At 34.6% G+C, this 72,089-nt stretch overlaps 1 protein-coding gene across 1 annotated transcript; it reads right to left on the bottom strand.

Annotated features, from left to right (window-relative positions):
- Window positions 1–11,419: 11,419 nt before the first annotated feature.
- On the bottom strand, window positions 11,420–52,283 carry LOC145685205 (uncharacterized). Its single transcript, XM_081757563.1, has 2 exons — window positions 52,084–52,283; window positions 11,420–12,143 (listed from the first exon to the last, which is right to left on the bottom strand). The coding sequence occupies exons 1-2, from the start codon at window positions 52,281–52,283 to the stop codon at window positions 11,420–11,422; spliced, it is 924 nt and encodes a 307-aa protein (XP_081613689.1).
- Between the last annotated feature and the right edge of the window lie 19,806 nt (window positions 52,284–72,089).

The raw sequence follows: 72,089 nt of genomic DNA on the forward strand, positions 1-72,089 counted from the left end.
TCGAAACAGGTTTGTCAGTAGAAATATATTAAACTATGGTGCACGTATGTAAATACAATATGTGAATTACTTTTGATTGAATAAAATTTATCTTATGTTTTTGTTTTGTTTTCAGTTATCTTTTCCACGTCTCTTGCATAATTCACTACAGTAATTGTTAGTATTATGTACAGGTGTTTATGTACAATATGCAAATATAAAGATTGGCGTACCACGGATGGTGGGTACGCGCGAGTGCAACTTCAGCTTGAGTGTATATTGGTTTGTGATTTAATTTGGAGGCTTGCATGATTTTTCCTCTAACCACTACTACCTGCAGAGTGAAGTATTTGTTCCTTCTAACCACTAAGTCCGCTTTAAATACTGAAACCACTAGCCCGAACATGAGAAATCGAATCCTGCCGTTCATAAGAATGGCTTTCCCGAACAGGAACAAGCAAGTAGTCAACCCAATACTGTTGTAAGAACGGCTTCCCGAACAGGAAAGAACGAGAACCGAACCCCGTCGGGTTATAAGAATGGCGCACCGAACAACGATAGAATTCCTGCACCGCTAAATTGAAAGTAGTGATTTATGTTTAGAAACGTAAAGGTAAAAGATAAGTCTGACTCGTATTTAGAATTTTTTAGGCATGCAAAATGTATGACAGTAATGTTAAGTTAATGTTGGACGCAATTAAAGCAAACTAATAAGGTACGCGAATCTTAAGAAAGTAAAATGCTAGAAATCTCAGAAGCAACAAAAAACAAATTGACGATAAATTCGAGATACAATTGGAATTAGTAAGAAAAGAATTTGGGGATTAATATGAACGAATACCTAATGACGAAAAAATTGAATCGATCGAAGCGCCAATTGAAAAGTTTAGTCCAGCAGATCCAGAAATAGGGTGCCAAAAAGTCGTACATGATCCACTTGTTGTTTGCGCTTGCACTGTTAAACGAATGAGTAGTCACCCAGTGTCAACCAAAGGTAAAAGTCCCGTCAGTCAAACTGTTATGTCATGTAGACCTAATGTTTGTTCAAAGTTTAAACAACATATAGATGCCCACACAGAAATGAAATGTTTTCAAAACGTTTCTAAAACGTGCCATCATTTTCCTTCAGAAAATGTATCCTACTTCCCTTAAGGAAATATATTCCATATGTTGTTGAAAACATTTTCCACATAATACTGAAAATATTCTCTGAATACACTCAAAAACGTTGTAGAAATATTTTATACGCCGTTAGAAAAGTTTTCCTAAAAATGTTTCCTGTACGATTTCCAAACATTACTGATAAGGTATTTGAAATGTTTTATACAATGTTAACGGAATGGTTTTTAAAATGTTTCTCATGGAATATTTTAAAATTATTTACCAATAACGCAGAAAATACTTTCCTACATATGCCAAAATATTTTCTTTACATGACAAAATATATTTAGTGAATATTTTTTGTACATCACAGAAAATATTTAAAGAATAGTTTTTGTGCATGACAAAATATTTAGGGTATATTTTCTGTACATGACAAAATATTCACAGAATATTTTCTGTACATGATAGAACCCAAAGCCCATACGCCAATTCGGTTACTACTGCAGATACGAAAAGAAGGTAAGATACAGAAGGAAATTTTTAAAATGCAGCAAGTTTTGTTTTTATATTAGTATACCGCCCAATAATAACGAAAAGTACAATGCTGCCACTGTTGGACAACACCGAATGAAAGAAAGTGTGGTTTGAAATTATTTGGACCAAAGGGAACGGAAAGACACAATGAAAAATATAGTGCAAGACCCAATTTCGCGTCCTTCGTATCTGCTCCCCCCCCCAACACCGTGGTTGCTACGCCTCTGGCGTGGATGTTGCATTTGCATGTTTATCCTTCACTGTGTCTCCTTTCAATTCTTCTCGGTGTAGCTAATTTCAAACCACACATTCTTTCATTCCTGTAGCCCGACATGATGTATGGTAACGCATTTTCTTTATTGAGCGGTACACTAGTAAAAAGCAAAAGTGTTGCTGGAATTTAAAAGAGTCCTTACATATCTTACCGTGTTTCGATACCTGCAATAGTAACCGAGTTGGCCTATGGGCTCCGGACTTTTGCGTCACTCTGCATATACGGTATAACGGCTTCTTGCTGGGAACAAATAGTGGGTTGAAAACAAGGCGGCCAGGCTGTGACATAGCAGCTGGAAGAAAACATAAGATTCTTCTGTACAGTTTTACCTGCTTAGACGTCTTTGCCTCACTCTGTCTTCATGACGAGGAACCATTGCGGCCCACAGACTCAGACCAAAAAAATAAATAAATAGATAAATAACTAAAAACACAGTAAAAATAAAATACTACTACTACTACTACTACTACTACTACTAATAATAATAATAATAATAATAATAATAATAATAATAATAATAATAATAATAATAAACAGTGTAAATTGTAACTACATAATATTAACTTGCTCTCATAATTTTAAGCATTTTTTTTTTAAACTCAAAATCTTATTTACACACAAAATGTTTCTGGGTGTTTCACTGGTACTACTGGTATGTGGACACGCCGTGCATATATGTTGGGGTGTCTTATGTGACTTACGACATTCAAACTGCACATCAGTGTGTTCACAATCGTCGCCTGCCAGTTTTGAAAGCGGCTGTATTGGATTTTTTTTTTAATACGAAAAGGATTGAAGTTTAGACATCCATTTCAAGAAACAATTGTTGGCAATCCTTTTCCTATCTTAAAAATAATCAATCCAATATAGCCGCTTTGTAAACTGGCACGCGATGATTGTGAAGGCTCTAATTTGCAGTCGGAACCTCGCAACATCACATAAGACACCCCAACATACATAGACGGCGTGCCTACATACCAGTAGTAGCAGTGGAACACCCAGAAGCATTCTGTATGTAAATAAGATTTTGAGTTAATAATAATAATAATAATAATAATAATAATAATAATAATAATAATAATAAAAGCAGCTTAAAATTATGAGAGCAAGCTAACATTATGTAGTTATAATTTACACTGTATACTATAATAAATATATATCTATATAAGTTTATATCGGTTAGTAGTTAAATAAAGATATAAATGTACACTATTCTGGCATTATTTATTTAAATACTCTTCAGCAGCATCTTCATGCTGCTCGTATTATTTGTTTCTATACATTAAGAACAATCTTCTCAAATATCAGAAATTCACATTTTAACTTGTAAACACTTGTTCTAGAAAATTATGTCACTGACACTAATTTAAAAAAAATCAACCACAATATTTATGTATGTTGCTGAAAATATGTTCTACAAATCTACGGCGCATGGGGAATAGATCTTTTCACGAAATGTCACTTTTTGCAACTTTCAAGAAATATCACATTGTTGAATAACCAGAAAACGTATTTGCTTCTTTATAATGTCACTTTTGATTACCACAACTAACTATAAATTCGACGCTGCGAATTGTCAGTTAAAGTTCTGTGGAACTGCAGCTGAATTCTTAACTGATCTTCTTGTTCGTCTCTGTATGGCATGTTGAAGCCAAATCCCAATAATCTACGCGATCTCATCGTTAGTTACGTTTCTCTTGTGTTACACAGTTTCTGAAAATAAAAATAATAGGCAGCGTTTAATAACATAATAACAGCAGGGAAAGATTAAAGATCAATTATTACATCTTAAACTTACAAAAATATTTAAAATGTTTGTGTAGGACCTACAGCAGCTTGTGAAGACAATATTGTGTTACAAAAGTAACATCCTGAAGAAAATGTAAATGGCAAGGAAGACAACAGCTACAGCTGAAAGTGACATACCTTAGACTGTAGGTTAATTACGGACGTTGTAACATGTTGAAGCGGTCACACATTTATTTTTAAAAAGTATAGCATCTTATAAATATTAAACCTAATATAAAAAAAATAATAATAATAATTTGAAAACATGTGGCAGCATTTGAGTTGATGAAGAATCAGCGTCTCTTTCCGAATGCTCTGATCTCAAATCTGGACCCCATCATCCTTTTTCCCTCAGTCGTACCAGGTGAATGCCGAGGTGGTTACTAAGGCCTTGATGACCGCTACCTTGCTTGATTTCTTTCCCCACGGAGCAGGCCATACATATTATTTTGTCTTATACAAATGAATAATTTTGATAACGTTGCATTGCAAAGAATATAAAAAATCGCGAATATAGGAATGAATCATGAAATGCTCAAGAAAACTACCAACATGACAGAACAATTCAGTAAAAGGATGAAATGAAAGGTAAGGGGAAAAAACAAGGAATGTCCATGTGTGTGCTTTATTGGGTACTTTGTCCTATGTGATGGTGACTTTTGGTACTATTTGCCTGTGTATATATATATGCATCCGTAGATGTAAAAATATCTATGTAAAAACAGGCAAAAGATTTGATTAAGCCTATGCCTTTTTACGAGGTTTTCAATATTAAAACACCGTTTTCTCAAAAATACAATTTTGTGACATTCCTTCTATTTTCCCCTTACCCTTCAAATATACTCTATACATGTTCAACTCTCTCTTCCACGGGAACTTAAATGGAACATGTAACTTGAAGATATTTTGCTAAAATAAGGATTTTCAAAGTGTTTTAAATGTTATAACAGCGCTTGTAGTACATGCTTTTGGGAAATAAAGTTTACAGGAAGATGATTCTGAGAAGTATTCATGGCACAATATTATGTATTTAAAGCGAAGAAAAAATAAAAAGGGCGCCAGAAAGTTTTTTTTACAAGAATTTAAACATAGTGTATTTTTCTTCAAATGACAACTTCTATGATTCTTTCCACTCTGAATCTAAGGTACGGCTTTTTTAATGCATTCAGTGCATTCAGAACTTTATAAAGGTCTTACGTTGAAAAAAATGGAATCTTTAAGTTTAACGTCCCACGTTGATGCGGTTAGGCTAAAGGAGATGGTGATAATGAGAAATTAGTTAAATGGTGGAATGAAGAAAGTTGGAGGAAACGGGAGAATCCCGAGAAAACCCACGAGCACGGTATTTGCCACCACAAAGTCCACACGGCGCGAGCTGGGATCGAACCAGGGACCCCAAGCACTGGAGGTGAACGCTCTACCACTGAGCCACCGCGCCCCCGGGTCTTACGTTCAATGTTGTATATCTTAGCGCGAAAGCAACTAATTCGCTCAAGGAAAGTCCAAAATCTAATAAGAACCACTTCCAATCACTTGATCACCTTAATTGCACCAATAATATACCAACAAAAAGCTCAAAAACCCAGGTGGGTTTTTCCGGGCTGGGCCCAATTGGGCAAACCCTGAACACAATACAATACACACACACACACACACACACACATATATATATATATATATATATATATATATATATATATATACACGCAAATCACAAAAGAATAATTGTAATCTTTCGGCAAATCTAGTCTGATGGCCCCCTTTAATTTTATATATGCCAGGTGAAATATTTACATGTCGCCTGCCGCAAACCATTTAAGAGAAAATAAGAAAATTAGCGAAAGAATTATAATTTTTCAACAATTATTTCGAGCGGCATGCCAATAGTAAACCTGCAGGCAGAATTAGGTAATACTCAAGCAGACTGTTTTACCAAATTTTGACGCATTTCTTGCATCTTCCGGTTTCTTTTTGCAGAACATGCACTAAACGAAAAGAAATCCTTAAGTTTAATATCCCACGGTCTTGCCGGTTAGGCTAAAGGAGACGGTGATAATGAGAAATGAAGAAAGTGGGAGGAAACGGGACAACCCCGAGAAAAACCACGAGAAAGTCCACACGGCACGAGCTGGGATCGAACCAGGGACCCCAAGCACCGGAGGTGAACGCTCTATCACTGAGCAACCGCGCCCCTCATGTACTAAATGAGGAGCTCTAAAAGAAAAAGCGAAAAAACTTCTGTTATGTGGCCAGTAAAAAAGCACGCATGCTATCCGAGTCAGGGCAGAAGCACAGCAGGGGGCCCGAGCGACAGCGTAGCGAGCAGGCACGTCAGCGACAAGGCAGGGGGGTACGCATAAACGAGGATGGTGCAAAAACATTTACAATATTTGTAATTATTCTTATCTTCAAAAACACTTAATTTCGAACCTAAAAAAAAATACCTTTTACAGCTAACACACGAGTGTTACTCCGCCTTTCTTTCTTACCTTTACGACAGAAAATAGTGTATGTAGGGCTATTGCCTCTGTTCTGAATTTTTCTTCTTGAATAAATCTTTTCCACACTTTGCGCAGTTGATTTTACGCGCTTCACCATACCATGACTCTGTAGAAACTTTATAATCCTTCTCTCTTTATAACATAATTCTTAAAAAAAAGTTTACATTACGGCCATCGCAGATGTTCACAACTGACGTATGAACCGGAAATTCCCGCCGCTTACTTCTACCCTATTTGCATTCAAAATCCATGTCAATAAGCTGTACAATGATAGAAATAACTTACATTAACACTCTCATTCCTTCACGAAAAAATATTTCACATCATATTTTATCTATAAATTTTGTTCTCGGCGTAAACGTCTGCTCGAGAGAACCCAAGAATTATTATAACCCAGTGGTGTATTTAAGGGGGGCTTCCGGGTTTAAGCCCCTTGAAATTGTACTTACTATATTAAAGTAAATGAATTATCTTGGAGAACAACGTTAGCCAAGCCCTTCTCCCCTGAAAAAAAATCGTAAATACGTCATTAAAATGGTAATATACGCGCAATTATCCCGTCACCAAAATAGAAATGTACGTGCCTACTCCCTTCTGGAGCATCCCCTCGCCCCCCCCCCCCCGCCTTCATCCTCCCTGACTCGGTTAGATGGCATTCGTGCTTTTTAGTAGCCCCGTAAAACAGATTGGTTTGTATTTTATGGGCTTCTTATCCACACATCAGGAATCAGTATAAATACGCAAATCGTAAAAGAATTGTAATTTTTCGACAATTAATTCTGACGGTCCCCTTGAATTTATAAGTCGCTTGGCGAAAATCATTAAATAGACAAAAAGAAGGAAAGTAGCGAAAGAATTATATTTCACTAAGTATTCCGAGCAGTGCTTCTTCCAGACTTGTCTTTGGGAGGGCAGTGGCTCCCCGGAGCAGACCAAAATAATACGTTTATAATAATAACTAGAATAGCACAAGCAATGCCCCCGGAACATTTCTTTTGAAAGAAACACTGCTTTCGAGTGGCACACCAGAAGTAAAACTGCACGCAGAATTATTATAACCTGTCATAAAAATGGTAATGTACGCATCTTTTTAAACTCTTTACTTTGAGCAAGGCAGTGGTATTATGTCAGTACATAGTATTGCCGAATGACCATTAGCGAGTGAAGGCGGGTTAGAGCCCCGCAGGGCACGTTGTTTTCTCTTTCCTTCTTGGGAACTGTAACTGCAGAAACCGGTTCAGATCAATTGGTCATTGTCACTGCCTTGACTAAAGTAAGGACTTGCCCGCATATTTTCCCTTTGGAAGCATCCCCTCGGTCCTGCTGACCTCCAACTTCGCAATGCTCTGACTCAGACAGTATTGGTGCGGGAAGCTTCTAGAACACAGGTCCCCATATAGGTTAATAGATGTTTCTTTTCTGTACCAAAGTAAAATATTTAATTCACATAGTATTGCCGAGCGAGCGTTAGCAAGTGAAGGCGGGTTAGAGCCCCGCAGGGCACGTTGATTTCTGTCTTTATTACAGATAAATGGGAAGAGAAACCTGTGTTCTACAACCCTGCCTATTGATGCTTTGGTGGCCACGTAGTACAGGCTGATTTATATTTTTTGCACTGTAGTTTTTACGTCATACATCCGGCAACGTATATATATACGCAAATCATAAAAGAATAACTATACTTTTTCGACAATTACTTCTGACGCTTCTTTTGAATTTTATCTATTCCATGTGACGTATTTCAAATCGCCTAGCGCAAATCTTTAGGAGACAATAAGGCTTGTGTATAGCCCGCTCCCTCCAGTTCTTTGTCACCGGACTACTACTACTACTACTACTACTTATATCGAGAACAGAACCCAACCAACCCCTGCGGGGCTTCTAACCCGTTCCTACTACTATTGCTACTAACTACCACTACTACTACTACTATTGCTAGTAACTACTACTACTACTACTGCTACTATTACTACTACCGCTACTAAAGCTACTACTACTACTTATACTAAAGCTTCCTTACCGCAAGATTTACATCTTAAATCTTTATAACATGCGATTCCGATTCATTATGAACTAGTATGAATCGTTAGAATCACTATGATTCGTTAAAAATCACTGGGGGGAGGGGGCTATACTCAATCCGACAATAAAAAGAAAATTATTAAAAGAATCTATTTTTCAGCAATTATTTCGACTGGTGAGCCGAAAGTAAACCTTCAAGGTATTTTATGTATAGAGATGAAAAATAGAAATCTAGCATCCCATACCTTTATTAATTTGTAAACAAATTTCTCGATAATACATAGTATACATGAGAACCCCCTGATCTGCGTTTCTTCTGTGTTCTATTACCATTTCTACATGAAATACCATAAATTTTCTACGTAGTGCAATATAAGAAGTACCCATGTGCACAAGACATGCTATATGCGTTAAATCCCCCCCTCCACACACACATAGTCATAGATAAAGTACAAGGGCACTACACATGCAGATATAAAGTACAGGTACGTTCTTTTTTTATTTTCGTATCAGTCGATAAGTAAACAAAAGTCGCTTTGTTACCCCCTTTGTAAGTTCGTACATACTCAATGAATAATCCCTAAAAGTATGAGCGTCCTGCTTATTCGGGAACTGATGCAGCTTCATGTATACTATACAGACACTCAATCACTTATACAGACAATAAAACTAAATTATTTTATGTAATCGTTATACTTACCGACTTTTCTTGTCTTTCTTTCTTTCTTCTTCACTATTAACAGTGTTGAGGTGTGCCTCCGACTTGGGAAACGTCTTCTTTTAGGCTATAATTGTTGTGTTTGGTAGTTAAACTCAGCTCATTATTTCCGTAAGTTCCCATATATCTTCTTCAGTTAAAGGAATATTACGAGCAATATACATAATCTTCGTCTTCAATATTACTTTTTCTATATAAAGATATCTTCTTCAACATGATTAAATATGCTGAGATTTATTTTATTTTATTTATTTATCTTTTAAATATTCCTTCTTCTCTTGGCTTGTGAATTCAACATAGCGCGCAAGGAATGCTGGTACCTTTGATAAACAAATGACGGTTGATGTAGCGATGCTAATTAGCTATCTCACACACTGGATATCATAAATTTCAAATTTTTAACAAATATATTTCTTTGGTGCTGCTATAATTAGTATAATGATTGGTAATAATGCTACTACGATACTCTCGTGAGAGAATTTATTGAACATTCGATAAACTATTCTGGAAATAATTCTAAAATATTGCATGAAAATATTTCATTTAAGTTACAGGACAAGATAACAAACACATTTCCATACAAAATTAATAGGAGTTTTAAAAATATTTCTTATATTACGAACTAATTTATTTTTAAAATATTCGAAATATTTTAAAAATTATATTTCATATGTTTTCTTGTAACAATAGAAAAGAATGTAAATGCCAAGTTGGAAAACATTTTATTCTGTTTATAGGCCTATTCTGTTTCCTTTATCATGTATGAAAAACATTTTTTGTGTTACTTAGAAAACATTTTCTCTCTCAACTAGGGGTAAAAGTACGGGGGGACGCCGCCCCCACCTCGAAAAAATATATACGGCGTCTACCCAGTTCCTAAAAAAAATTACAATGGGCAAAGATAGGCAGGGTGAACGGCGTGACGTCATCCGCTACCTACAGTCCCCCAACCTTTTCAGATCCACTTTTACCCCTGCTCTCAACATTGAAAACATATTACATTACATTCAACACAATATTTCTATTACAATTTGTGAAAATTTTTCATACATTATTTTCCTACTAACGTTCTAAAAATGCACATCCTGTTCAGTGGCATATTTACGATTTTGTTTCGTGGAGGGAATCTTTGCTAACTTTATTCCTGAAAATGTGAAAATTGTGCAGGATATTTAATTTACTTTAATATAGTAAAACAAATTTCGGCGGGGGAGGGGGCTTAAGCCCGGAAAGTTTATTTAACGCCACTGCTTCCTACACTTCATTAAATGTTCTCCAAACACATTTTAAAAGTATTTCCGGCAAATATTTGGGATACTTCTCAGATATAACAAGGAATATGTTTTCTCCAGTAACGGCAGAGTATATTCTGAAAACAATGTAAAAATGTTTCTATAATAGACCTATATCAGAAAATGTTGTTCACTAAAGACACACAATATATTCCAAATTACAATGGAAAACATCTTCTATTCATTTTTAATGTTTTCTTTTACCTATTTTAAAGTTTTATATTCAAAATTCGATAAAATATTCTGGAAATAATACTAAAATATCATACGAAAGTATTTAATTTAAGTTATAGGAGAACATTTTACTTTTGTAAAAAATTAAGTAAACCTTTTTAAAACATTTCTGAAAAATATTTCTTATATTACGAAATAATTTATTTTTAAAATATTCTAAATGTTTTTAAAAATATATATTTAATACGTTTTCTCGTAAAAATAGAAAATATTACAAATAACGTATTAGAAAACATTTTTTAAATATGTGGAATATATTTCGTTTGATTGCTTTCCGTATGGAAAACATTTTTAGTAACATTTCGAAAATATTTCCCTTCTCAACAGTGAAAACATATTAAATTAAATCAAAAACAATATTTCTAATATATTTTGTGAATATTTTCCTGGTTTTACTTTCCGGCAAGCATTCTCAAAATGTACTCCAGGTAATTTCTAAAATGTTTTACAAACATTTTAGGGAAAATATTTTCGTGAAATATTCGGAATACATTGGGGAAACCAGCATGGAAATCTTCAGAGAAGGAAAACCTTTTGGAAACCAAGGAAAATATTTTCTTTTGATTGAGGAAATAATCCTTGCTGATGGACTGTATCACACAAACGCTAGTTCGTTCTGTAATAGTTTGGTTTAATAATATTGTTAATATTTCTTACAATTCCCGAGTTAAAATAAAATGCACATTGAACACTACGATGATAGAGCTATAGGCTACGCGCTCACTCACACACTGCTGCTATACACAGTTTCAACAAGCACCTACACCTTTCTTCTTCTTCTTCTACAACTAACAAGCTACATTGAACAAACATCTTTAAACAAAACTAAACAATTTAAATAAACAAGTTAGGACTAAACATAGCCCCCGCCCTTGAACGATCTAGTTCAAGATACACACAAGAAATGAATTAGTAATATATTGGAAATGAAATATAAAAGAAAAACAAAACGGTAAATGAAAAATGTCTTTTTTCAATCAAATGGCAATGGGGATACTTTCACAACTGGTCTTTTGTAAACTCCATCTGAAGTCTTTACAGTCACTGCACGAACAATGTTATCGCTTCCTGGTTGAATATTTACAATACGTCCCAACTTCCATTTTAAAGGAGGTAAGTTATCTTCCACAAGTAAAACTAAATCACCTTCCTTCACATTGTTGTTTCTTTTCCACCACTTTGGACGCTGTTGTAACATAGATATATATTCCACACTCCACCTTTTCCAGAAGTTCTGCTGAAGTCGTTGCACTAATTGCCATCTTGACAGTCGATTATGTTTCTTTTCTGTATAATCTGGTTCAGGTATTGCCAACATTGGAACTCCAATGAGAAAATGTCCTGGAGTTAGACTACACAAATCATTGGGATCTGAAGACAAAGGGGTAATTGGCCGTGAATTCAGGCACCCTTCAATTTGACACAACACGGTTGACATTTCTTCAAAATTTAATACAGCATTGCCTACTACTCTTTTCAGATGATACTTCACAGATTTAATTCCGGCTTCCCACAATCCACCAAAATGTGGTGCATGAGGTACATTAAAGTGCCACTGTATGCCTTCCTTACTAAGATAATCTGTGACACTAATATTATGATGATCAGATTTTTCCAACGTAAAAAAATCTTTTAGCTCTTTGTTAGCTCTGACGAATGTTGTGGAACAGTCACTAAATATATCTGTTGGTTTTCCCCTACGAGCAACAAATCTTCTTAGAGCAGCTAAGAAAGCTTCAGTTGTACAGTCACTCACAATTTCTAAATGGATTGCGTGAGTAGTAAAACATACAAATATTGCTATATATGCTTTGTAAGTTATTCGCACTCTGCCTTTAATTGCTTTGAGATGAATTGGCCCACAATAATCTATTCCTGAACGACTAAACGGACGACTGGGATTTACTCTTGAAGCAGGTACTTACGGAAGGAACTTACGGAAATAATCAGCTGAGTTTAACTACCAAACACAACACTTATAGCCTAAAAGAAGACGTTTCCCAAGTCGGAGGCACACATCAACACTGTTAATAGTGAAGAAGAAAGAAAGAAAGACAAGAAAAGTCGGTAAGTATAACGATTACATAAAATAATTTAGTTTTATTGTCTGTATAAGTGATTGAGTGTCTGTATAGTATACATGAAGCTGCATCAGTTCCCGAATAAGCAGGACGCTCATACTTTTAGGGATTATTCATTGAGTATGTACGAACTTACAAAGGGGGTAACAAAGCGACTTTTGTTTACTTATCGACTGATACGAAAATAAAAAAAGAACGTACCTGTACTTTATATCTGCATGTGTAGTGCCCTTGTACTTTATCTATGACTATGTGTGTGTGGAGGGGGGGATTTAACGCATATAGCATGTCTTGTGCACATGGGTACTTCTTATATTGCACTACGTAGAAAATTTATGGTATTTCATGTAGAAATGGTAATAGAAAACAGAAGAAACGCAGATCAGGGGGTTCTCATGTATACTATGTATTATCGAGAAATTTGTTTACAAATTAATAAAGGTATGGGATGCTAGATTTCTATTTTTCATCTCTATACATAAAATACCTTGAAGGTTTACTTTCGGCTCACCAGTCGAAATAATTGCTGAAAAATAGATTCTTTTAATAATTTTCTTTTTATTGTCGGATTGAGTATAGCCCCCTCCCCCCAGTGACTTTTAACGAATGATAGTGATTCTAACGATTCATACTAGTTCATAATGAATCGGAAAGGCATGTTATAAAGATTTAAGATGTAAATCTTGCGGTAAGGAAGCTTTAGTATAAGTAGTAGTAGTAGCTTTAGTAGCGGTAGTAGTAATAGTAGCAGTAGTAGTAGTAGTAGTTACTAGCAATAGTAGTAGTAGTAGTGGTAGTTAGTAGCAATAGTAGTAGGAACGGGTTAGAAGCCCCGCAGGGGTTGGTTGGGTTCTGTTCTCGATATAAGTAGTAGTAGTAGTAGTAGTAGTCCGGTGACAAAGAACTGGAGGGAGCGGGCTATACACAAGCCTTATTGTCTCCTAAAGATTTGCGCTAGGCGATTTGAAATACGTCACATGGAATAGATAAAATTCAAAAGAAGCGTCAGAAGTAATTGTCGAAAAAGTATAGTTATTCTTTTATGATTTGCGTATATATATACGTTGCCGGATGTATGACGTAAAAACTACAGTGCAAAAAATATAAATCAGCCTGTACTACGTGGCCACCAAAGCACCAATAGGCAGGGTTGTAGAACACAGGTTTCTCTTCCCATTTATCTGTAATAAAGACAGAAATCAACGTGCCCTGCGGGGCTCTAACCCGCCTTCACTTGCTAACGCTCGCTCGGCAATACTATGTGAATTAAATATTTTACTTTGGTACAGAAAAGAAACATCTATTAACCTATATGGGGACCTGTGTTCTAGAAGCTTCCCGCACCAATACTGTCTGAGTCAGAGCATTGCGAAGTTGGAGGTCAGCAGGACCGAGGGGATGCTTCCAAAGGGAAAATATGCGGGCAAGTCCTTACTTTAGTCAAGGCAGTGACAATGACCAATTGATCTGAACCGGTTTCTGCAGTTACAGTTCCCAAGAAGGAAAGAGAAAACAACGTGCCCTGCGGGTTTCTAACCCGCCTTCACTCGCTAATGGTCATTCGGCAATACTATGTACTGACATAATACCACTGCCTTGCTCAAAGTAAAGAGTTTAAAAAGATGCGTACATTACCATTTTTATGACAGGTTATAATAATTCTGCGTGCAGTTTTACTTCTGGTGTGCCACTCGAAAGCAGTGTTTCTTTCAAAAGAAATGTTCCGGGGGCATTGCTTGTGCTATTCTAGTTATTATTATAAACGTATTATTTTGGTCTGCTCCGGGGAGCCACTGCCCTCCCAAAGACAAGTCTGGAAGAATCACTGTTCGGAATACTTAGTGAAATATAATTCTTTCGCTACTTTCCTTCTTGTTGTCTATTTAATGATTTTCGCCAAGCGACGTATAAATTTTTCACTTATAAATTCAAGGGGACCGTCAGAATTAATTGTCGAAAAATTACAATTCTTTTACGATTTGCGTATTTATACTGATTCCTGATGTGTGGATAAGAAGCCCATAAAATACAAACCAATCTGTTTTACGGGGCTACTAAAAAGCACGAATGCCATCTAACCGTGTCAGGGAGGATGAAGGCGGGGGGGGGGGCGAGGGGATGCTTCAGAAGGGAGTAGGCACGTACATTTCTATTTTGGTGACGGGATAATTGCGCGTATATTACCATTTTAATGACGTATTTACGATTTTTTTTCAGGAGAGAAGGGCTTGGCTAACTTTGTTCTCCAAGATAATTCATTTACTTTAATATAGTAAGTACAATTTCAAGGGGCTTAAACCCGGAAGCCCCCCTTAAATACACCACTGGGTTATAATAATTCTTGGGTTCTCTCGAGCAGACGTTTACGCCGAGAACAAAATTTATAGATAAAATATGATGTGAAATATTTTTTCGTGAAGGAATGAGAGTGTTAATGTAAGTTATTTCTATCATTGTACAGCTTATTGACATGGATTTTGAATGCAAATAGGGTAGAAGTAAGCGGCGGGAATTTCCGGTTCATACGTCAGTTGTGAACATCTGCGATGGCCGTAATGTAAACTTTTTTTTAAGAATTATGTAATAAAGAGAGAAGGATTATAAAGTTTCTACAGAGTCATGGTATGGTGAAGCGCGTAAAATCAACTGCGCAAAGTGTGGAAAAGATTTATTCAAGAAGAAAAATTCAGAACAGAGGCAATAGCCCTACATACACTATTTTCTGTCGTAAAGGTAAGAAAGAAAGGCGGAGTAACACTCGTGTATTAGCTGTAAAAGGTATTTTTTTTAGGTTCGAAATTAAGTGTTTTTGAAGATAAGAATAATTACAAATATTGTAAATGTTTTTGCACCATCCTCGTTTATGCGTACCCCCTGCCTTGTCGCTGACGTGCCTGCTCGCTACGCTGTCGCTCGGGCCCCCTGCTGTGCTTCTGCCCTGACTCGGATAGCATGCGTGCTTTTTTACTGGCCACCTAACAGAAGTTTTTTCGCTTTTTCTTTTAGAGCTCCTCATTTAGTACATGGGGGGCGCGGTTGCTCAGTGATAGAGCGTTCACCTCCGGTGCTTGGGGTCCCTGGTTCGATCCCAGCTCGTGCCGTGTGGACTTTCTCGAGGTTTTTCTCGGGGTTGTCCCGTTTCCTCCCACTTTCTTCATTTCTCATTATCACCGTCTCCTTTAGCCTAACCAGCAAGACCGTGGGATATTAAACTTAAGGATTTCTTTTCGTTTAGTGCATGTTCTGCAAAAAGAAACCGGAAGATGCAAGAAATGCGTCAAAATTTGGTAAAACAGTCTGCTTGAGTATTACCTAATTCTGCCTGCAGGTTTACTATTGGCGTGCCGCTCGAAATAATTGTTGAAAAATTATAATTCTTTTGCTAATTTTCTTATTTTCTCTTAAATGGTTTGCGGCAGGCGACATGTAAATATTTCACCTGGCATATATAAAATTAAAGGGGGCCATCAGACTAGATTTGCCGAAAGATTACAATTATTCTTTTGTGATTTGCGTATATATATATATATATATATATATATATATATATATATATATATATGTGTGTGTGTGTGTGTATTGTATTGTGTTCAGGGTTTGCCCAATTGGGCCCAGCCCGGAAAAACCCACCTGGGTTTTTGAGCTTTTTGTTGGTATATTATTGGTGCAATTAAGGTGATCAAGTGATTGGAAGTGGTTCTTATTAGATTTTGGACTTTCCTTGAGCGAATTAGTTGCTTTCGCGCTAAGATATACAACATTGAACGTAAGACCCGGGGGCGCGGTGGCTCAGTGGTAGAGCGTTCACCTCCAGTGCTTGGGGTCCCTGGTTCGATCCCAGCTCGCGCCGTGTGGACTTTGTGGTGGCAAATACCGTGCTCGTGGGTTTTCTCGGGATTCTCCCGTTTCCTCCAACTTTCTTCATTCCACCATTTAACTAATTTCTCATTATCACCATCTCCTTTAGCCTAACCGCATCAACGTGGGACGTTAAACTTAAAGATTCCATTTTTTTCAACGTAAGACCTTTATAAAGTTCTGAATGCACTGAAAGCATTAAAAAAGCCGTACCTTAGATTCAGAGTGGAAAGAATCATAGAAGTTGTCATTTGAAGAGGAATACACTATGTTTAAATTCTTGTAAAAAAAAACTTTCTGGCGCCCTTTTTATTTTTTCTTCGCTTTAAATACATACTATTGTGCCATGAATACTTCTCAGAATCATCTTCCTGTAAACTTTATTTCCCAAAAGCATGTACTACAAGCGCTGTTATAACATTTAAAACACTTTGAAAATCCTTATTTTAGCAAAATATCTTCAAGTGACATGTTCCATTTAAGTTCCCGTGGAAGAGAGAGTTGAACATGTATAGTGTATATTTGAAGGGTAAGGGGAAAATAGAAGGAATGTCACAAAATTGTATTTTTGAGAAAACGGTGTTTTAATATTGAAAACCTCGTAAAAAGGCATAGGCTTAATCAAATCTTTTGCCTGTTTTTACATAGATATTTTTACATCTACGGATGCATATATATATACACAGGCAAATAGTACCAAAAGTCACCATCACATAGGACAAAGTACCCAATAAAGCACACACATGGACATTCCTTGTTTTTTCCCCTTACCTTTCATTTCATCCTTTTACTGAATTGTTCTGTCATGTTGGTAGTTTTCTTGAGCATTTCATGATTCATTCCTATATTCGCGATTTTTTGTATTCTTTGCAATGCAACGTTATCAAAATTATTCATTTGTATAAGGCAAAATAATATGTATGGCCTGCTCCGTGGGGAAAGAAATCAAGCAAGGTAGCGGTCATCAAGGCCTTAGTAACCACCTCGGCATTCACCTGGTACGACTGAGGGAAAAAGGATGATGGGGTCCAGATTTGAGATCAGAGCATTCGGAAAGAGACGCTGATTCTTCATCAACTCAAATGCTGCCACATGTTTTCAAATTATTATTATTATTATTTTTATATTAGGTTTAATATTTATAAGATGCTATACTTTTTAAAAATAAATGTGTGACCGCTTCAACATGTTACAACGTCCGTAATTAAGCTACAGTCTAAGGTATGTCACTTTCAGCTGTAGCTGTTGTCTTCCTTGCCATTTACATTTTCTTCAGGATGTTACTTTTGTAACACAATATTGTCTTCACAAGCTGCTGTAGGTCCTACACAAACATTTTAAATATTTTTGTAAGTTTAAGATGTAATAATTGATCTTTAATCATTCCCTGCTGTTATTATGTTATTAAACGCTGCCTATTATTTTTATTTTCAGAAACTGTGTAACACAAGAGAAACTTATAAACTTATATAGATATATATTTATTATAGTGTACAGTGTAAATTATAACTACAAAATGTTAGCTTGCTCTCATAATTTTAAGCTGCTTTTATTATTATTATTATTATTATTATTATTATTATTATTATTATTATTATTATTATTATTATTATTATTATTATTAACTCAAAATCTTATTTACATACAGAATGCTTCTGGGTGTTCCACTGCTACTACTGGTATGTGGGCACGCCGTCTATGTATGTTGGGGTGTCTTATGTGATGTTGCGAGGTTCAGACTGCAAATTAGAGCCTTCACAATCATCGCGTGCCAGTTTACAAAGCGGCTATATTGGATTGATTATTTTTAAGATAGGAAAAGGATTGCCAACAATTGTTTCTTGAAATGGATGTCTAAACTTCAATCCTTTTCGTATTAAAAAAAAATCCAATACAGCCGCTTTCAAAACTGGCAGGCGACGATTGTGAACACACTGATGTGCAGTTTGAATGTCGTAAGTCACATAAGACACCCCAACATATATGCACGGCGTGTCCACATACCAGTAGTACCAGTGAAACACCCAGAAACATTTTGTGTGTAAATAAGATTTTGAGTTTAAAAAAAAATGCTTAAAATTATGAGAGCAAGTTAATATTATGTAGTTATAATTTACACTGTTTATTATTATTATTATTATTATTATTATTATTAGTAGTAGTAGTAGTAGTAGTAGTAGTAGTAGTAGTATTTTATTTTTATTGTGTTTTTAGTTATTTATCTATTTATTTATTTTTTTGGTCTGAGTCTGTGGGCCGCAATGGTTCCTCGTCATGAAGACAGAGTGAGGCAAAGACGTCTAAGCAGGTAAAACTGTACAGAAGAATCTTATGTTTTCTTCCAGCTGCTATGTCACAGCCTGGCCACCTTGTTTTCAACCCACTATTTGTTCCCAGCGAGAAGCCCTTATACCGTATATGCAGAGTGACGCAAAAGTCCGGAGCCCATAGGCCAACTCGGTTACTATTGCAGGTATCGAAACACGGTAAGATATGTAAGGGCTCTTTTAAATTCCAGCAACACTTTTGTTTTTTTACTAGTGTACCGCTCAATAAAGAAAATGCGTTACCATACATCATGTCGGGCTACAGGAATGAAAGAATGTGTGGTTTGAAATTAGCTACACCGAGAAGAATTGAAAGGAGACACAGTGAAGGATAAACATGCAAATGCAACATCCACGCCAGAGGCGTAGCAACCACGGTGTTGGGGGGGGAGCAGATACGAAGGACGCGAAATTGGGTCTTGCACTATATTTTTCATTGTGTCTTTCCGTTCCCTTTGGTCCAAATAATTTCAAACCACACTTTCTTTCATTCGGTGTTGTCCAACAGTGGCAGCATTGTACTTTTCGTTATTATTGGGCGGTATACTAATATAAAAACAAAACTTGCTGCATTTTAAAAATTTCCTTCTGTATCTTACCTTCTTTTCGTATCTGCAGTAGTAACCGAATTGGCGTATGGGCTTTGGGTTCTATCATGTACAGAAAATATTCTGTGAATATTTTGTCATGTACAGAAAATATACCCTAAATATTTTGTCATGCACAAAAACTATTCTTTAAATATTTTCTGTGATGTACAAAAAATATTCACTAAATATATTTTGTCATGTAAAGAAAATATTTTGGCATATGTAGGAAAATATTGTCTGCGTTATTGGTAAATAATTTTAAAATATTCCATGAGAAACATTTTAAAAACCATTCCGTTAACATTGTATAAAATGTTTCAAATACTTTATCAGTAATGTTTGGAAATCGTACCGGAAACATTTTTAGGAAAACTTTTCTAACGGCGTATAAAATATCTCTACAACGTTTTTGAGTGTATTCAGAGAATATTTTCAGTATTATGTGGAAAATGTTTTCAACAACATATGGAATATATTTCCTTAAGGGAAGTAGGATACATTTTCTGAAGGAAAATGATGGCACGTTTTAGAAACGTTTTGAAAACATTTCATTTCTGTGTGGGCATCTGTCTGTTGTTTAAACTTCGAACAAACATTAGGCCTACATGACATAACAGTTTGACTGACGGGACTTTTACCTTTGGTTGACACTGGGTGACTACTCATTCGTTTAACAGTGCAAGCGCTAACAACAAGTGGATCATGTACAACTTTTTGGCACCCTTGTTCTGGATCTGCTTGACTAAACTTTTCAATTGGCGCTTCGATCGATTCAATTTTTTCGTCATTAGGTATTCGTTCATATTAATCCCCAAATTCTTTTCTTACTAATTCCAATTGTATCTCGAGTTTATCGTCAATTTGTTTTTTGTTGCTTCTGAGATTTCTAGCATTTTACTTTCTTAAGATTCGCGTACCTTATTAGTTTGCTTTAATTGCGTCCAACATTAACTTAACATTACTGTCATACATTTTGCATGCCTAAAAAATTCTAAACACGAGTCAGACTTATCTTTTACCTTTACGTTTCTAAACATAAATCACTACTTTCAATTTAGCGGTGCAGGAATTCTATCGTTGTTCGGTGCGCCATTCTTATAATACGACGGGGTTCGGTTCTCGTTCTTTCCTGTTCGGGAAGCCGTTCTTACAACAGTATTGGGTTGAGTACTTGCTTGTTCTTGTTCGGGAAAGCCATTCTTATGAACGGCCGGATTCGATTTCTCATGTTCGGGCTAGTGGTTTCAGTATTTAAAGAGGACTTAGTGGTTACAAGGAACAAATACTTCACTCTGCAGGTAGTAGTGGTTAGAGGAAAAATCATGCAAGCCTCCAAATTAAATCACAAACCAATATACACTCAAGCTGAAGTTGCACTCGCGCGTGCCCACCATCCGTGGTACGCCAATCTTTATATTTGCAGATTGTACCTGTACATAATACTAACAATTCCTGTAGCGACTTATGCAAGAGACGTGGAAAAGATAACTGAAAACAAAACAAGTACGTAAAATAAATTTGATTTAATCAAAAGTAATTCACATATTATATTTACTTACGTGCGCCTTTTTTAAAATATATTTCTATTGACAAACCTGTTTCGATGTATTTTCAAAACCTTTTAGCCCATTTTGATATATATAGTTAGAAAATAAAAAATGACGAAAGATTAATTGAAAATGGTATAATAAATTATTGCCGACTTATTTTAATATTCGTGATCCACAAACACTTAGCACACATTGGTTCACTGAACACATCGCTGCACTATACTTAAATTACAGGGGATTCAGGGGGGAACTTGGAATAAATCCGTGTAGAAGAATTCCTTGCAGCTATGTCTTCTTAATCCAGCGGTAACGTATTCATGCCTCCATGTGGATTATATTATCTCACGCTTCCTTTTTGCAGGATTTACTGTGAGATTACTTGAAATGCGATAAATGCAGATTAACACCATTAAACGTGTGTTCCTAAAAATGTTTTACTATATTTTCATTAATATTGGGCTATTTACTAGAAAGATTAGTTGTATTTATTTACCGTATTAGTACGTAATGAATATTCTGAGTGCATAATCACTGAGTTACAACTGAATCATGCTCTTATCACATTTCTTTCTCTAATCTTTACTAGAACGATTACATTGTGAACCACATTGGCTATAGGAGATATTTATCATTATTTCACCACTCCTTGAAGGATTCTTCGTTTAATCACATATATTGTTCACACTCGATTTATAAGTTGATTCGTTCAATCTAAGCTGCCATTACAATTGATATTCACAAGGAATGTTCTCGTGGTTTTAAAGTAAATTGTATTATTTCACATACATATGTTGGCTGTCACTAAAATATTAATTCCATGAAGCTACACTAACTCAAAAGACTATTTATACAATAATTTTCACTACAGCGTCAAGGATTATGGATTTTGTCAGGGATTTTCTTCAGTACCGATATAAACGCTTGCTTATTTTCTTCATTGTGGCGCCAGAATGCTAATCTTCGCGCTTTTAGCACAAAGCGTCCGTCTTCCTACGCCTACTAATGACAATGAATAACAGTCAAATACCATTGAAAAGCATTCTTTTATAGGCAATATGCACACTAATGAGTTTCATACTTGTTTTCTATTAAAATAACGGAATCAAAGTACCAAAAACAATAAAAATGAACGCCGATAACGATTAGTTTCATTAAACTATTTTTTCCTGTCATCATAGCCACTTCACATCTCTTGTTTCTTGAGCACGTAATGCTATTCACCATGGCAAAGCCTTCTCAACGCGTTCCAAAATACAGCACCATAATTTAAGGTTTGCGTCAACGTATTGTGCAAAGAGACCTTATTCGATTTCAAATGGCGATGACTAGGGAATTTAGACAAATAGAATGGAAGTCAGGGAGGACACACGCTCACAAGCTATGGACGTATAAAGATCTTTTTTTATGTTTTCGGCAGCATATAAGACCGAAAGTAAGCGTTAATGTAATCAGCTTTGTCTGTACATTTGGTTTTATTTTGGTGTCAGGAATCAGTTCACAAACGTTGTCGGAATTGTTTTGAAACACCATATATATATAATCTCATTTAATATATGTCAATGCCGTTTACATCGTTCTACAATCCTCAGAACCTGATTTTAATCCGGAGATGACCTCATAAAAGCATTCAGTATCCTCATTATTGACTTAAATTCGGTTCTCTGGAAAGAAGGATGTGAGGAAATACATACACTAAAATGCACTTCTGGACACTATCCCCTTAAGTAGGAATTTTTGAATCGTATGTTTATCACCTGCTGGGTAATTTACTTTTACAAAATCTAGTAAGCAATGTTTGACTTATATTAAAATTGGTACAAGTATTATTCAGATTTAATTCCACTATAGAATGTAACAAAATTTGATATATATTATGTAAACAAAATACAGTATGTCATTTTATTATCATCATCATTATTTAAGCACTATCAAGTAACACACTATTATTTTTCACATTCTAGTTTTTCTCTCAGTAGTTTTCCTCTGTATGGAAAATTATAGAGCACAGTACTTCAAACTCTCGATGTTAGAAACCTTGCAATATTGGGAGACCAGCCTTGCAGTAGCTTCATTTTACCAGGATTAGTTTCAGCTCATTTCTTATTACTACTTCTCTTCTTCACTCGTCACAGCACAGTTCTCGAATGAATGTACTGCTCGTCATACATATTTGTTTCCTTTGCTGAGAGGTCATCAGAAAGGAAATGTCCAAACATATTCTCCGGTGTCATGTTTTCATCGAAATAAGATTCAAGAATACCCTGTGCGTCACTGGGAAAAGACGGTCTTCCACTTCCAGTGTCTACCCACTGGATTTGTAACTGAGAATCACTAACATTACAATTATAATCAAACTCATTACACGTATCACTTTTACTACAATAATATTCTTCAGAGGTATAGAACTTTCAGAAAATGAAATGTAATCTTTGAGTTTAACGTCCTACGGTTATGCCGCTTAGGCTAAATGAGACAGTGATGATGAATAATGAATGAAACTGTGGAATGAAGAAAGTGGGAGGAAATGGGAGAACCCCGACGAAACCCGCGCACATGATGTTTGTGCACCACAAAGTGCACTGGGCGGGGGCTGGGATCTGACCCAAAACCCAAACTCACCGAAATTTTAGTTGTTACGGTCAAATCCCTCAGCAAATTTGCTATATCGTCGTCACGAACAAGATTCTTTGGAATAGTAGTCGTAACAGAAATTGTGGTGGCAGCCATTTTTAAATAAAAGACATATACCCAATGGACAATACAATATAGTACACAATAGGAACGCCCATCAAATAGTATAGAAGAAGGATTGTTTTCAATAGGTAGCAGGTTTTGTTTTCACCCAACGTGACGCATATAAGAGAAAAAAGGAAAATAATGGCTTAAAAGCGGTTTACCCAATAAATGTTTTATAGGCCGTGACACATATAAGCGGTCCACCCGATTAATAGGACTTTCTTTTATTTAGAAGATTTATTATTTCAAAGTAAATTTCCTCTGACTGACGATTGCACCAGTAAATCTCTTTCAGTATCAGTCAGTATATTTTAGAACTCTCTGTGATCTATAATGTATTTAATGTTGAAACTATGAAGAGATCATATTTCACTTTAGTATAAATCAACTTCGAACATGTATTTCACATACACCGATAAGTTTCTAAGTAGTTATTTAGTGCCTTCACGAAATTCGTTTTCAGCCTCAGGTTTATATAAAGCGGTGGCATAACAACTTTGCCAGGCCCAACTAATTGTATACTAACGACATTTTACTTCCTGACTACAGTGTCTCTCTGCTCGGCACATTTTTTGTTCAGTAGAAGCGTTTCATAATTCTGCTGTCCACTCCCAGATGAATCAGGAGTACTTGGTGTGGCCTCTCTGAAATCTTCTAAGAATAGGCACCAATTTTACTAATGATTGGATAGTTTTTAAGAAAGAGTTGAGTTGATTTTAGTGTAGCGTCCCTTTCAGCAGCGAGGCTATATGAGACGTGGACCTACTGATTAACGTGGAATCCGAACCACATGAGCTCCCGCCGGGAATCGAAGTTTTTAAGAAAGAGTGACATGGTATTGTACACAGGAAGAATATTCCTTGAGGCAGGGAGAATATCCAACCATTACTTAGACATATATATATCCATTGTGTAACACTATTACTAACAAATTTCTCTTACATCCATATATGACAGTCCCTATTGTTCAAGGCTGTGTTCTGTCTCCATGCTAAGTGCAAGATTTGAACCTACACAATGTAGCTAATGTTTCCAACCATAGTAAGAAATTGACTTTTTTCTTTTTCATCTAAGTGGTAAGTTGCTATGCCAACGTTGAAAACGCATTTCTACATTTATAAAGCATATATATATATATATATATATATATATATATATATATATATATATATATATATTACAACTTTTACTGTAAGATGAGGCTAATATGCAGGGATGTACAATATAAATGACACAGTATCAGTTGCTTCTACCTACTATCTGAAGCAGGTAGGAATACCTTAAAACTCCTTCTATCTCCACCAACCTACAGCGTAGGATTTTTAGAGAACAACATGCGAAAGGTGATTCAATTACTTATAACTGAGACTGTTTAACTTTAGAATAACCATTTATTAAGTGATCTTTTAAAGTAGAGTTTAATAGGATGTTGTGATGTAAGATATTAGGTAAAACTATTAAATCACATTTCATAGAACTGTTGGTGAATTGGTCAACGTTAGAATATCAGAGATGTATTATAACATACCTCGATGAACTGGATTCGAACTTCTGGCTACGAAGTTCGTCTTCTAACTTCCTCACAGTGGATGGATGTCCACTGGAACGTAGTTAACAGCTGATTCCCAATAGTGGCTCTATTGAGAATAATCCTTCCAAAGACAGACCCTTAGCGGCTGATCCTCCAGACTGATATACGAATGTCTCTTCGGTGACTGATCCAAATTCAGTCAAACATTAGCTTTTTATCTTCGTGTTCATGATGACGAATTTGTTGCTCCTTGATTACAAATTCTGAAGTTCTTACATCTCTGAGCCGAAATTGTGCTGAATCACAATTTCTGCATTTTCTTTCATTGACCAAATTCTCCAGACAGCTTATGTCTGCGAAATTCACACTTTTACCTAATTTTGATAATGTGTACATGTTGACATAATTTCTACAACGTTTTACATTTATTTGTTTCGTATTTGTTTTTGTTATTCTTATGACACTGTAGACTCGTGTCTATTCCTTGAAGAAAACAACAAGCATCAGCAATGCGTAATATGATGTTATAATATGTCTGCAACCTAATTACAACAAGTTAAATAATAAAGAAACATTTGACTATTTCCTTCTGAAACCAATTAATGAGATTGAATAAATTTTAGATCTTAAAATCTTCCAGAATTTCGGCGTACCGTGACACGCCCCCACTTTAAACTGAGGCATCTCCGATGACGACTAGATCTTTGAAAAAGATCGGCTTTCGGAGAACTCACTGTATATAAAATTTCAAAATTATTAATTCATGTGCAAATTACAAACTAATTCTTTTGAAATTGAAAGCCAAAATTATACTGTTGAGAAAAACAAACAAAAATTAATGATTAATTCATTCTCACGGATTTTCTTTTTTTTCAAAAGTTCATTCAATTCTTTTCTACTTATGAATCCAAATCTGTTTGATAACAGTATACTGCATTTATCTGCCATCTGTTGTAGAAAGTAAGCACTACTTGAAACTTGTCTGTCGTCAACACACTAACGAATGTTTCCAACCTAAGTCCTTTCTTAGGGAAATTGAAACTGATATATTGGTATTTAATTTATATATACACACACACTATAGCATATTTTTATGCACTTTCACTATGATTTTTTATCTTAAATTCACCAAAACACTAATACACTAACACAAAAAGCATTGTTGTTTCAGCAAACTTGACCCAAATTAATCAACATAGTTGGCAACTCAAAGTCAACTCTGCGTCAACGCTTTTATGTTAAAGTGATGATCTTAGCAAAACTTCATCTTTCTTCTTCTCCTTCTCTGACTTCCGTTTAACCTTGACCAGATTATGTATCCGCTCAACGTGTAAAACGTCCTTCCAACACATAACGATCCCCGTCCACTCTTTGTCTATTCACTCTTACAGTTTTACTGCATGAAATAATACCACCTCGATATCTGAATTAACCAATTCACAGTCCAAATGTGAACTAAATGTGATTCTGAATATATTACTTTTTTTAAAGTAAGTGTGCATCTTTCAATTACGTGATGTGTGATTACTTTTACGTGTGTGACAGTGTTATATTTTTTTTGTTTCACATCCTTTACTCTTATATACATCATCTCTACTTTTTAATGGTAAGTACCCTACTTTTATTATTTCTATTAGTTGATATTATTCATTAAATTTAAACACTATTTATAATACTATACATGTCTTATTTAAAAATATTTTTATTCCTATTATTAATTATGTTTCCCGTAACCTATTTTCTTAATTATTCTTATTATTAAATCACTTATTTTATTGCAATTCACTGTACACAAAACATATTTACAGATTCGGGATTTTTTACTGATGCAGATTCATATTTCCATGAATCTGGGAATAGGCTTTGGATGATTACTTGCGGCCTTCCTCGCAAGACATCTATAAATACCATTTTGCATACAGTTACTTTATTTATTTATTTAACTTTCGTTGCTACTATTTATTTATTTATTAAAGAAAATTATTTAACTTAAATCTCCATTCTTCTCCATACTCAAAAATATTTTATTATGTAGTTATCTATTTAAATTTGTCAAAATCGGGAATAAATTAAATAAAAATTGATATATCTAGATGTTGTATCGATAATCAATAGTACATATATTGTACTCCATAATCGTCCATTCTTAGTTATTAACTTAAACGTCTTTAGTCGCTGGCCTTGCAACATAAAAACTATCCAAGTTTTCGTCACTTTCAGATTTAATCAATAATATAAGAATAATTAATAATATAATATAATAATAATCTTAATAATAATGTAATGTTAATAATGCTAAATAATACTTAATTAATTCATTTTGCCAAATGGCCTAAGCTTTGAAACGATATCTCCGATCAGTTTAATAAACATGATTCTTTAACTCGTCTCTTAATGTTCTGTATCTATTAAGGGTTTCTTAGCTGACTGCATATAGCAAAGTCCTATTTCCTCTAAAAATATCTCTTATAGTAAGCTTACTTTATTTCTTATAGCTATAGCTAGAGCTCTCTATATTTCAACTAGTATATATATTCTTTGCTTACTCATTTACTTATTTATTTAGCTAGCTTCTTTTTCCTTATTAACATTAATAAAATATAATCATAAGTTTAATAATATAATAATAATAATTAATAATTAATAATTGTCACTTCCTGTTCTAATAAAAATATTTCAAGATTAATTAAAATCTTGACGGTCAAATCCGTAATGAAATATCTATTAATATATTTTTCTATTAAATTAGCTATCTATTTCTCTATTATCTTCAGCTATTTTCCTTCTCTTTTTCTTCTTTTCAGATCTTTCCATCTCTCCTCTTTCTCATTTTCATTCCTTAATTAAATGCTTGTGATTAGTCTATTTTTCTCCTTTCCTTATCCTAGAACTTAACTACTCTAACTTAATCGCTAGATAGCAAGCCTTATTTCTCTAATCCTATTTCTCCTTAAACATTTATTTCCTTAACATTTAAATTATTACTATGCCTTTAATCCAATAATTAAAAAAAATTCAAAATTTTGATCTTTCTAGATACTCAGCTAAATAGATAAGATTCACACAAAAAAAAATTTCACTGCTTTGCGAAACGACAAGTGGGTATCTAATTCCTCTCTGTACCGCCTTAATGTCGCCGAAGACTTATGTGTTCATTTTAAATAAATATTTTCGTGAGAGGTTTGGTGCACTCCCAGTTCAACGTCACGAAAATGTGATTTCTAACCTACCTAGATTTTCCTATCAAGAATTTCCTAATTATGGTGAATATATTTACTATATTTTAAAAACTTAATCACTACACATTTAAACTTCATCAATCATTTTTTTCATTCTATCTTGCCTTTATCTCTTCTTATTTACTAATATGCTCTTCTTCTTTTTTTTCCGATAGCTTCTTAGTCATAAAAATTTTCCTTTATTATCTCGTTATTTAATCATACTTAACACTTTAAATTCTTATTACTTTAATAATGTATTCGTTTATTATGTCATAAAGACATCTTTATTTATTAAATTAAATTCTAGTATTTACTTCCTTTTTAAATTCATTTTTAATTACTAATAATCTATTTAAATCTTACTAAAACTATACAAATCCGTAACCCTGTAACGTAAACATCTATTATAATAATTCTTAGTGACTAACCTATTCTTAAAACTCCTTATAATTACTCTGACTATAATCTTACTTAACTATTTATATATATATTACCTAATCCCATGATATAAAACTTACAAATATAACTAATAATAATGCTATATACATTCTAATTAGTCTAGTAATACCTCTAACCTCTACCTTTGTTCTAAATCTAACATTTACCGTATCGCCTCTTATTTCTCTCTAGGAAGAAATTTGCGAACGCTGCTATGTCTAATAGTATGTTCTCTCTTGATATAATTACCTTTGACTTTTTCTCAAACGATCCCAAAGTCCCGACTATGTCCGCAATCTGAATTGCTTCAGAACATTCGAACGTGTTCCTAAATCGTTCTAACCAAGTGTTGACCCTTGTTTGGTCCACACATTCCCTAAAAATTGCGCATATCTTATATGATAAACCATCTAATTTTAAAGCAAAGAACGTGGCGTTCTTTAGACTTAACGACACCTCCACCACTCCTGATACTACTGACATAAAATGCCTACGGTATCCTAATTCCACCAGTTTATTTACGTCGTAATCTTTTCGTTGAAACGTGACCATGTACCATTTCTGTTTTTTCCATACTTGTCTTTTCTCTCTAATTACTTCTTCTTTTTCTGAAGAATACGTCGGACCGTATTCATTAAAACTTCGTAGTACTCCCATATCTAATCTATAGTACCGACTATCTGAAAACATTGTTTCCGGTTCGCCGTTATACTGCATGACTGGATAATGTTCTTTATGGTTATTCAGTAATGGCAACATGGTTGTAATATATTGTAATTCTTACAAACTATCAGTATGGGTGGGTGGTGTGGGTTTAATCTAATTATTACTATTACTCGTTAACTTATCGCATGTATAAAACAATTTCAGCCTTGACTTTTGAAAATAATCAAACCTAACGCATGTTATTACTCTTACAAATTACTCTTGGCTTGCGACAGGTAATTACCGGGAATCGAACTCCTAAGCATCTGCACCATGACAACCAATAGTGATAATCACTATGTTGAGGAGATGGGAATAGATTAGCATTCGAGCGTTTGAATTTTAAATAAACATTTTATTGTACTATATTGTACGTAGTAGAGAGTGAGATGTTGTTATGTAAAATTTAAGTAAAAACTGTTGAATCACATTTCTAATAACTGTTGGTGAATTGGTCAACGTTAGAATATCAGAGATGTATTATAACATACCTCGATGAACTGGATTCGAACTTCTGGCTACGAAGTTCGTCTTCTAACTTCCTCACAGTGGATGGATGTCCACTGGAACGTAGTTAACAGCTGATTCCCAATAGTGACTCTATTGAGAATAATCCTTCCAAAGACAGACCCTTAGCGGCTGATCCTCCAGACTGTTATACGAATGTCTCTTCGGTGACTTATCCAAATTCAGTCAAACATTAGCTTTTTATCTTCGTGTTCATGATGACGAATTTGTTGCTCCTTGATTACAAATTCTGAAGTTCTTACATCTCTGAGCCGAAATTGTGCTGAATCACAATTTCTGCATTTTCTTTCATTGACCAAATTCTCCAGACAGCTTATGTCTGCGAAATTCACACTTTTACCTAATTTTGATAATGTGTACATGTTGACATAATTTCTACAACGTTTTACATTTATTTGTTTCGTATTTGTTTTTGTTATTCTTATGACACTGCAGACTCGTGTCTATTCCTTGAAGAAAACAACAAGCATCAGCAATGCGTAATATGATGTTATAATATGTCTGCAACCTAATTACAACAAGTTAAATAATAAACAAACTTTTGACTATTTCCTTCTGAAACCAATTAATGAGATTGAATAAATTTTAGATCTTAAAATCTTCCAGAATTTCGGCGTACCGTGACAATATATATATATTATTGGAACTTCCCATTTGAAAATTAGAAACAAGCGTTGCATTAATATATATAAAACTGATCTTTTTGATACCTAATGTGATATAACAAACAGGTCTTCTGATTTGAAATATTCTTAGCACTGATATATCCACGCATTTTAAGAGCAAGCACACTCGGCTATTATCTCCTTACAATCTCCACTGAAATAATGATCCCCTATAGTTGAACTGCTAGCAGTGTCATCACGTAGTTTGGAAACTACATCCTCAGCTAGTGGAATAGTTTCTGGCTTTTAGAAGCAGTTGCTGGTGAAACTTCTATCCAAAACCTTTCTCCATAACATAATTGCTTATTCCTTGTTTTAACACATTTGTGCTGGTTGAGCTAATTGTGGTTTCGAATCAACTTAACCCTGCAATACGCGCGCGGACTTTGTGACATGGATAGTCGCGGGCAACCACTGTAGCCCATTTGTTTTTGTATTATTATGGCTAACTTTGTTAGTGTTTCTATCTTTCTTGTAGAGAATAGTATTTATAAACTGTTTTAAGGTTTTTTATACACAATTTAAGAAATATCTTTATTTTGAAAGCTATGTTTATGCCAAGAAGACCAACACCATTCATTTTCCAAAAGTAATACACAAATAAGACTGAGAAAGTTATTTGTATTTAGCAAGAAATGTACCAATTTCGCGCATTTTAAAACTTTCCTTTTACCATAAACATATATGTCAGAATTATTTTAAAATGTGTATAATTTTATAAACGAAATACAAAAAAGCTTACAAATAAACGTATTATCCACAATACATATACTGTTTCAAAGATAATATTTCTTTATGATTTCTCGCTATGAAAGTTTGATTACAATTTTGCATAATTATACAGCTGTGCTATATACACTAATATATTTTTCTTTTTCTGTTTTCTTATTCATATCCCTCTAAGCATGTTCTGCAGACAAGTGATGAGTGGCCAATGCACACTTTCCTTCAAGCATTGACCACTCATCAAAAGCATCAAAATGCCAATAAAGGCACGTATTTCAGTATAGTCTGTAAATTTTGGATCAGGGTTATCTACAAATTTCTTTCTAATACTGTCAATGTAAATATTGGTACAATCAACTATAACTCTCAAAATGATTGCATCAAAAGGCAGTTTTAGACATTCAAATTGCGACAACGCAGACCAAGCCACACCTTCAGTTCCTGGAAAACGAAGCACATTATGAGCACGAGTGCGATTATTACTAGTAGGAGAGTCTTTTCCCATTTGAAACTATCTTTTCATACATGATAATTTACTTTACAACTGTATTCACTATCACTATCATCAACAGGTGTTAGTGATCCCTGCCGCAATTTTCTGTCACATCTTCTGAATTTTCAGTAACTATTTCTGTCCGAAAAATGCACTTCTTCGGTCTCAAAATGTTCTTCACTATCACTATCGCAATCTACAAAACATTCCTGATCAGAACTGTCATTCTGTAAACTCACTTACCATCTGATCAGCACTCAAACTATGATGAGAGAACTTTCGACGTTTTGGAACAGTCATAACAAGAATAGTCGCCCGGGCTACAGATGTAGCCCATGGAACTTTCAAGCAGAATAAAAATGAGGTCCTTTCGATTTTACGTTCGATCACACACTAAACGCGCAGAATGATAGTTGATAGAACGGTACAGATCCACCCTTTGTGCTAACATCTCATACGAATTTGCGGCAAGGAAAACAAAAACACTGGGCTACAACAGTAGCCCGCGCGCCTATTGCAGGGTTAAGCTATTTTTATTTATGGTATTTTCATATAAATGCATACCATCGCCTGTATGGCAACATCCAAAATGATGATCGCGACCGTCATTTAACACAATTTTAAAGATTTGCTAATCTGTAATCGTGATTGTCCTACTAACTTTATCTCTGTACCGTGTACTTACAGGAATATTGACTTCTGTCTTTGAAGTATCTTAGTTATTTTTTGTCCATGAAATATGTAATCAAATCTCTATATCAATGATTGCTTCTTATAATTACTGGAAGTATTGATGTTAACAATCCATTTCATTTGTAGGATTAAACTTCGGTATATTGACTGGGCCTTTTCCTTTTAAGAAACCATAATCTTATAGCTGTTTCATTTTGAGGGTCATATGTGAGGTTCGGACATTGGTGTTTTCGTGATGGGAACAAAATAGTCTCGTTACTGGCGTCTGAATAATCATTCTAATTAATTAACTAAGCATAGTAAAATGGATATACAAACTTCGACCGAACTATTATATTAATAATGCAGAAATTTTATGTTAGTTGCTTTACTGCGTTTTATGATCATAAGAAGTAATTTCAATCGCAAAATAATTTCAATTTAGAAAGTAAATAATTCACTTATTTGATTTATTTTATGGAAATGTTGTAAATTAAATAAACCGAAAATCTAATGATATTATCTTCTTGTTTCTTCAGTGTCTTTTGGAGGTGTTGGAAGTCTCTTCTTCGGTTGCAGCTTAATCTCAGTTGTGGAATTTGTGTTTTGGTTATTTGGTCAAACAGTTCGTCTTGCGGTTTTAAAACTTAAGACAAGAAAACAAAATAAAGTTAGAAACTATTCATTCACAAGAACAACTGAACCTACATCAAATTCATACAATAAAGAACACCGAACATGTGTCACTGTTAATATTCATGTGATTTCAGCAAATTCGGATAATATTAACAACACACCGCCAACAGCACAAAGTAATCTGAGAAATTTAAGGTAATTTTCTTAATTAATAAAAGTAATTATAAACTATAAAAGATATGTTTTAATGAACGCTCTATCACTTTTAAGTTATTGAACTATAAGATGGAAAATTGCCTAATAGTGCTGAAATATTAATGTTAGTCTGGGAAGATTCTTATAACATTATGATTAATTGAACGTTTCAAAATATTGGTTCGTAAGAATCCATATATATTTCAAAATATTTTACAGGTTTTAAATTACTAAGTGCTTTTAGCTGGATTTTTAAAGTCTCACACTTTATATATATATATATATATATATATATATATATATATATATATATATATATATATATATATATATGTGTGTGTGTGTGTGTGTGTGGATATATTAAATAGTGTAACCATGCTATATGTGAGTGTGTGTATGAGAGAGAGAATTGTCATTTGTGGTTAGCATTTTTTAAACAAACCGTAAGACAATTTTATTATTATTATTATTATTATTATTATTATTATTATTATTATTATTATTATTATTATTGTTGTTGTTGTTGTTGTTGTTGTTGTTTCTGCAAGCCAACTTGTAGTACAGACTAAGGCAAACTGTAGTTGTGTTGCATCTTACTTTCCGTCAGTACTGGGAGTGGGACATAATTGTTTGGTTTGTTTTTGCTCAAACGTTTATGTAATCGTCTATTGGCTTTGTTAATATGTAATTCAAGATCATCTGCAAATTATACCATAAGTGAACTTTTAATATCTTCAGTTAAATCGTTAATCGTTATAACGAATAGCAATTTTTTAAAGTTTAAGCCTTCTGGAACACCTGATATTGTATTAAACATTTCAGTAGCAAAACATTTGGAAACCATACTCTATTAATGAATACATAAGTAGAAAGGCAAACTTTGACAAAATTCAAAATATTAGCTTTTAAAATAAAATATCGTCGTTAATTAAGTCGAGGATTTCTTGGATATATGTATATATTACCTCAACTTGGCTTCCTCTCTAAAGTTCTTTTCGAATGAAATAAATTAGTATTAATTTACACGTTTGTAAAAGCGGAACTCTTTTTCCTCAAAAAGCACGTAAATGTTTTCAGAAATAAAGAACTGAGATTTAAAAGCACATTCGCATTGTTCTGATGTGATTAATTTATAAAATCAGTCTTAAACTATAACGCTCAATACGTTCAACGCGCCTGCTGTTGGCGTAGCGTAATGCTTGTCCCACGATCAGAATTATTGTTATAATAGTTTGCTTCTGTATTTTCGTTACTTGTGTTGATATTACTATGAATTCATGACATACTTCTTAATCACACAGTTCTCCAAGTGTAAGTACGTAATCTCTTGTCTGATCTCTTCTATAAATTGCTTTTCTTTACTTCATGTGCAAGTGCGGCGCTTGATAGTTAAAAGAAAGTTTTTATGAAGTTGAAAGGATCATCACCTTCAAGACATCGGTGTAATCAAACTGCAATAAAGCAATGTCTATTTTTAAAACAGAATTTTCGATACACGTTTATGAGTTGCAATGTTCGAAGAATACGCCCTTAAGCGTAGTAAAGTGAAGAGAGTGCTGCCTGAACATGTACAGGCATTAGACAATTTATCTGGTAAATCATACAGTATTGCTTGACTTAAGTTAAATGAACTTGTTTTTGTACTATATTTTTATGTTATTTTTTACCATCTCCGCTAGTCCTATATGTGCTTTTGGTTAGACGTTAAAATATAGATATAATTATAAAGAAACTTTTGAAATCCAGTGCATCTTACCAGATTAGCATTACGCTTTAACATCTTTTACCGTCAGAACAAATTTGATTCGACCTGGAATTGAGTGATTGTGAAATGAATGGTAGCAATTGATGTATTCGATTGTTACGCATGGAATGCATCATTCAATTCTCTGAGTGAAGGGGGATGCAAAATCAGAACATGATTCGCATCTCCAAACTGGTCTGAAGATGTTCTCTTATGTTTAGGACCGAGGATTAAGTGGGTCATGGGAGGAATTCAACTTTTTCCCGATGTTCCTCAACCCGTAGAAACAGATTCAGCTTTATAAATAGGCACATTATCTTCTTGGAATATCTTGTAATTGCCGAAAAGAATATCTCTACCATGGGGATATACACCGTCCTCTAAAACAACCATATAATGAAGGGCAGGCCGGACTTCCTAGCAAACAATGTCGTGACTGACAAGTATCTATATAGGATGCAACGAAAGTAGAATATTGCAACGTACAGCATCACACAGCTGATTTCAATGTTGTGCTCAGAAAAACCGGATCACAAACTCTTCTGGACATCCACATAACGCAAATACGGCTGATGGTTTAATATAAAATGAACGATGAGTTATCGAATCGTATTACACATTTCAAGTTATCAACAGTCCATTTTGAACGTTCGTGGCACCACTACCGTCGGGGGTAAGTTTTATAATCTCATAAGTGTTTTTGTCCAAGCAACCAACCATATATATCCATGACATGCAGGTCGCGGCACTTGTGTGTTCTCGGTACAGGCATTGGAAAGTGGTGCTCAAGTTCCTTCTTTGCTTTGATCGATATCGTCTAGTGTCGTAGGTGAGGAAATGCCCCAGTGTAAACGCGTCGCAACGAGCTAATCATGGCTGCGATAAGTTTGATAGGTGTTGCTCAGCGAATATCTGACGAGGAAGTGCCACGTTCGGGGAAAGGATTAAAATTCAGCTGGTTTGACGTGTAATACGTCACAGCTGGTGAGAAGAATCAATGATGTCATAGAATGTAAATAATTTTCTAATAACAAACAAAATCATAATTGTATTTACAGTGAAGTATGACAAAAATCAAATTGAATACGATTTTCTCGAACGCCGTAACTTTAGCTTAAGTTACTTGACCAACGAATTATTTCAAATTGCATTGAAAGTCATAAACCGGAATACAATCTTGCACTTTACTTACTTCGAAGTTTTTTTGTTTCTTATTTTGACAATTTGTGCCATCTATGGAATTTCTACGAAATCCAATTCGAGGGAATTTAGATCTAATGAGTACATGCTTCTTAAGTGAAGTATGATTACTCTTACTGCTGCTATTAAGATTAGATTCGGTTACATTACAGGTATACGTGAATTTAACATTACATTTTACATTGAAATCACACTTTAATCTCACATGGATACTTCGAACTTGGTTTCGATTAAGGTCAGTTTGGTTCAGGTTAGGACTGTATTGCACCATTGATGGATTTTCAAAAGTTTGCAATGTCATACCTAGATGATTGAAATCAATGCACTGCATCACGTTCTGTAAAAGCACCATCCGATTGTTCACTATTATCATTTTGTTCTTTTCGTGGATTGAAAATTTCAACAACTCCAACTCAATCGACCAATCACTACAAGCATTGGTGGGAACACACGTTTTCTTTCCGAAATTCACGAATACTGGAGTAACCTTTCTCCATGCTACATGAACCAAGTTATGTACATATCATTAAGCGATTCTATTACAATTAAATCGTCTCGGGAATTAATGTCATGTTGAATATACCGAGAATATAAGCAATAAACTGCATTCATTAGATAAAGATGACCATAACTTTTCACATATTCTGCATACTAAAATCTTCGTTACATGCAGCATCAGCAAGACAATCAAAAACATTTGAATGAAGAGAGAAGTCGGGATAATCTAATCCAACAAATACCGCAGTATGTTTTTGCGAACACTCAGAAAATTTCATCCACACATTTAAATCAATAACGTCATATTTCACCGTCGATGCAAATTTAGGATCTACAATGTTCACTTATTTGGGTGGTTTCATCATTAACTATAGTTTCTACTACTTTAACGGAATTTTGCACTTCGGTAAATCTACGTATAATCTGTTGCATTTTAAGGTGAATTTGTTCAATTCGTTGATGTGTCTGATTGTCTGTTACTGAAGATTTTACTGTTGAGTTGTTTCATCTGCTCACCAAGATCTTGTTTTCATTGTCCCATCTGCTGATTCATTTGTTCCGTTTGCTGTTTGATTAGGTCTGCTAGGCCAATGAAGTTTATCTCCGTTACCATTTGATTCAGTTGCATTTTCCATACTAGGAAAACTCATTTTGATATTTCTGAATGTTTTTCTACCTTAGTAAAGTATATTCCGTTTTGATATTTTTATCAAAATCACTACATAGCCTTAAAATCTGTAATCCTGAAGTTAATTTTCTTGAAGATTGCTTACTTAGCTCCACACAAATCTCCTAAAATCCTGAGGCGGCAAACCACCAATTTATATATGTAACGTAAAAAAGGTCCTCAGTTAATATTTGTTATATAACTAAGTCTACTAATTTATCAAAATCCATTTACACAATGTGTTATGACATTACAATTTTTTGCAGTATGTAGCAAATTTAAACATTTACACTCGTTAAGAATTGTAGATATAGTTTTCACAGAGATGGATCCTCTATTATGAATTATTTATTTTTCGTTGCTATAATAACTAAAATCACATCGTCAAATCACTATCTTAACAAAATATCATCGCATAACAACGGAAAAGAAATTAATTATATTTCTCTTTTCCATATTCTTCTTCTTCCTTTCTTGAGCAGCATGTGCATGATTTAAAGGTATATTTTGCCCACAAATACAACTAAAAATATTATACAGATGTTAAAATACAAGTATCATTGTATTTCTACCTACTTATATAGAAATTTTATTAAACCTTGTAGACATGTACGCTTACATTGAATAAGTAATAATTTTTCATATGATGTGCAGTTAGAAAAGGACCTTGATAAAATTGAAGGAAGAAAGAGAAAATTTTCAATCCACATCCATCGATATTACAAGAGGAATGATTAATTTATTACGTAGCTTTTCTCTATTATGTACTTCATACTATACACAGAAAAGTAGAGAATAAAATGCGTAATTAACAAATAAAACCGATCGAAATGAAAATAATCCATCACCAATTGTTCCGAACGGAAATATAGGGAAACAAATTCCGTATTGAAAACTAAGTAAAACCATGTATTTATTGGCTTTTAGATCTATCTATTGGCTCTTACACCGAAGAAGTTAGGCCTCTGACTATACTTCTATTTCTTTTCTTTCACCTCGTATCTATTTTCCTCAGTTTTCAGTTGAATCAACGATCGGATGCATTATTTTCACGGTAGGTGTTTCCTTTTATTTTAATCGTTTTTTTTTTGTAGAAAAGCGTTATTCAAAGATTATATTTTCACTACCAGAATAAGTTCCTCCTGTAGAGTGCTGAAATTATTTATATATTTATACTTCTTATATTTATACATTTGTGTGTGCATCAAAAGAAACAAATAACAGTAATCACAATTATATTTTACATAAATAATATTTACACAGTTCTTAATTTTTTTTCAGTTCAAGGATGCTTGTGGTGTTAAAGAAGAACGTATGTATGTTGGTTACAGAATTTATAAGAACCAGCACTCTTGATGCTCTGAAGACTCTATGCTATCCTGCACTTAATTGGTCTATCAGGTACACTAAATTCTTGTCAAATTTTAAAAAAATAATCAGTGCTTGTATTTAAGCAGTCATTAATTTTTTATAAATTGTTTAATATAATACTCGGAGAGAAAAAGCAACTCTTGGTCTCTATATGTATTGCTTTGATTTGTTAAATTTCAAAGTAAGGATGGTTCTTGGGAAACACCATGCAATGAACTGGAAAGTCACCTGTCGGACACAGTGGTAGCGATTAGACGTTAAAAGTGGGGGGGAGAGAAATTATGTGAATATTTATATATCAATCTTAATTTTCCTTTTTGTTTCTCACACTGTGTTTCGTGACAGGTTGTATAACATGATGCTATATTTTTCAGTGAAAGTACTGTATATAATCTCTCATAGTTTATTGAGTAAAAACACAAGAGCAACGCAAGTAGGTACTAACCCTTTGTACTCTTAAACAACAGAAGGTGTAAGAAGAGATTTTTTTTAATTTCCTCATGGACTTGTTAAAATTCTGTCTGGAAAATTGTGTGTTTATATTATTTAAACAAATTTGCAATGTGAATAAATATAAAGCATACTATTGATCATAGTAATGAATAATGGGTCTTATTTTGCAAATGTTATATTCAAATTGGGGATCAATGAACAACTTACATCTTTAATTCCACACGCTATTAATTGATTCAATAAATGCGATTCAATGAGATTCAATAATTACTACAAGATGATGGTACGACATTTAAAGAAATACTTACTTTTGCAGCTTTCTGAAATATGTTCGTTGCTATTAGGTGCAGTTTTAACTTTCTTGGAACATATGGAAACAGAAGTGTACTGAACATTTCAGTTATACAAAATAAGCCTCAAACCTAGAAATATGTTGAATGCATTAAATTTAAATGTGTATACATTCGTACACACCTACACAAACAATTTGGCTCGTATATTACACGATTGAATTGTCACATTCTCGAACTATTTTGGAAAACTTGACATATATTTCCGAAAAACCTTAAGTATTATATTTTCTTTATGAAAGTAATTATGATGTTTTCTGTTAGAAAAGAGCAAAATGCCGAGACTTCCGTCGAGCAAAAAGATCTATGGTTTACTCCAATACAACAAAAAGTTTCTCAATTGCCAAAAAAAAAATGAAATGGAGGAAAAGCAATGGTGTGCACACTTTTTTCTTAAATAATGTGTAATTCTTCACATTACAGTAAAACAGCGTTATGGAGAAGCGGTGGATATAAGCAGAGAAACAAGGCAGGCGTAAAAACTTAAACTTGCAAGCAAAAATAGTAGAAAGGGAATATTGTCCTTAAATTTTATTACAAAAAAACTTGTCATTATCCACTGGCACAAAATTCATATTTGCAAAAAAAAAACTAACTTTGGGAGATAGGTCACCATGTTTTAATCCAAAAGATTTCCCTATAAGCTAACATGCATAATCAAATTCCTTATCTCTTATACTCTCATTCGTATTTTGCCAACACATTCTCAGTAGCAACTCTACTAATTGTAATACTTCTAAATTATTTTTGCGGAAATAATTTTTGATATGTTCAGCAATTCCGCCAAGAATGGGATAATAAACAGACTGCGGAAAATATTTTTGAACTGAGGCGAAATTCACGTTAATATAATCTTCGCCAATTTTGGCCGGTACCTTTCTCATTCGGGATATTTCAGGTCCTTAGAAGTTAATTTCTTCATAAAAACTTAATGGCCTTGTCGCAATGTTTTAAAATATCCCCTTTTTCCTAAGGATTTCTAGAGTGTTTAAAACTCCATCAACAGGATAGATGACATACTGAGCGCAATAGATGCGGACAGAAGGTATTTATACAAAACATTTGTCATTTCAAACACTTTTAGCATTATATTTTTTTTTTTAAAAAAAAGTCGAACTTGGAAATAAATCCTACGAGTCCACTTGCTTCCCCACCAACATATTTTTCATTTTCATCTGTGTTTCAAGTGTTTCTACGATTTCTACTAAATGTTGTTTGAAAGCACGAAGACTTTCTTACCTGCATCTGAATCTCATGTTAATTAGGGCTTTTAACGTTAGATTTACTTGAGATGGGCTGTTCTTGGTTAATTTTATTTTTCGGAAAGTGCATGCTGTTTCAGTTTTGTTTCAATAAAATTATATAATTTGATCAACGTACTGAAAACGTTACGTACAAACAAGACGCTCTTTGACACATCCACAAGTTCAATATTTAAGGAATGCATGTTACAATGAACATAGAGAATATTTGAATTGTGTTCCTTAATTTTACTGCTACACCCTTGTTTTTGCCAGACACGTTAACATTACCATAAAAGCAAATGGTACGTACGGATGAAGAACAGATACCAAGTTCAATTAATACTGGAACCAAGAGTTCGTAAATGTAAGCTGCATCGATTTGCTTTTATTTAAAGAAAAACCCAATATTTTTTTCTTTTATCATGAGCTCAGTCGCCACGTATCTTATTATTAGGGCCAACTGTTCTTCATTTGAAATATTGCGAGCCTCATCTATAATTCTTGAGAAAAAATGACTATTTTTAACGTTTTCAGAAATAGAAGTTTTAGTTTGGTTCCCAAAAAGTTCTAAAAATTGGTTCAGAATGTCAAGCCGATCATATTTGGAATATGTATTGCGATTAACGAACTATTGTTTTATCAATCTCTTATCAATGGGTCGTAATGGGTCGTGATTTCAACAATTCTATAAGATTACTCAAATTATGAGAACAATTATTCCCTATACCTAATAGCAAGTCATGTTTTGTAAGCTACAGTAAAGTTTCGCACAGATGTTTCAAATATTGACGGTTATTTCGATTTCATCCTTTCGCTTAGCACAAATCAATACAACTACTCTACTGGTTGACTTCAACAACTGTTGCTACTATACATTCGCAATTAGATTTGCAGAAATATGTTGATTTTTCTGGCAACAATTAGCTTTTTTGTTTCAAAACACTCTAGACACAAATTCTTCATCATAGCAGGCCGTATGTGCAAACAAACAACAAGGGAAGCAAAGCGCACTATTTCCAGAAACAGTCATTTCCAAGAAATTGCTGCCTTCTATATTGCTAAATCCATACATATCCAAATCGTTTTCCATTAGCTTCAGATTAGTCCTTCATGTAAGGTTGAAATCGGCCATTTAAAAAAAAATAAGTAGTAGCATCATCTTTCCCACGAAAAAAATCATAATCATGTATGCTGTTTGCTTGTAGTTCATGAGCAGGATCAATTTACTTCTCAAACACAGCACTCGCACTTACATATCCTTTCTCGATGAAATCTTCAGAAAACAAAATATGCCCTTTGAAGTGGAAGGTCAGTGTGAAGTATTCTGCAGTCGCCCCTTGTCAGTCTGAAAGCTCAGATAATGTGCTAATAGATAGTGTAATTGGGGATGTTAGAACTGACAAGTTGCGCCCAGGATTTTGTAAACATTGAATTTTGGTAGAGCGTAAAGTACAGGATCTGATCTGAGTTGCACCTAAATAAAAAATAAAATAAATAAAAATAAAATAGATCATGATGTCAAACTGGTGAAAAGGGTGAAGGGAGTAGCTTTTTGGACTGGTCAATCTTCTTGCAATTACTTGTAAATCTTGGTGTTGCCTTCTCGATTATCCTTCCAGTGGATTGATGTCCGTCCATCCTTCTCTCCGCTCAGCTGTGCGTCCACGTAGTCGTGTGTTAAGTGGTTACGAAACCCTCGCAAGAAAACCAACGTTGCGAATACAGTCAATCTATTCAAAGTCGAAATTACTCGTTAACGGATTATCCATCGCAACTAAATAACTACAACATTTGCTAAGGCAAAGTACTCTGTAAGTTAGAGCAGAGTAAACTTCTTGTAAAAACGAAATCGTGGTTCGTGCTCCTACATGTTCACTCGCCTATCATGCGATCCGGACTAACTCTTCCAAAAGTCTCGCAATGGTTTTTGTTAGATGTTCCCTCCGGGTAAATATCCTGGGTCGTTGACTATTTCTTCAGTCTTGATGAAAAGTGTTTGCTCATGGATTAACCAAAGGTGAGGTGATGATAGGGATGCTGACAGTAAAGCAATCTGCCGTTTTTGTTGATTCAGAAATTACAAGTGTAAGTAAGAAATGACGGAGAGCAAGAAAACTTCCTAGTGGGAAAAGCAAATGAACTTCAAAAAACGAAAAGTGATTCAACATTAAATGAACGATTATGCTTTTCAGTGTAATGAATTATAAAATAACATGTCCCATAGTTCGAAATAACATATTTCGTTGTGTGTTCAAATACACATATCTTCACAGCGTTAATCGGTAGTTCAATATCTTCACTCGTAGTATCAGTTCCATTGGGCCAGAATTTCAGATCTAATTTTCTTAAAGAAATTAGAATGGAGTCATTACCTGATATTCTGCACGATATTCTGCATTTCTTAGCGACAAATACCAAATATGGAAATCATTGTTAAAAAATCAAGAACAGACGCGTACAATACCGCAACACGCTCTCACATTCACTTGCGATTTTGGTATAAGTGAAAATATCAGGCGCTATTGAAGGCTAATTCATTATTAATCTATACCTGCTAATCTGAGTTTAATTGTGCACAATACGAGAATCCAAAATAGGTCTAAACTGTGCTGATAATAATATTTACTTTTTATTGTTTTCTGTTCAAAGAAATAAAAGGGAACGAAAACGGGTAACATTATTGTGTCTGCTAGAAATTTTTTTTTCTTTCACCCCGAATTTGTAACTGCAGAATATCATAAATGTTGTAGACAAAACAATGAAGTAAGTAAGTAAGTTGTTAAGATGTAAGGTAGAAGTAAGTTGTTTCTTATTAATTTCTGTTATGAATCAATATTTCTTACCGTTAGTAAGAAGAAAAGACAGTTTACGAATTTTAGATTTTTGTGGAATTAAGGAATAACTTTAAAAAACTGGTATTTTCTTTTTTGCGAAATGTTCTTTCAATTAATTTTAAAGCGGCTGAGTTACGTTTTGATCCCTTGTAAGAAAAATGAAAGTACGCTGGAATTGTTGCGCTTCAAAAGGTTAATGTTTGAGCCATTTTCCGTGGCAATGGAAACTCGTAACTTCCTTCATTTCACATCAGGACAAATAATCATTACGTACTCACGCAAGGGCAAATATTATATGGCATCCTTTTTCCTATGATCCAGTAATACTTAAAAAAAATGTTCATTTCCAAATTAAACTACATATAAGAATGTATCACTTCCGAGAAGCAGGCAATTGCCCCTGTTGTCCCACCTAATCGCCGCCCCTATTCCTACACATATGTACCAGTGACTGTAGAGAATAAACTGCGATTTGAAAAGTGTTTGTACTCCTCTCTTAAGAGTAGTACGTACAGTAGAAGACTAAAGAAAATTATGTTCGTAAAATCGAACCAGAGACCTCGAAGAGCAAGAGTTACGTGGTTTAATTTTTTTTAAATTCGCCCCAAACGGGACACTTGCCTCTATGGTTATCTTTCTAATTTTTGCATCTTCCAACTATGCCAGGGATACAAAAATGTCAAAATCAGTTAAACTCCGACCATGCTCTTCAGAGAGACTCGAACTACAAGGGCCTTACAATCGATTCGAGCCTTACAATCGAATTCTGAATGCTCTAGACCATTCGGCTATTGCCAAAGGCTATCATAAACCCACCACTTCTTATATACCTGGAAGGGACGAAGCAAGTGGCTATACGTTAATAGTTTATTTTTTCAGTGAAATATATAACGAAGAATTGAAAATTTAATCATGTGCTGTAATCAGTACAATTCATTGAATAAAGCCAGTAACATTTGGAGTAAAACTTTATACGGCAACTAGGAAATAGGCAAGATACAAATACCAAATGGCAATATGTATGCAAAGGAAAATATCAAATTACAGCTTGGTGAGAGGCATGCTCAGTACTGCTAAAGCTGGAAGGAGTTGGATTAGAAGCAAGTGTAGATCACTAACGTAAAGAATAATACACATGTTACAGTAGGAAGTTTTCCGCAAATTCCGAGATTTCCTATATTTTCTTATTAAGTCACCCTTTCTCTTTCCACGTCAATATTTTGTGTGGAATTTCATATCTTTTGTCCAATATATTCTCCATAGATATTGACTACTCATACGTATATCGTATGTACCAATAGTATTCTATCATAACGGTTGTTGTTTGTGTACAACGTGTGATTCTTGGTGCATTAAGCAGAATAGCTAAATTTTCCAGCAAATGAACTGGCGTGATTTCTTTTCCTGTAGGATAAACCAACAAAATTACATAATAAAACTCTTCAAAGACAATTAAAGACGTACTTTCTTTTTTAAAAATGTGTTAAGGACCTACGTAACATAAGTACGTTATGAACTGAATATAAACTTTAATTTTATTTCAACTACCGTAATTATTTAACTATAAGACGGTCCTTAATACTAAACAACCCTTGTCTGAAAAGTTTTAGGAAATTTGTTACTCTTTACAAATTCTGGATAACCCAAGTTGTTTCATTGTTCTGAAAGGTTTCAACATAAACAACAATTAACACTATTACCTGACCAGCGAACGAGTGCGGGCGAGCGTTTTGAAACTAAAATGCAAGCAGTAGTGTTTCTAACCGGATTACTTATAATCAATCTATCACAGTTCTTTTTGTCCTGTTCGTAATAAACCACTTCACGCATATGCTCAAGTAAGGGCAGTTTCAGGGGGCGGGGTGATCGGGACGATTGCCCTTCCCCAGAATAGGGTATTTTTTATTTTAAAAATAAAACCTAAGAACTTTCACCTTTATATTATAAATGTAAAATAAAACCTAAAATAGGTAGGCCTTACTTTTTTGTTTTACGTTGCAGAAGTCAAATAAAGCAATAAATTGCAAGAAATTACTTACATTGGCGTTCTTGCTAAAAAAATGTCCACCTTCGAAATCGCAGGTGGCCATTTCTGTTCTAGAGATTGCAGACAATAGCTACTTCTCCTTTTTCTAAAGTTGTTTTTACTTTTTTTTTTTTTTTTTGCAATACACTCTTACCTTGATTTGACTTCGGACGACCGCCTCCCAAACATTCAGTCTGATTCCACCCCTGGCTCAAGTTAAGACAAACAGTTTCAAAAGTTATTGAAATTATTTCCAGAACACCTTACGTAACAAGCAAAAAACAACTACAACAAAAAGCACCCTCCATATTAACTTGAGAACAAGCTAGCTCCGTTGTACAGGCTGCTCCTGTTTTATAATGCTATCGAATAAAACGTAATCAATTTTTATACAATCTGCTTAATACACGGTAGAAGCTCACTGTATTGTCAACTGTGCTATGTTGTTCTTAAATTGGTAATTTCCATTCATATATCACTATTCACAACACATCTGCATTACTGCAGGAATGGTTAACTACAACCACATAACTTACGGCGTTATTTATTAAGCGGAAAGAGACTAGGCCATGCATAACCTCCAAACTGCAACTTTTAAAAACCGTTGGATACACTACAGAGTGGAACTCTCCGCTCCCCTGTCCCACCGCGCTTGCCAAGAAACTGATGTAAACACAACAGCAGCGTCATCCTTTCAAAACCGCACTGCTATCCTGGTCAGGTAATACATTTTGCAAACTTTAGTAATTATTGGTTGTCTAAAATAACATAATAAAAGAACAACTACCAGTAAAATATGGTGTAAATAAAAACAAATGCAACTACTGGAACTTAATTTGCAAATATAAGAGGCCATATATTTACCGGAAGACAAATTTGGGAAAACTATCATCTTATAATCGTGTACGCTGCATGCCGGTAACGTGTAAACCCATATTATTTCCTCTACAATTCGAAATTTTCAGTAACTCTGAATGCCCAATCTGGCATATGTTCTTAAAGTATCCTATTATATTTATTGTCTGCTCAAAATAGTATTCCCACTGTTACACAAAGTCTTATATACTAGTAGATTTCATAATGCCTATAATTATTCAAAACCTATACGATGGCTTCGTATATGATATCAAGTGGAAGACGATAAGAACAACCAGCAAATGTAGCACCATAATCGATTTTCAAAACAAGTCATGTTTTATAACTATTATTATTATTATGAGGGCCAGATATTCCCGTACGTATAATAACTATGGCGTCAATCACTCATTATGTTCTCGATATTTTAGTTACAAACAGCAACGACAATTCACTCACTATGCAAAATTGATATATCTAATCATACAGTGTATAACTGAATATTACTTACAATGTTACGCCTGCGATAATATATGATGAAACATGTTTCTACCACAGATCATGGAACTCGACATTCTACTCGAGTTGCTTTTGCTAAAAGTGGAAAATGTTATATGAGATAAGTTACTGCACAAGGCAAAGCTATTCAAAAATATCTCTTGAGCGCTGTATAAGAAGGCGCTGATGAGTAGATAACAGTCAGGGGAATTAGATAATCTAATAACTAACTCAAATGAGGGATTATAAACAAGTTAACTTAGTTCAAGTTACTATACTTATATGCATATCAAATAATATGGGTAGTACGATACAAAGCCTTGCGCTGAGGTTTGAAACTATTATGAATAGTCCTACCTTCAAATCAATTAAAATATGGATCGATCATTCAAGGAAGAGCCCAGCCTCCAATGAAAATTTTGTGGGTCTAACAGGGCCTGAACCCCCTGGTTCCGGCACCACTATTGGTACGTAATACTATTTTGAAAGAAGAACTCCGATTTCGTTAATCGTTAAATGACTTTTGAAAATGCTAAACATTTGTACGCAGTAATTTGTTTGTAAATATTAATATGCAAAATTCGATAACATTGAAACGAGTTGGAGAACTTATCCATACTAAGCGTATTTCCCTTTAGGTTGTTAATATAACTCAACGTTCCTGATTTGTATACTATTTGTGAAAATTTACACATTAAGACACAAGGAGAAAAGGGAAGAATATAGTGTCAATTAACAACAATTTAAAAATGCACGAAATTAACGGATACTATAAAATATAGAACCATTATCAGAATTAACTCTGAAATTCGTTTTCTCCATTCATTTTTCTTCCATTATTTTCAGGATTACATCATCACTGAATTTCCCCACTGGAGATTATCTTCGTTTAGCAGCATCCAACTGGAGCTCAGCCTTGTAAATGAAACATTTTAAAAAGAATTAAGTTTGCGAATGGGAAACAAACCCGGTGCAGGAAATTGGCAAATCACAACGTTATCCATTCACCTATAGCGTTACTTACTCTGGGTCGCATAATAAAGAGTATTTACTGTTTGCTCAAAACAGTAGCTTGTTTATAGTCAAATTGACTGCCAAAACACAGAAATATGGAATATGTCGATTCCCTACATTGGCTCACATTAGCAAAGTAAATGGAAATGTTCAATATTAGAGGAATAATACAATCAAGTGTAATTACGCCTGTGCAAATACTTTTATACTAACAGAGAATAAACTAATCAATATTTGAACCAATTAGGTTGACAGTGTTGCCAACCTGGTACAAAATGTTTTTTTTTGAAATAGCTGTAGACGTCTACACTTTATCCTATTATTGCTGACATCAAAACATTCCTAAATAAGGGGCACTGTCTTCCGAAGTTTATGTGTGGCATAAATGAAAGCTGCATCAAAAACATCATCATCACCACCCGGCGGGAGTTCACTTGGTTCGGTTTTTACGTTAATCAATACGTCCACGTCTCATATAGTCTTGCTGCTGAAAAGGACGTTAAAGTCCAAATCAACTCAACTCATTAAGAACATAGTTCTGAGTTGAATATCAACTTGAAACCATACGTGCAAATGAAAATTATTCATGTTCCTCGTCTCTTTCTCTCTCTCTCTCTCTCTCTCTCTCTCTCTCTCTCCATATATATATATATATATATATATATATATATATATATATATATATATATATAAGAGAGAAAGAAAGAGGAGGGAGCGAGGGAGCGAAATAAATATAGTTGTAGTTTTCATAGGGCCGCGGTGGCTTAGTGGTAAAGCGTTAACCTCTGGTGCATGGGATCCTTCATTCGATCCCAGTTTGCACAAAGTGAGATTTGTGATGGAGAAACACCGTATGTGCTTGGGTTTTATCAGGGTTCTCCTGTTTCCTACCTCTTTCTTCGTTCGCCAATTTTCATTCATTCCTTATCAGCACCGTCTCCTTTACCTAGCGACATATGCATGGGACGTCTAACTTAAAGATTTCATTTTTATTTCATTCAAAAAATTAGTATAATTCCTGATCTGCGTCTTTATAAAGCAACTTGAACAATCATATAGATGTATAATGCTTAACATTAAATTAAATCGCAATTTCAGTAATCTGCAATATATTAGGTTTCTCATTTATTTACATCAAATGTTTAGTTATTTTATGCTTTATTAGCAAGAAACATAAAATGAAATCTTTAGTTTTACGTCTCCTGATTATGCCGGTTAGTCTAAAGGAGACGGCGATGATGATATGTGAATGAAATGGTGGAATGAAGAAAGTGTGAGGAAACCGGAGAACCGTAGGAAAACCCACGAGCACGGTGATTGTCCACCAGAAAGTCGATAGTAACTTCTAAATAAGGCACAATTATCTATACCTTTGGTGTGGAAGATCCTGGTTCAATTCCGGCTGGAGATCATATGGTTCGGATTCCATCTTAATCAGTAGGTCCCGTCCAATATAGCTTTGCTGCTCTAAAGGACGCTAAACTCAAATACAACTTAACTAAACAATTACCTATACATTGAATTTAATTAGGAAATCAGTATTGTTATCATAAGAGTAAGTTTATAAAAATGAAATGTATAATAACGGTTGTTTATAAAACAGAGTTTGCGTAATCTTGTAACGCCCAACTAGGTTTGCAATAGTATACAGTTCAAACTGTCAATCCCATCATTCTAATTATTTCACTTCGATGTTCATGTTTCAAAGTTGTGCCCGAAATACATTGATATACCAGCAAAAGCAAGCAAATAGTTGCTACTCATACAGTGAAGTTATGGACTACTAACGAATTCATGGACTCCTTCCACGAATCTCGCTGCGGTCATAATTGTTCATAGTCATAATTCAATTGCTACCAAACATATTTTACTTTGCTGAATTATTTAAATCTGTTCTATTTCTAGCAGTAGCTTCTATTTCTATCAGTATGTGCAGTTGGTTCCTCCAACAGCTCACTTTTATAAAAATAAGAAAGTATTTTTATTTGCTAACAGCCAGAAGCCACCACTTATTTCGATATATGTTGTTTGATTAAAAGTGAGATGTGCTCAACTGTTTAGTATTCTGTTCTACTTTCCTTCACGCAATTTTTACACGTTAACAGACAACATTGTACTGACCTTCTACATGCATCTAAACATAAGAGAAAATCAAAATATTAATACACTGTTCTGTGAGTATTAGCTCCGCAGAGGTTTCAGTTTATGTTTACTTGCTATGTTTGTGCTCTCTTTAGAAACGACAGTTATTTGTCGTATAAGGAAATTTATTCGTTTGATTACTATACTAACACTAGAAGCACGGACATTTTGAACCCCCTAGAAGCACGGACATTTTGAACCCCCTAGAAGCACGAAGCAGTCAAATTGGCTGCTTTCTGTTTTGACTAAAATAGAAAAGAATGGTGACACACGATGACTATTTTATTCATATTCTCAATGAGACACATTTAGAAGTAAGCCTAGAAAGCATATTATTTAGTTTTTGCTTTTATTTATAAACATTAAGGGCATTAATATGTATTATTACAAATATTTATTAATATAATAAATTTAATATCAGTATTTCTAAAATAATGAAAGAAACTAAAGATTACTGTCACTCTTAGGTTTTAAATTTGATTGTAAAATAATATTGGCTATATCATCTTTCGAAAATATGTTTTTAGGAGAAGACGGCACAAAGACACCCACACTTGATGCATATAATTTGCTTTTGGATGTCTGCAGTACACACTTTCCCCAAACATACTTTCGACATTTGTAGCATATGTCAGCCTCTTCTTTTGTACACAATCGTTCTTGACAATTTTGTTCTCTTGCGTGTGGAAGCGCAGTGACATTGACAATCAAATATTCGGCCAAACGTTAGAGATATTGTTACTGATTTTCTTTCCAGTAACTCCTCTGTACATCTTCTAGGAATCAATACGCACAACTCACTTTGGTTTCTTCACCATTTGATCCACGATGTCTACACTAAACTTCAGTTTGATTGTAATTCATTATAGTTTCGTTTTTTTTATAGTGTCCTGGAAATTGACATTCACTCACGCATGGAACTCATAGACACAAGACACTTTTGTTGCTTTTACATTTATAGACAGCTAATTCATTACCACTCTGATCGCGGTAAACATCACAGTGATACAGGTCTTTCAGCTAGTATGCTTGTTGTGAAGAAGTTATTACATTTGTCACATTTATTCCTTTTCCAGTAAAAGGATTTATCAAACTAGACACTAGAATTTCACTTAACTGTGTCCCAGCATGACGTTACAAATAATTGCTCATATATGGAAAGCCATTGAGGATAGGCTGATTGTACGTCGGCTAGTAACCAGATCTTGATGCCGAATTTATCGGTTTCATTTGGCTTATATTGCAGAAATCGAACTCTGACTTCAGTAGGATAAAGTTGCTACGTTGTACACGTTGTCATGTGGTTTGTAACATTTTATGATGTTCTTAATAAACTCATCCCACAGTTCCGGCTCGAGTGCAAATTTGTTCCCTTGAAGTCTTGCAGATTTTGTGCCTTTTAATCAAGTGTCAAGTACCGTTTTACTATTTCACAGACCCCACCCCTACTAATTATTTTCCTATAAATTGTGGTCCTGTTGATCTTTCCCATAAGACCCTAGTGGGCAATGCCGAAACACCTCAATAAATAATAAGACCCAAATAAGACTGTAGTTTTGAAAGAGTTAAAAGTCCATGTTGCTTACTGCAGTTGCCTATATGCTTCAGAAACGGCGTACTTTAGGATATGCATCATCATAGATTTATCAAATAGTAAACGAAAAGCACTACTACATTTTTCATCAGACACTTGCCACTTGGCAAAATTTGTAGGTCTAGAACTTCGCGAACAATATTCTGCTTAGATGTACGGCCAACGTCACTTTGTCCCAAATCCAATTTTTCCTACAATGCTCCATCAGGAGCAATAAAACTGTCACCACTACTGGCGTTGTCATCTCCATCACTGTATTCCTCTCCTTCATCACTGGAATATAAAATGTTCTCTTCAGGTTCAGAATCACTTCCGTTTTCATACCTTCCACTCGAATCCTCAGACTCATCTTCTAAGACATCATGTAATACTCGAAGTATTTCTTCAGTTCTCATCGTAAAATGTCAATGGACACGATTGAGCTCAACCAACTCCAAGTGCACACTATCATGTAGATATTGGCCACTTGTATCTGAGCTAATTCGTTTGACGACCATAAAACACTGAGATATCTCAAAACACAATAAAAAATATGAAGTTTTCGTAGGAACTCTGTATCGCAATATACCTAAATTAAACAATAAGTTATCTTACATTTTTCCCTCTCAAATTACAATGAATAAAGGTTTCAACCTTTTTTTTCATCTAGAAATAAGAAATATTCAATACTGCCATATTTAACTCAGAAACAGAAACACTAATTTCCTATGCTCTTTATAAGGCAGTCAAACTGACTGCTTCGTGCTTCTAGGTATAACTGACAATAGCGCCCCTGTAAAAAGAAGCATAAACTTATTATTAATGCTATCAACAAGTTGGCACAAAAATATTAAAAGTCAATGAATTTAAGGTCCTTAGCGAAAATATTACAGAAATGATACGAAATTATATTTCTTGAAACACTCAAAATGACTGTTTCGTGCTTCTAGTGTATGTTCATCTACTAAATCTAAACAATCATCTGTTTTACAGAACTAACAATATGTAAAGTTTGACCTTCCTGTTTAAAATTTAATTCTTTTCCATTGTTATATGCTGATCAGTGCTTTATTTGTAGAGTGGAAGAGGACTTTACGTAGTTACTGGTTTTCCAGGGTTGAAAGAGGAGATCCACCACTGTATAAATGTAACAATTCTCATAAGCATTATCAGTTAGGCAATATTCTTTTTACAATACTGCAACTATAGTTTGCATCTCAAGTAATATGTAAAATAATAATAATAATAATAATAATAATAATAATAATAATAATAATAATAATAATAATAATACTAAAAATAATAATAATAATAATATTGTTTCAGACTTCTATATGATACATGCATTCATCAAAATAGGCGGGAGCTCATTTGGTTGGGATTCCACGTTAATCAGTAGGTTCTGCCTCATATAGCCTCGATGCTGAAATGGACATTAAACTCTAAAATGAAATGAAATCTTTGAGTTTTACCTCCCATAGATATCTCAGCTAGGCTAAAAGAGACGGTGAAGTTGAGAAATAAATGAAAGGTGGAATGAAAGAACTGGGAGAACCCCGAGAAAACCCATGCAACCACAAAGTTCACTTGGTGCGAGCTGAGATCGAATGAACTAGAAGTGAATGCTCTACTACTTAGCCATTGCGACGGCTTAAACTCTACGTTCCTAACCTGTAATACTTCCCAAGTGTAACACTCCGATTTTGATAAAATTTAGCAGGTAGATAATACATATAAACGAATCTTTTTTTTTAATTTTCTGCGGAGAAAAGGTTTCATGAGTCAAAGCACCCATTCAAATATTTGATAGTTGAGGGAATACTTTCCCTGAAAATATAATAATAATAATAATAATAATAATAATAATAATAATAATAATAATAATAATAATAATAATAATAATAATAATAATAATAATAAAAACTGTTGGGTGGACCGAAGAGATGGGTGGCCGAAAGAGTGAACCTAACCATATGAAATTGTGTGTAGATATTACATATATAAAATAAGACCTTTCGTGTTCAACATGTGTCCTCATCCGATTTCTTCAAATTTGGTACATCGACAGTAAGCACCACCAGTATAGCGTATTTTATAATATTTCGGGAGGCACCTTTAACTCTTACAATGTTTTTCCGCATAAACAGAGAGACTTGTCGATTTATTCCCTATTTACTGTTGATGTACCAAATTTGAAGCAAATCGGATGCGGACTTGGACACGAGAGACCTTGTGTGTACGCCATACCTACACACAATTCAATTTGCTTCGCTCCACTCCTTCCTGCGCTACTACGGTAAAATTTACTTCTTAGGGGGCCTTGGCCCCCAGAACACTATTATAGCCAAGACCCCTCCGAATTGTACTTTTGATATTTCGTAATCAACGGTTTTCAATGTCTGTGTCCTGCCCAACTATTTTCGTTAAGGAATATTCGAAACAGTGTTCCCTCATTTCACGTTTACAATATCTGTGCACAATTTCATTGACTTCGGTCCAATTCTTATTGGCTTTCGGGCGTCAAATTTCAAAATTTTGGGTGAGGGCTTTTGCCCCCTAAAACCGTTGGTCTGCAGAAAATAAAAATCCCGTATTCGTTACATTGTTTGCGTATTGTCACTACAAGAAAATTTCGTTCTAGTTCTTCATGTCCTTTAAGCGCTTGTGACATACTATTATTAGCACTTCTAATATTCCATGATCAAATTTTTGGAAGGGCCCGTGCCTCACCCAATCGTTTCTTTATAGGAGAATACGAAACACGTATTCTCTCATTTTAGGACTACAATATCTGCGTACAATTTCATTCACTTCGGAGCACTTCTTCTTGATTTTCGGGCATAAACTTCCAAAATTTTGGATAGAGGCTTCTGTCTCTAAAACCGTTTTTCTGCAGAAATTAAAAAAAAAACATATTCGTTTATTTTGTATGTATCTACCTAGCCAATTTTATAAAAATCGCAGTGTTACACTTGGGAAGTGTTACTTGTCAGACAAAATTAGCCACCTGTTGTATTTTCTCCGCTGCTACTGCATTTTGTCTTTGTAACATTTATTTTCATGCTATATTCTTCACAAACTCTTCTCAGGTTTCCAAGATATTATTGGCTTTCTTTTTATATTCTGCAACAACAGCCATATCAACCCCAAACCGTATACACCTGATCATTTTATCTTCTAACGTAATAATATCACCATTATGTAGACTCCTCTTCGCTATCTCTTCTAGGTAGATATTGAATAATGTCGGCGAAAGATAATGCCGAACTCTCCTTCCAATTGCATTATTTTTGTACTGTGCATTCACCAGTGAATTGCCATGACAAATCATGAATAATTCTAATACTGTATATAATATTTATGGACGAATATGTAATAGAACGTAGATCAATAACTTACATCATTCCTCAAAGTAACAAATATGGTCAACATAAACATACGATCAATGGACATAATACGTCAGGGTGAAATACGCTTAAACTTTGGTCACTTAAACACATTTCATTTGCTCTCCCTGCTGGTATAATGGCTAGCACGTGTGTCCTTGGTGTACGGCGTCAAGGTTCGATTCGCGCTCGGAGAATTTTAACTGTCTTTAATGTTTTTATATTTGTGTCCCTGTCGTTCATGGTTATAGGAAATAACTGTAAAATATGTATTACGAGTAGAAAATAGAGACAAGTTATTGAGATACGTTCGGTGATTTAGTTAACTTAAACAAAAGAAAAATGGTCTAAAGCGCTTGCACGTAATCACTCTTAAAAGTTAGTTCGAATCCCGTCTGAGTAAGATTTGTCTTTTACCTTTTCTCGAAGTTTCTCTTTGTTTCTAACGGATTGGATTAAATATAACTTCGAATAGAGACGTGGAAATCATTTATGACTAAGCCAGAAATTCTTATAAAGATAACGACTATGATTTTATTATTAATAACAAAATAATAATAATAATAGCAATTACAATAAAAACATTGATTAAGTAATTGCAGTTAAACACGCCTTTCTAGTAAGAATTATTTAGAGAAATATTGCTATAACCCTTGTACGTCCCTCGATTTTTATATACACATAATTTCCTCTGAGTCAAAATGGGCCCATTCAATTTTTTAATGTTTCAATTTGTAGTTTACACCACATTTGTACATGGAATAGTGTTGTCACTAGTTTGCGTCAAATATAACAAAAATGGGTAAAATCTAGACAAGCGTCACTGGTGGGGTATCTCCTCGGCTCCCATGATACATTTTTCTGTCGAAATTAAATAGTTAGAAATAATTGTACACTTTTGCATCTAGAACACTAAAACATGACACACACACACACACACACACACACACACATATATATATATATATATATATATATATATATATATATATATATATATATATATATATACGTTTTAACTTACAATGTTCTGCTGCAAGCAGGTTTTGTTTAGGTTAGTTTTGGTTAGGTTAGGTCATGCATCCCTGTTAACTTTTATTGATACCTCTGAGAGAGAGATTGTTTTCTTTTATGCTACTTGAAACAGGTGAGCATCCATTTTACTGATTTTGACATTGCTCACAAATCTGATTGGAATGTCTTTCACAGATAAATTTGATTCACAAACTGTATTTGATCAAATATATAGCTATAATATCAAATATAGAACCATTGACAGAATTAACTTTGCAACTCGTTTTCTCCAACCATTTTTTCCTGTATTCTCAGGATTATATCATCATAAATTTCTCCACTGGAGATTACCTTTCATTTAGCATAATCCAACTATAGCTTAGTCTTGTAAATGAAACATAGTAAAAAGTATAAATGTCTAAGAGCAGAATCAAACTCGAACTGCTAGATTAGGAAAGCACAACTCTAACCACTCATCCACAGCGTTACTTATTACGGCTAGCCTAAATACATAGCTTTTTCAGTTCGTTCAAAATTGTTGCTTGATAATAGTCAAATTGATTGGCAAACAACAGGAGTATGTATGGACATTTCCTTTTTGACCAAAAGTTGCACTTTAAAGACACCATCGTGTAGAACTAGTCTTCAATATACCTCATACCAAAAATCTCAGAAAAAAAATTTCGTCGTTATGGAGATATAATATTTCAAATAATGGAAAAATGAGCTGCTTACGTCTTGGGAACACAGAGAAGGGATTTGGCGTGACGTCACAGGTCCGTAAGCGCGCTGTGAGTGGCATTGGAAGCTTCAGGGAAATTTTTCATATTGTAGTTTCTCACTGGAAACTGCAAATAAATTTATTAGAATAATGAAAGTAGAAATGGCAAAATAAGTAATACACTTACTGTATATTATCGTAAAGTGTTAATAAGACCAATTTTCCTAGCTTGAAATACATTAATGGTCATTTGTAATGTTCTATCATTACAAATATTTTAGATACTTATACGGTTAAGGCGGATTACTTTACTATTGTATTACCGCAAAAACATTAGAACTAAGCACTATATCAGTTCATGCGCTGATTGAGAATATCTAGGCCGTCATATAGCTTTTCATTATTTTGAAGACTTGCCGTTAGTTTCCACGCTATTTTGCTACGACTACAAATAAGCACTTTATGCACCTAAAAGCACTTAATCCCTTGAAAAATATTCATCCTTTCATTTTTCTATTATTTACTCTGCATATTAGCAATTGGTCACCTAACACCATTGCTACAACTATTCTTATCTTAATGCTACAAGAATCGCATTATATAGTTCTTTAATTTCATATATTTCTACAATTGTTTTTGTGATCACCGCGGTGGTTTGAAGCTGAAGGAAGCTATAGCGAATAGATGTGGACAAATGGTTAAGCTGCCGAAAGACCGTCATAAACAAGATACGTGCTCGAGAATGTTACTTCTGACCTAGGCGCCGGTTCTCAAACATAGGCATCATAATAGTACAATTCCATACGTGGGTCTTCATTTTTTTTATTTTTGATTTAACTTATCTATGAGCCAGTCTTTTATTTCCGATCGGCTTAACTAGCTAGCGTCCAGGAGTTTTCGAGCCTGAACAACAGGAATATTGACCGAAATTCATTATGTGTTACGTATGTAGCTACTTTACGTATGTTGCTACTTAGCTTTCTCTTTTCAATAACCTCACACGAAATGATGTTCTAAGTATATAAACATAAGTTTATTTATATTGTTCTTCCCTTCAGATAGGCCAGTATCCCGGGAGGTTGCTCCCACAAATTTTTACAGACCCCTAAACTTTTCAAGGTAGGCTTGCAAATGAACCATAATATATGGTGATTAACTATAATATGGTTGTATAAACCCCCCTAACCTCTACAGGCCCTCCCTACAATTTTGGGTGGCTGCAAGCCTACCCTCAGACCTGAGATGATTAATGTTTGGTATATGGTAGTACATTTACAAAATATTTTATCGTGAAAATATTGTGGTTTGTGTTCTGATGTCCACAAGTAAAAAAATCATACATAAAAGCATACGTTTTAAGCGTTCAGCCTTTGTAAAGTTTCGTCGAGTAGATTGAATTCTTTTATATTGTTTCACTCACTGGAACAAAATATTGTGTTCATTACTCGTCATGAAATAAATCACAAACATTCATTATCAAAGGACACAGTGGATAAATAGCGGAGTGCTCACCTCTAGTGTGAGTTGTACCTCGTTCGAATTCAAGCCATATGAATTTGTGATGGACAACATTGTGTCCGTGGGTTTTCTCGCTATTTACATGTTTCCTCCCACATGACCATTCTACTGATTCTTTTATAATCATTCAAACTCATTAATCATCCGTCTCCCTTTGCCTACATGACATATTCGTGAAACATAAAAGTCGAAACTTGATTTTATTTTATTCAGTAATAAGCCAATATAACTAATGTGTTATCGTTACTGTGAGACCACATCTGTTCATTTGTTGTTTTAAATGTAAACTCATGTGCACAAAACACTTCAGCCAATTTGAAAATGTTCACCTGGACAAATATAAACAATTCATGAGTATATTCCATTTCTAAAGAAAACGACAATAGGTACGAAGATATTATGATGAAATAATATTGCTAATGGGTAAAGTATTTCGATCATATCACTGGTAAATTATCAGAATGCTCATGAACAGAATTATCATCCTAAGTTTGTCCGTCCTTGTGTTGAAAATAGAAAATTTAGATTATTTTTACTAAGAGAATTTTTTATGCATTAATTTCCTTGGGCTTAACTATCGAATCCAAGACTAACTTGGATATGAAAAATTAGCATTCTACTATCAAATAAATATGCTTTTATATTGTTGACTTTTTCCTTATGATTGAATAAAATTCGATTTCTTAAAGTCGGTCGGTGACCGAAACATGAGGACGCCGACCCTGGGGGCCCGGCCGTCACAAAACTCATGAAGGCTCCTTACTGTATTTGAGAATATACAGTATTTTTTTTATAATTTGAGTGCAATTTGTCTTCATATATACATATACGGGGTGATTCAAATAGAACGTACCAGTCCTATATCGCAGCTAATATCGCACGTAGAGGCTTCAAACCAAAAATTGCACTACCAAATCATATGTGCAGAATGCAATAAAATTGTAGCGAGATCCAGTGGCGTATTGTGAATACCTACAAAGGGGTGCAATTTCAAAATTTGAAATGGAAAGTGGTATAACTGTTGGAATCATCCGAAAGGACACTAAATGTCATGCATCTTTCAGAGGACAAACTTTGTAATATCCTTTCCCATTTAGCCGCTAGAGGCGTTGTTGCAGACTTATACTATAATATAACGTACTATAGCAATCTATAACAGTAATCAGAGGTACATTTGCTGCAGTTGAATGAAGCTCTAAATAGGGAACCAATGAAACACGCAATAGCTGAAGACAGTGGTTGGCGTACGGCTGAGAAGAATCGAAGTGCATGAGGTGAACTATGATAAGGGACAGTGTACGATGCTATAACAAAACGGAAGAAGAAACTATTGGTTGCAACGAAAAAGACGAACCGAATGTGCTGTTGCCAAAGCATGGAAGAAAACAATGGGACAAAAAGCTGAGGCGGTGCAATCAAGCCATGGAGAAAGATGAGTAAAGAGCTAAAGAATCAGCTTACCTTCTGCGGAGTGTAGTCGATGCCACCCAAGTCGATGCCAATGACCTAAGTCCCAACAAAGCCACCCCACACATTAATGCGCCATTGGTGTTGTCCATTGACCTCTCATCCAGTGAGAGCTCTCCGCTGCTAATAACATGTATTATCGAGATTCACGTTGCCATCCCTGCAGAATGTCGCATCATCAGTCCATAAAATGAAGTGAATGAAATTCTGATGTTCTTCCACGCGATTGACCACCCAGTTGCAGAAAGAAGCCGTAAATTACAGTCCGCATCATTTAGTTCTTGATGCAGAGACAGGTGGTACGGGTGAAAATGTGATTTCCACAAAATACGCAGGATACTACCTTGATTGATATCACAATCTTGCTATCTGCCGCAAAGATAAATGAGGATTTATTGCAATAGCGGCAAGAACATCAATGGGAACGTCTTTGTTTAGTACGACTCTTCTTCGGACACCATAGCGTCCACGCATGTTGCCTGTCTGCCGCAATCGTGCTGCTAATCTCCGCAGCAGATTGTTGGAAATAGGTTGTCGCTGTGCACAGTGTTCAACGTATAATCAAGCTGCAGCCCCAATAATTTTTCCGGCATTCCCCCAAAATTATAAGCATTTGGAATGGCTCCAAATCCGTATACCGCACGAATGTTATTTACTACTAACACTTCCTACTACAATCACTCAAACATCAACACAATCAAAGAGGTTTCACTACTTGTGGAAGTTTCGTATTTGTCCAATCATTAGCTTGTAACGCACAGGGATAGAAGAACTCAATGCACGACACATTGTCCAGTGCACGACCCAATTTAGCTTACTCTCGGGCTCGAGAGGTTAATCACTCTCGGACTCTACATTAGGGTGGGCCGAAAATTTTTTTTTTTAGATATTCAGGATTGAGTAGTTATCAAAAGTTGTGTATTGGTACGAAATGAAGCCATGTCAAATATGTTGATTTTAAAACAATATTTAACCGGGCCCCCGTGGCCCTAAAGTTCCTAATTTTTTGTTCAAATAAAATGGTTTTAGATAATAAGAACATTTTACCAGACAATACTATTAATACATAAAACATGAAACACATGGTTTCAATATACGCAAATAACTATTAAGAGCTTAACTAACTTTCATAACTACCATATTAACACACGAAAAACCTTTGTGTTGAGCCCACCTCAGAACTCTCAAACTTTAAGAGAATATAACTTTTTCGCATTTGGATGCAAAATGCATAACACTGGCTTTCCGAAGGCTGCGCTTATATTGCTGAAATCAAATAAACTAGAAATAATATGGCTGCGAGCCTCTCTTCCTGTATTGTCTTGCCTTCGAATTAAGCATATGATTTTGAATTACAACTCAAAATGCAAAACGATCATTAACCCCATTAAGAAATGAGATATACCCATTAAGAGTCAAATTAAAGAAAATTAAGAACGGTGCTCAGAAGTTATGTGATATTTTCTCTTGCAAATGCTGCGATAGATTAACCTGTAAGTGTTGTAAATCAAATTATATACCGCTTTTGAAGTGGGAGCTCATATTAGATCAGAGAAATCAGAGACAAATGACGACTTGCAATGTAGATGAAGCAGAAACCCATAGGCTCAAAAGAAAGCATGACACACAGATCGATTATGATGCTGCGGTACCAATTACAAGAGGGTTACACTCATTAGCCTCAATCCCGTACTTGGAACATACATTAAGCGCTTCCACCCCGAATTCAGACGATGAAGAGTTCGCATGGAGCTATCGTTTAGATAATAAAATCTAAAGTAAACCTAAATAAACAAACGTGAGCCCTAAACAAATGAGTACCGCAAAAGATTTAACAGATATATCGAATAGGTCGGCTGCTAAAATTGTATCCGCTGTTTTAGAAGATATGAATTTACTGAACAAAACTAACTAAGACAAGGTAGTAGATAAAAACAAAATCCGTACGAAACTAGCAAAAAAGAAAAGAAAAAAGAAACCGTCTACAGTGTAAAGCTACTAATTTTAAGGGTCTCTATTTTGATGGCCGAAAATACCAAACTATAGTTCTAATTGGCAATTGCAGTAGGCAAAGCACTGAAGAATATGCGGATTATATCGATTTGACCGAATGGTCAGAAGTAATAGTAACGAAACCTCCAATTTCGGCTAACGTATCAATAGAAGAACCAACCGAAATGATTGTGGAAAAGAGGAGGTTTCAGTTTGTCACGTTCCCCTTCCACACACACAGGCTTTGGAGAAGTGTCTAAAGGTAGTAACAGAATCTTCTTCAGAAGTATGCGGTAGTGTTGCACGAGACGGTTATATTCGCGCAAAACTGGAAGCACGAAAGTATCTACCAAGCTTCGGACATAAATCTCAATATTTTGTTCCAAGATTCAGCTAAGGAGCTTTAAGTAAGAGGAGGATGGGTGTGAGTAACTCGCTGTGTAGCCATCTTCACGTGGTGAGTTCTGCGCTGGTTTGGTGTTTGTTGGTCAATTTTTCAACCTTACCTTATGTATTTGTGTCCGTACTATTATATCTACTAAACACCAATCAGGCGAAGAGCTGCACATTAGATCAGAACATTTAAAATCCTGGGGTCAAGTTAAAGTATTAGGAATCTTAACCAATTTTCTATACATACTTAAAATAATGGTATATATATTTAAAAAAAATAACACTTTTCGGACCCGCAGGGCCTTGTGAAATATTTTTATCTGCCTTTGTTTTGAGGAAGAAACATAGCATTATACAACTTTTGCACGGTACTCAAACTTAATTTTCTGAAAACAAATATTTCAATAATATTTTCACTACTCACAACCATATTTTTTCAGCATTAATGTTCTTTTGAGCTCCCGGGGCCCGGTTAAATATCTTTTTATCCGGCTCTGTTTTGGCAAGAAAACATAACATTATAAATTTTGCAAGGTACTCAAACTTAACTTTCTAAAAAAATATATTTCAATAATATTTTCACTATTCACAACAATTTTTTTTCAAAATTAACGTTCTTTGGGGCCCCCGGGGCCCGGTTAAATATCTTTTAATCCGGCTCTGTATTGGTGAGGAAACATAATATAACATTATACAACTTTTGCACGGTACTGAATCTTAACTTTCTAAAAATATATTTTAATAATATTTTCATTGCTGGCTACTTTCTTTTTCAAAATTAACGTTTTTTCGGGCCCCCGGGGCCCGGTTAAATATGTTTTTATCCGGCTCTATTTTAGTGAAGAAACATAATATTATACAACTTTTGCATGGTACTCAAGCTTAACTTTCTAAAAAAAAATTTCAATAATATTTTCACTACTCACAACTTTTTTGTTTTCAAAATTAACGTTCTTTGGGGCCCCCGGGGCCCGGTTAAATATCTTTTAATCCTGCTCTGTTTTGGTGAGGAAACATAATATAACATTATACAACTTTTGCACGGTACTGAAACTTGACTTTCTAAAAATATATTTTAATAATATTTTCATTGCTGGCTACTTTTTTTTTAACAGCGTTCTTTCGGGCCTCCGGGGCCCGGTTAAATATGTTTTTATCCGGCTCTATTTTGGTGAAGAAACATAACGTAATATTATAAAACTTTTGCATGGTACTCAAACTTAACTTTCTGAAAAACATATTTCAATAATATTTTCACTACTCGCAACTATTTTTTTCAAAATTAACGTTCTTTGGGGCCCCCGGGGCCCGGTTAAATATTTTTTAATCCGGCTCTATTTTGGTGAGGAAACATAATATAACATTATACAACTTTTGCACGGTACTCAATCTTAATTTTCTAAAAAAAATTTTTTTCGGCCGTTTTCGGCCCACCCTACTCTACATGCGTGTGTCACCTGTTTTGGCTACAACATCGCTCCTTCTGCCCTCTGTCTGACATAGCAGCAATCGCCTGTTCGAGGCCGCATAGACTATGTTTTGAGCAAGGCCATATACGTGTTACCTACTGGATCTACAAGAGTGCCACCACACAATCACTGCCAACGATAAATGAGTGTGCTGTTCGAAACAACGACAAACAAGCCCACAATACATGCTCCGGATTTAAGAGATATTACATATCGCACGTACCTACACAAGATTGAGTTGAGTTGATTTTAGTTTAGCGTCCCTTTCAGCAACGAAGCTATATGAGACGTATACTTACTGATTAACGTGAAATCCGTACCACATGAGCACCCGCCGGTCTCTCAAAGGCGCATACGCTAACCGCTTAACCACGTGGGAATTCTACCCATACAAGATACATCGCGCGTCCACGTCATTGTGGGTCTTGACTACCCTTAGTCTTGACTACCCTAACCCCCTAGTTAATCCTGCAAAGGCGTCGGCGGTTGCCTGCTAGCGCATCTTTCATACGTACTCTCCCGGCAATCGAATGTTGTGACTGGGGATACCCTCGCACCATCTAACTTTCACCTAGTAATGCGATCGTGTTGCTGCCAGAGAGGAAGAAATATGCCAACGTATTTCCTTCCGACGTTTCTCCCATTGTCCGCTTGTTTCAATGTAGGCACAAACAACCACTGTTTCCATGTCAAATTTGGCAGATGACCCCCGTTGGAAATATTCACGAAACACCACTTCTGCCGCTACTATGTTTTGACCTCTACATATATTATTTGGAGTTTCAATTGTTTGTTTGACGGCTCTATGTGCATGTATATACTTGATATTTGATATGGATTTCAAAGTTTTCGCTACTTTAAAGTATATATATACAGGGTGTTAATGAACTATACCGCCAAACTGTCGGAGGTTATTCCTCATATCAAAATAAAAGAAAAGTTCATATGTAATTATGGCGAAAAGTGCATAGTTTCAGAGCTTGGGCCGTCCAAAATCGTTAAAAAGCCAAATTTCAACAGGTTCTATTTCGAATTCCAGAAACTGTAGATGGTGATCGTTATCAGTTTAAAGGAAGCCATGCATACACAATCCAAAAATATATATTTCGTCAATTGTTAATAGATGTAAAGATCATTCCCTACAGGATGTAATTCTCATGTATGCGCTCAATAGAGTTTTCACATATACTCTGATTTCAAGGAGGGTCCAAAGTACACAGGAGATAAGGCTTGACAACAATGGACATCCACTGCTTCGTAGGGAAGTCGGAAGTGTTAGGAACCGGTCACTGCATGTTTTCCTGTGTTCGGAATAACGATGTATTTCGTCACGGTATATTTCATATTTTCTTCATTTATAAGCTTCATTGATAGAAAATATTGCAGAATGCGTTTTCCCGAGTACGAGAGACCCTGCTACTGAAGAACCTTAACACTTCCGACATCGTGCCAAAGGATCCCTGTTCACTGCTATCAAAGCTAACCATTTGCCTACTTTGGACCAATCATAAAATCAGAGCATATCTTAAAATTCCGTTGATGGCATGTCTGGGAATACCACCCTGTATGGAATACTCTTTACGCCCATTGAACATTATTAAAAAATGCATTTTTGGATTGCGTATGGTAACTTTCTTTACGCTGATAAGAACTCCCATCCACAGTTTCTCGAATTCGAAAAAAGTGCCTCTTGAAATTTGGTATCTTCGCGAGTTAGGACAGCCCTAGCTCTGAAAATATGCAGTTTTCCACACAGGCCCATATGAACTTTCTATTTTTTTTTACATAAGGAATCACCTCTTAAAGTTTGTCTGTATAGTTCATTAACACCCTAAATGTACTTTACAATTGTTAATATCTATGTATTTTCTAATAATGTTGTACTGTTTTCCTACTAATTGCCCCTTGCATTCTGCGTTATAGCAGTTCGCCAACTACACATGTTAGTCTTGTGTGGTGTAAATATAAAACGACTGTAATTAAACTTTTAGACATCAACGTTCCATTTTTGGAACCTTAGAAATATTATTGCACTGCTGACTTTCGTATTTTTCTCAATATGGAAGGAATATGGCCTTGCATGTTCTAAATGTACCACTTAATTCAACTGTTTTAAAAACTCTCCTTTATTGTTCTTTATGAATGTTCTATATAATTTGAAAAGAATTGCTTTCGGTTTCTGTGTTTCCGACTTCTTTTATGCTGTTCAGATAAATAGCCTATACATTCTTAAATGAATCGCTTACATATTGGTTAGTAAAAGGTAGTGCTAATATAATTGGAATGCTATTTCAAACTTTAATTTATATCATTAGTAACTAGGCCTCCTTCCTTCCGTATGTTCCATCTCTGGAACATTGTCCTGTAACGATATATTCTAGTGTATTGCTCGCCGTAAGAATTTTCAAATTCTTTTTTGTTTTGTCTGTTTATTGGCGAAGCAATATGTGTGAGTTTAGGAATAGCTTCCCATCAATATCATTGTATTTTAGTATTCAAAACTGATATAACACTGACATATTTCTAAATGTACTTGAGTTTTGTAAGGTTTCAGAATACATAAATATTTGATTTCACAATTTATTTTGAAAGTTATGATTTCGATAGCTAGCTATACATCCAGGTTATTTGTGCACTTAATATTTGTCCAAGGTATATATTATTGAAAAACACCATCTACATTTAAAATAAGCGGATGACATGTTTTACTGACATTCATACATTATCGGTATAATTTCTTAATTGTTATTTGTTCATAGGAGTTTGCAGGGATTTCAATGGTTCTTATAGTAGAAGACGCAGTTAATTAGTTGGAAACAGTTTTTAGTAACGAGCGCTCAATTCTCTGAAAAGAAATATTTTAGATGAAACGGGCAATCTTACTTGATGTCTTCCTATTAGAGAAACTATATTATGTCTGCTTGTCTGATAATCACTGTTGAATGAAGTGTTGACGTTAGGTTTGGACATGACCATAAAATGTGAGCAATAAAGTCATCACTGTTTCAAAGAGATTTCAATTTAATAGTTTAAGTCTTACGCCAATAGTTTATAATATCAGCTGAAGAATCCCAAGTCAAGCATCATTGGCTTCCATCGCTGTCAATAATCATATTGATTGAAAATTTATTACCACCACAAATGTGAACTCCTTCCAGAAAAGCTCTCAGACACTGGTTTGTGCAATAAGCCGATTATGATGTAGTCGAAACAATAGTGGACAAGAAAATAACTGCCTGCTATCGAACAAAATAACTTACTTTCAAATAGCAATTAATTTGTTTCCTTTCTTTGAAATCTATAGGCACAATAAGGCGTAACAGTCGGAAATGCATGACTAACAATTGGTTTTGGAAACAAAAGTTTAGATTTTATCTAACAGAAAAACAAATGAAATTTTGCACTTGCAACCACTACCGTGAGAAAATTGTTTTCTATGCTTTTGGATGTCACAAGGTTAGCTGGGTTACCAAAGAACATGAAGCTAAATTTTCAGAATGGCACTAAGTAAATTTCTTAGAACTCTTTAATCTCCATATAAAAGAGTATGGTATGAGTTACAGAAGATATACAATTATCTTAGATAGGAGAATGCACAGCCTGCAGCTTATACTGCAAGTTTGAAAGTTAAAGAGTGGCTACGATGAGCAATACTAAAATTAAGACAGTGTATATTTTTCTTATTTTCTGGCTACAAACAGCAGAAATCTCAGTAGGCATGAAATAGTGGTTATTCACAAAATTCTGAAAGGAAGGGAGGTAAGCTTTTAGGAAAGATAAACAAACAGTTTCATTTAATACAGATGTTTACCCTTTCCATACTTCTGGCCTATCCTAAATTTTCATTGGTTTGTGTATTCGAAGTTAATCGTTTCTAACTATATACATGTCTACTAGCAAAAAGTTATTACTCTAGAGCCTCGATGTTTAAGAACTCTGGATTCACTCAGACTTATTTAGCTCAGTTCAGTCGATTTGCTCGATTTTAACAGTTCTTATACTTCTCCAAAGATCGTACCATTTCACTGTACCTAGCTCCCAAAACGTATGCCTCCCTGGATGATTCACGTCTTAGCAGATTCTAAGTATTCTACAACAGCGACGAAAGGTAAAGATGAAGGATATATAAAGTATTCATCTAGGTTTGTTGGGCAACCTTCATCGATGAACATGAGCCAAGCAGAGATAATAATTTCGTATGTTAGGTGAAGTTCTATGTCTGTCAACTTTATTAGACATCATACTACAGTTTGTGAGACGATTACAGGATATTACATAAACAGAGAAGAGAGACATTAATCGGCACTTTTACCTCAGTGAGTCACACCTATGTTGTAAAGAAAGTTGGTTGCAATTTTATCGTACATTAAATAAGAAACGGTCTGAAGAAACATTGATTGCAGAGTACGTTTCATTGTTATCGATTCCAACCTATAGTAGTTCAATTGTACAAGTTTCGTCATTGTCAATAAATATTGTATGCACTCCAATAACGGAAATTCAGATAGAAATATAACCATTTTTATGTTAACAGTTAATTTGTTAATGGCTATCGGCGACTGACTATCGATACATGATTAGGCAGTCGATGTGGATCGAATATACACATATATTAATAACATTAAACTAAAGCATTCAATTACGCATATATGTTCAGTTTTGCCAATTATACAACAGTACAACACACATTTTCGACCATCCATATTTTGGAGGTCTGTACAACAGTAATGACGCAAGTAATAAAAGCAAAACAATGTTCATCTAAAGCACGATAGTGCTAAATACTACGTGTGTCATATGATTTATTTCTACTAAATATGAATAATGTTATAAGGAATTGAAAATTTTACTTTTCCCCAATAATAGTAATACGAAATCTTTTTAGGTAAGTGGTTCATTTCATCACATAAATCATTCTCGAAGGACATGAAAATTAGTTTCCTATATATGGAAAACATGGGTATAAATTGTTATAATGCTTAAAGGGGAGTGGGGAATATTTAAAGTTTGGATCTCCTTTGATTTTTCATAGTAAAAATTATATTGAAGTTTTATTCACATTTCACTCTATAAGTATTTTTCAATATTTATCAATGTTTAAAATACCCGTACAACTTTTTGAGATAATGCATTGAGTGAAACAGCACTACAATATTTACTTCTATTGTAAATGATATAGGGTCTAAGCACTTCTTCGAAAAATGCTTTCAAGTCGCTGAAGCTGTGTAATCGTATTCGAATCAAAATACGTCATATCATGAAGATAATGTTGAACACAAAGTTTTGTACATGGGCATTGCTCCGTCTGTCTCACCTGTGTTAATACTGCTGTAGATATCCTCAAAGTGTGAAAGTGTGTGATGCTGTAACGTCCGTAATGGCAACATAGAATAGAAATAAGATATTGCGTGTTTTCGTTTAGTGTATGGTTAGAATTTATAATTACTTAAAGACAGGCATTTGAAAAAAATAAAATATTATGTTGGATTGGCAACACTCTTAATTTAATGTTATTGTAGAGTATGTCAACACTGTCTTTTGGCAGTAGTTATCTGTTACAAAATTCCTTAAAATTTTGTTTACAATTTGAAGTTTACAAGTTTCTTTTTCATGTAAATTGTACGCCTTGTATATACATATTCGAGTATAGAATTAAAAAACGGAGGTCACTCCAGGGTTAGTTGATATTGTATGCACATTTGGCGTTTGAGATCCCTGTTCAATTCCTGGCGTAAGCTCAAATGACTTGAGTACCAAGTTAAACTGTAGGACTAAGTCCCATATATCCTCGATGTTTTAAAGGATGCTAAGCTCAATTCAAATAGAAATCCACAAAACGATAAAAATCCGGAGATAACGTCTTATCCAAGTATCAAACAATATTGGTCCAAATCTGGAATGGTTAGTGACACGTGCTAAAATTTTAAAAGTGATTTTCATAGCGTAGAAGCCATGATGTTGTCATTCGATGTTCAATGGCCAACTAGAAGAAAACAGAAGAATAGAATATATTATTCATAAAAGTGTAGATGAATGGACAAACAGATGGCGATATCCAGCGAGTTCTGCTATTTTCTAAAGTAATGTCAAGCTAAAGCAGAATCTTACAAGCAGAACACATACAACACTAAGACGCTGTCGGTAGTTGATATATCCAAGATGGATTTGTCGTTATTAGTATCTTTATTGCCATTGAATATATTATAAATTGATCATATATATACATTATGTTCAATCTCTTACAGTAGAATCTACAGCTAGATGTTGTTATAATATTTTCTGCAATATCTTCTGAAGTGTGATTATTATATCGTTAATCAATTAAATATTCCAGAGTTACTTGGCTGCTTGTTTGGATCGTCGCATTAAGTGGTGCTGTGGTGACATCAATTTTCTTGTGGAACACATATTACTATAATGCTATAGCTTATGAAGTAGATTCCCAGCTTCAATATCGCAACGATAGCACTGTAGCATTCTCCTTCTGTACACGACAAAGAATAGATTGGTCTACACTGTAAGTAATAATCCATGCAGTTTACACTAAAAATCTATAATAATAAAATACGAAGTTTCGTATTTTTTTATATTTGTAGGATTCTTATTTTCTTTCCTGAATTATTTTCGCATGATGATTAACTAGGCATATAAACTATAATGCAATAATATAACTTTCTTTAAATGTTCATAAACTGATACAGCTTATATTAGACTATGGTGTTTGCCATTAAAAATGTAATACAAAGAAAGAAACAATATTTCAGATACGCAGCTGGCAGACATAAACCTCATGGTAAAAATAGCATATTATTATATATGGCTGTGTGAGAAGTGGCAACAGCACACCAGATTTGGTAAGAGGAAACGCCAGTAATGCGTACTGTTATTACTCAAAACAAGAGCCATACATGAATTAACTAGCGAAGATGAGGTCTTGGGTATCCAAATGAGGTATGACAAGTAATGTGTCTTCGAATATTTTATCACTGTCCATCAACTGTTACTGGCAGATTACGTTACCTTCTGTAACCATTAACCACAAGCATTCATCACCGATAAATCTGGGAGCGCATTGGTGAAGGAAACTTGGAAATAACGTGTTGACGAGAGTGTCACCCTGCTGGATTTTACTTTGCGCCAAGACCTGTAATAAAGTTGCACCCTCCGTCAACAATCGACTCTAACAACTCGTAAATGCACCGTTGGCTGACCAATTTTCCTTGAATCGAAAAGCCATGAACAGGCACAACATATGACATACGCTCACCTCATTAAACCCAGACTTGGTCGAAGTTACGATACAAAATGCAGACTTTGTCCAGTCCAGTGCACCGGTATGGCAATATATGGATCTGAGTATCACGATGTTTGCAGAGAGATTGGTCTGAAAGTAGAACGTCTTGCTATTCTTATCTCGCTACACGGCGTTCGCAACACTACTGTATTCTCCAAAAAATTATGATATCCACTCAGTGGGAGTAACAGGGATGGGCACTGGGCAGACATACCACACTCTCTCAGGCGACATTTCGGAGTTTTTTACAATTCTCCAATATTGCACTAGTCTCCAGAATGGCTACCTAATACACTAGAGATGTACGCACATGCTGCGTCTTCTCTCAGGCCGGAGTATGGTGCTCTATTTCGAATCAAGTTTGTCGCTGCATACAGCCTTCCTGAAACCAGTGAGTTCATTTTTCTGCACTGTGACGCATTTCTTTATGTACATGTATTAATCCTGGCACATTTAACTTCGAAGCAAGTTTTGGCAACATGCACACACTTACGTAACACAAACCTTAGTCTACCAGTAGTATGTGGTTCTCTGATTAGCATCAATTTGCTGTCAATAGATGGTATACCCGGTGATGTATTAATTAATACTTGATCCTTTCTTTTTCTACATATCATGCAAAATTTGATTTCCTACAATGTTTCTTGGTGTTGCAACTTTTATGGCATTGATTTCCTACAATGTCATAAATACTTACGTATGGTATATGCGGCGCACCTTTTACCGTGCGCCACAGATTTTCGTATTACTCTAATTCCAAATATCATTCATAGTGCACAGAATATAGTTCATATTGTTTGGAGTCAACAAGCTGATACATTTTGACGAAAGAACAACTTCAGAAATTGTATGCTAATTTATCCAAGGCATTCCTGAACTCTTATATTACTTTTACTCCTTAAAAATTCGAATGAAGTATATTTAAGTAATATAAGAAACCAGCATACAGCACTTAGTTATTACTTTGG

The sequence above is a fragment of the Thermobia domestica genome, chromosome 5 (assembly GCF_964235325.1).
Source record: "Thermobia domestica chromosome 5, izTheDome1.hap1.1, whole genome shotgun sequence".
Lineage (NCBI taxonomy): Eukaryota > Metazoa > Arthropoda > Insecta > Zygentoma > Lepismatidae > Thermobia > Thermobia domestica.

Bases quoted from the DNA above. Each gene is read 5' to 3' on its own strand.
- LOC145685205 (XM_081757563.1), bottom strand. From the start codon at position 52,283: ATGAGAACTGAAGAAATACTTCGAGTATTACATGATGTCTTAGAAGAT. The intron at 12,144-52,083 runs GTAGGAAAAATT...TGTTGCTCGTAG, and splicing joins ATTGCTCCTGATGGAGCATT to GGGAAAACCAACAGATATAT.